This window comes from Pipistrellus kuhlii, unplaced genomic scaffold (assembly GCF_014108245.1).
Source record: "Pipistrellus kuhlii isolate mPipKuh1 unplaced genomic scaffold, mPipKuh1.p scaffold_m20_p_111, whole genome shotgun sequence".
NCBI lineage: Eukaryota > Metazoa > Chordata > Mammalia > Chiroptera > Vespertilionidae > Pipistrellus > Pipistrellus kuhlii.
Genome location: NW_023425418.1, coordinates 1 through 68,405, shown reverse-complemented (window position 1 = coordinate 68,405; position 68,405 = coordinate 1). Strand labels below are relative to the sequence as shown.

The 68,405-nt window shown below is 54.8% G+C and overlaps 4 protein-coding genes across 7 annotated transcripts in view; 2 read left to right on the top strand and 2 right to left on the bottom strand.

Annotated features, from left to right (window-relative positions):
• Positions 1–12,351, bottom strand: part of TTYH1 (tweety family member 1) — a 17,000-nt gene extending 4,649 nt beyond the window's left edge. The window contains exons 1-6 of one of the 3 annotated variants that reach the window (XM_045579674.1): positions 12,128–12,351; positions 8,147–8,325; positions 5,516–5,627; positions 4,533–4,753; positions 1,442–1,537; positions 170–242 (exon numbers count right to left, since the gene is read on the bottom strand). In XM_045579674.1, the coding sequence (XP_045435630.1) occupies positions 170–242; positions 1,442–1,537; positions 4,533–4,753; positions 5,516–5,627; positions 8,147–8,325; positions 12,128–12,253 (807 nt within the window). In that variant the 5' untranslated portion in view covers positions 12,254–12,351. Of the gene's footprint in view, positions 1–169; positions 243–1,441; positions 1,538–4,532; positions 4,754–5,515; positions 5,628–5,775; positions 5,887–8,146; positions 8,326–12,127 lie in introns of those variants that run through there. The other 2 variants (XM_036432481.2, XM_045579676.1) reach the window with 2 other exon arrangements.
• A 17,432-nt stretch (positions 12,352–29,783) lies between these two features.
• Positions 29,784–38,113, top strand: LAIR1 (leukocyte associated immunoglobulin like receptor 1). Its single transcript, XM_045579673.1, is given in 9 exon segments — positions 29,784–29,969; positions 30,129–30,279; positions 30,675–30,710; positions 32,090–32,410; positions 35,726–35,836; positions 35,932–35,974; positions 36,080–36,117; positions 36,296–36,348; positions 37,148–38,113. Coding segments are annotated over 8 exon segments (783 nt in total). The 5' UTR covers positions 29,784–29,969; positions 30,129–30,245; the 3' UTR covers positions 37,295–38,113.
• Positions 38,114–43,944: 5,831 nt separating this feature from the next.
• LOC118715925 (leukocyte-associated immunoglobulin-like receptor 1) lies at positions 43,945–59,831 on the bottom strand. The gene is made up of 11 exons (XM_045579672.1): positions 59,476–59,831; positions 59,029–59,064; positions 57,200–57,523; positions 48,823–49,146; positions 48,040–48,111; positions 47,177–47,215; positions 46,093–46,203; positions 45,956–45,998; positions 45,819–45,856; positions 45,573–45,625; positions 43,945–44,749 (listed from the first exon to the last, which is right to left on the bottom strand). Exons 1-11 carry the CDS (start codon positions 59,756–59,758, stop codon positions 44,603–44,605), a joined length of 1,470 nt encoding a protein of 489 aa, XP_045435628.1. The 5' UTR covers positions 59,759–59,831; the 3' UTR covers positions 43,945–44,602.
• A 2,151-nt stretch (positions 59,832–61,982) lies between these two features.
• Positions 61,983–66,804, top strand: LAIR2 (leukocyte associated immunoglobulin like receptor 2). Of its 2 annotated transcripts, XR_004987011.2 has the most exons (4): positions 61,983–62,246; positions 62,655–62,690; positions 64,227–64,549; positions 66,063–66,804. XR_004987011.2 is itself a non-coding variant. In XM_036432482.2 (3 exons), the coding sequence occupies exons 1-3, from the start codon at positions 62,213–62,215 to the stop codon at positions 64,430–64,432; spliced, it is 276 nt and encodes a 91-aa protein (XP_036288375.1). In that variant the 5' UTR covers positions 62,007–62,212; the 3' UTR covers positions 64,433–64,708. The 2 variants fall into 2 exon arrangements, 1 of the variants encoding a protein (XP_036288375.1); XM_036432482.2 differs by lacking the exon at positions 66,063–66,804 and having other exon boundaries at positions 62,007–62,246; positions 64,227–64,708.
• Positions 66,805–68,405: the final 1,601 nt, after the last annotated feature.

The following is a 68,405-nucleotide window of genomic DNA, read 5'->3' as shown; positions in this document are numbered from 1 at the left end:
TCCAGGCGCCCAGCCCTCCTCCCTCAGACCCAGGAGCCTAGGCCCCAGCCCTCCTCCTCCCTCAGACCCAGGCCCCCAGGCCTTTAGGACCAGAAAACTAGCCCTTTAACCTCAGAACCCATGACCGCCCCCTCCACCCCCCAGATCCAGGGCCCGTCCTCTGACTCACCACGGCGGTCGCGGCCTCCAGGCCCAGGGAGCCCCAGCTCAGCACCAGGACCACGAGGCTCATCACCGTCATCCTGGAGGGCGGGAGGGATTGGACTTGGGGCCCTGCATCTCTCCCCCTGGCCTCGTCCTTGTCCCCACCCCAAAGCCCATCTCAGCTCACCCCAGACCTCTGGGGCCTGGAGGGTCAGAATTAGGGGCAGAGAAGGTGGAGGGGTGGGTGGGCCTGAGGTGGCCGATGTCAGACTGGACATCTGGTCCCTGCCCAGGAGGCGGGGGTGGGGATGGGGGATGGGTGGGGGGGGCAGTGAGAAAAGCCCTGGGCTGGCAGGACCCAGCCCAGCTCGGCCCCACCCTCTGGGACCCCCAGGGGACTCCTGCCCCCCTCTCACTGGGCCCCCTTTCCCAGCTGTGAATTTTGCCAGACTCCCTAGACTCTCCCTTGGGTAGCCCCCCGCCCCCCAAGACTGCTCCTTCCAGGAGTGGAGACGGCTCCACTCGCCTCCCAGTTTCTCTCTGGGGATGGGCTTTGCAGCAGGGGTTGCGGTGGGGAGGGGGGGTTAGCATTGGAGGGTGGGCAGCAGGCATGACGGGTGCCTGGGGGGCCCAATCCATGCCCTGACCGACCGGGGCCAGGTTTTACCATCTCCACGGCCAAGGGGGAGAGTGGAGACCACGTGGGCACCAGCACAGCCCCCTCCCCACTAGGGACAGCGGCCCAGAGGCAGGCAGGAGGCAGGGCTCCTCCCAATGGGATGACAGACTGGCCCAGCAAGCGGACCCAGCACTAGCTCTCCCTGGCTGGGCAGCCTCTGAGCCCGAATCTCCCTCCACTTCCCCCGTTCAATGGAAGGAAAGTGCCTCCTCCTGGGGCAGGCGCGAGGGTTCCAGGAGGGCGTGGGGCACATAGAACGAGCTCAAAAGCCACGCCAAGGCCACGTCAAGGCCACACAGCCTCACGCGTGGTCACCTCCCATCTCTGGTCCCTCATCCCCACAGTGGGCTCCTCCTGGTGGCTCCAGGTCTGGTTTCTGTCCCTGAGCCGGCCGCCCACCCACCCAGGATCTTCATGGGGGTCACGGAGGCTCATGGGACGCAGGAAGTAGCCAGTGGGAGCCCCAGAGGGAGGAGGCCGGGGGTCCCTCACTCAGGAGCACAGTGGGATGGAGGAAGGAGGGCTCAGGAGCACAGAGGGGTGGAGGGAAGAGGGCTCAGGAGCACAGCGGGATGGAAGGAGGAGGCCGGGGTCCCTCTCTCAATAGCATGAACTCACATGATCACCAGCCACTTGCTCTGCTTGGCCAGGCCCAGGAGGGTGAAGAGGCAGACCAGCAGCTCCAGCAGCAGCAGGAGGACGTAGGCCAGCCACCTGGGGGGCAAGGCGGGGGAGAAAAAGGGGGTGCAGCTGAGGAAGCACATCCAGCTCCCAGCTGATAGGTCCTCCCGTCCCCCAACTGATGGACGGAGAATGACGTAGACTCCACCTGGGGCCGGACATTCCTGAGCACCTTATATGGACTGTACACTGAACCACCATCAGCACCTGCCAAATACCCTAAGAACCCCCCATTCCTAAGTCCCTAAGTCCCTAATCATGTGCCTTACATGAAACCACCAATCAGCGTGTGCCAAGTGCCCTAAGCCCCGCCCCTTTCCCTCCCCTCTTTCCCCTCTGGAAGGCAGCCCGGCAGGGGTCTTCTCTCCAATAAAGCCTGTGTCCTGGTTCTCTGGCCCTCTGTCTCCTCTGTCACCAGCCCCCAGGCCCCAGCCCCGACAGGTAGCCATGGTCCCCCCCAGGCCACCACCAGATCCCCAGGCCACTGCACAGCTCATCCGCGAAATGGGTGCTCTGGAAGTGGGCCACCCTCACCTTCTCTCCAGACTCTGGAGTCCAGAGCACAGGTCCCGGGGTCAGGGCACCTGGGACTATGGCCTGAGTGGACCACGCAGGAGCTCTGTGACCTGTGACCCTGCCCATGTGACCGGCCTCAGCGGCCTAGCCCCCGCTCGCCTCCTGTTCACTGCACAGCCCAAGGACAAGGCGTCTGTGGCAGCCTGCCTGGCCTCCACTGCTTAGCTGTGTGTGAGGGGGTCTCAGTAACTCTGCCTCAGTTTCCCCGCCGGGAACGGGAAAGAGAGACAACAGCACCTACTTCCAAAGATGCCACGAGCCCGGCCAGTGTAGCTCAGTGGTTGAGCATCAACCTATGAACCAGGAGATCATGGTTCAATTCCTGTCAGGGCACCTGCCTGGGTTGCAGGCTGGACCGCCAGGGTGGGGTGTGCAGGAGGCAGCCGATCCATGGTTCTCTCTCTCATTGATGTTTCTGTCCTTCGGCCCCTCTCCCTTCCTCTCTGAAATCAATTACAGAGAGGAAGGGAGAGGGATAGAGAGTTTAGGAACATCGATGAGAGAGAAGCATCCATCAGCTGCCTCCCACACCCCCCCCACTGGGGATGTGCCCGCAACCAAGGTACATGCCTTTGACCGGAATCGAACCTGGGACCCTTCAGTCCCCAGGCCGGTGCTCTATCCACTGAGCCAAATTGGCTAGGCCAGTGGTTGGCAAACTCATTAGTCAACAGAGCCAAATATCAACAGTACAACGACTGGAATTTCTTTGGAGAGCCAAATTTTTTAAACATAAGCTTCTTCTATCGCCACTTCTTCCAAATAGACTCGCCCAGGCCTTGATATTTTGTGGAAGAGCCACACTCAAGGGGCCAAAGAGTTGCATGTGGCTCGAGAGCTACAGGTGTTTTTTTTTTTTTTTTTTTTTTTTTTTTTTTTTTTTTATGTATTTTATTGATTTTTCACAGAGAGGGAGGGAGAGGAATAGAGAGATACATCAATGAGTGAGAAACATCGATCAGCTGCCTCCTGCACACCCCCTACTGAGGATGTGCCCGTAATAACCAAGGTACATGCCCTTGACTGGAATCGAACCTGGGACCCTTCAGTTCGCAGGCCCAGGCGCTATCCACTGAGCCAAACCAGTTAGGGCGCGAGCCGAAGTTTGCTGACCATGGGGTTAGGGCGATTAAAAAAATATTTTTTTTCAAAAAGGTTACATGAGGGTAATGAGTGAGAAGTATCAGTGGATGGAGCGTAGGCCTGCGGACTGAAAGGACCTTTAGATGTTACTTAATAACCCAGTGTCCGCCAATGATAATTCACGGACGAGAGGAGGACACACGTGCGGCCCGGGCACTGAGCCTGGCACGTGGCAGGGGTTGGATAAACAGCATGTTCTGAGGGCCCCCCAAAGCTGGCAGGGACTGGGGTGCCCAGTGTCCCCAGGTAACCTCAGGCCTTTGCTCTCCATGTCTGTGACGCCAGCTCCCCCTTCCTCCGAGGGCAGGCTCTGTTGACTAATGAGTTTGCCGACCACTGTCCTAGCCGGTTTGGCTCATTGGATAGAGGGTTGGACTGTGGACTCAGGGGTCCCGGGTTTGATCCCGGTCAAGGGCACATGCCCAGGTTTCGGGCTCCATCCCCAAGAGGGGGCATGCAAGAGGCAGCCAATCAATTATTCGCTCTCATCATTGATGCTTCTGTCTCTCTCTCTCTCCCTCCCTTTCTCTCTGAAATCAATATAAAAGTATTTAAAACAAATAAACGGAGGGACTGGTAAATGGGTGAATTCTTGGGCACGCGTGTGGGCATCCCTTAGTCCCGTGGTCGGCAAACTCATGAGGCCACTGAGCCAAATATCAACAGTGCCACGATTGAAATTTCTTTGGAGAGCCACATTTTTAAAACTTAAACTATTGATATATAGGTAGGTACATTGTTACTAACTTAATTAGGGGTACTCCTAAGCTGGCCTTTGCTAAAAAAAAATCCTCAATCGCCGAAACCGGTGTGGCTCAGTGGATAGAGCGTCGGTCTGCGGACTGAAGGGTCCCAGGTTCGATTCCAGTCAAGGGCATGTACCTTGGTGGGGGGCACATCCCCAGTGGGAAGTGGGTAGGAGGCAGCTGACCAATGTTTCTCTCTCATTGATGTTTCTGACTCTCAATCCCTCTCCCTTCCTCTCTGTAAAAAATCAATAAAATACATTAAAAAAAAAAAAAAGTCCTCAATCTGATTGAGGTACACGCAAGGCGCCAAAGAGCCGCGTGTGGTTTGAGAGCCGCGGATTTGCGGACCATTTCCTTAGTCTGTCTCTTCATTGCGTACTGGGGCCGGGCCGCCCTGTCTGAGGCCCCCCCTGTGCATTGTGGGACGTTAAGCGAGCAGCGACCGGGGCCTCTCCCCCCCCAACCAGATGCCCACTTGTGCCCACCGCCTGTGTCTCCAGGCATCGCCTGCTGCCCGCTGGGGCACCGCCCCGCCCCCAGGGAGAGCCCTGCCCACCCACCTGTACTCCTCCACGAAGGACACGTCCTCGGCCACCTGCAGGGGGCTCAGCGGCACCCCCTGCCAGAAGGCCAGCCCCCCGAGCTGCTGGGCCACGGCCTCCGCCTGCCGCCGGGCCCCCCGCGTGGCGGCCACCAGCTCCGTGCGCTGCGCGAACACCTCCTCCAGGGTGGTCAGCTCCGTCCGCACCGCCTCGCCCAGCCTCTCCACCGACTCCGACACCTGGGGGCCGGGGAGGGGCTGGGTCAGGGGCGGGCGGGCGGGCGTGCTCAGGGGGCCCAGGGGTGGAAGGGAGAGGAGGGATGGGGATGTGTAGGAGGAATGCAAACTTGGAGGCCTCAGCATGGAGCCCCAGGGACCAGACAAGGGATAAGCAAGGGCTGGTGCCTGGGATCTGGGGCGACTGGGATTGAGAAAGGGCCAGAGGGGGCTCTCCGGCTCTTGGGGGGGCCATGGGCTGGAGCCCCCGGGCCCGGAAGGAGAAGCCCGTGTGGGGTCCTACGTGTGAGGTTCACGCCCGCCTGAATTAGTCCTTGGTCCCATCTGGGTGCCATGGTCCGGGGTCTGCCCGGGACAGGAATCTGGGGTATCGGGGTCAGGCTGGTCTCATCCTGGGGCTGGCCCGGGAGTGGGGCTCCTTGGTCTGGTCCCTGGGGCTCACCACTGGGCTTCCCCTAAGTTTGCATTTGGGCCCAGAATCAGGTCTCCATTTGGGCTGGGAGAGGGAGCGGGGTGTTTGGGAGGTCCCTGGTGTTTGGTCTCTGGTTTGGGCTCTGAATGGATGAAGTCTGGGGCCTGGGCCGGGTGTGAGTGTGAGGTCTAGTGTGTGCATTCCCAAGGGGTCACGTGGGAGAGGCCCTGATTTGCACAGTCAGGGTGGGCTCGGCCCGGACCACTGGGTTCTGAAATTCTGAGCCCACAGCCCCACAAGTTCGGGTCTGGGGTCTAGGCTCCGAGTTTGCATTCCGCTGCTCGGCTTCTCACCAGGGCGTCCACGGCGCTGAGCGTGTGGTTGGCCTGCAGCAGCGCCGCGCTGAGCTGGGCCACCCCATCGCTGGTCTCGCTGTTGCCATAGAAACCGATGCCAATGCCCGCGCTGCAAGGAGGAGGGAGGGATGGGAAGTCACAACTGGGTCCTGGGATCCGAGGAGAGACCGCTGTTCCCCTCTTCCCCCACCCCCACCCCCCAACGTCGTCCTCACACACCCAATCCCCCGTCCCCCCCACCCCAACACACAACACACCCCGATTGGTCCAGCCCATCGTGGGAAAATAACGGCTCCAGCCCGGGTTGCCAAGGCAACGGGAAGGCTTCCCACCCCCGGCCCGAGAGACGTCATTGTGATGCTAATGGAAGGTGGGGTGGCGGCGAGGGGAGGGGGGGACCCCAGATTTAACTCGCTTGGCACCACCGGAGCGAACCCGTCACCCCCAGCCCCTCCCCTCCCCCCATCACACCCCTCCCCCTCCTCTCCATCTTTTCCCACGCACCCAGGGTCCCCAACACCTGTCCCTCCGCCGTCCAGCCCGCCCCCCCTCCCCCGCAGCCTGGTGTTTCCTGGGGGACCCGAGCCTGGAGCTCGCCCACCAGGCCACCTCCCCACACCCCCTCCCACCCCGGGACCCAAGCTTCTGGCCAGCTGGGAGCCAAGCAAGGGCCGCCCCGCCTCCCCCTCCTCCCCTTCACAGCCAACACAGAGCCCCATTGTGGGCCGGGCTGGGGCCCATCCCCCGCACCCCAGAGTCCCTCCTCGGCGGGCCAGGGCCAGGCCGAGGCGGGGGAGCCGGTGTCCTCCCACTTCCCAGGCTCGAAGCCCGGGTCCCCCCGCCCTTGGACCTCCCACTCCGCTTTGCGCGCAGGCCCGCCCCTCCCTGCGCGCCCCCCGCGCATTGTTTCCATCCCACAAAGCTGCCCTTGTTCCCGGCCCGGGGCCGCCGGCCCGGGGCTCTCCCCCACCGGGCCTTTGTCCGCTGCCTCCCCGGCCAACCCCACGGCCCCCAGAGCCTGGACACAGGCCACCCAGCCGCCTCTCCCACATCCACACCGCCCCCCTCTCCACCTCCCCAAACACAGACTCTGTCCCTGCGCCCTGGAGAGGCAGAGCGGGGGCAGGGCCAGGGTGGGAGGGAGGCAGGCTTTCTGGCTACCTCCCCCCCCCCCCCCCCATCCCGGATCCCGGCTGGTCTCCCTCCCGAGCCCTCCTCTGGGGGACAGGACAGCTGTCTGGCCGGCCCCGGTGGGGGTGGCCCTGCCCGCAGGCTGTGCGCCCGGCTGGCCCCTGGGGTTTATGGGGTGTCAAGCGCTCTCCTTCGCGCTTCCCCTGGGGCTGTCCCTGAAGAAGGGCCGGGGACTCTCAAAGGTTTGCCACTTGGGCCCCGTGGCCTTGAAATGAAGCTTCCTCATTTTTTCTTTTTAAAAACTTAATCCTCGCCCTGGCCGGTGTGGTTCAGTGGATAGTCAGTCGGCCTGAGGACTGGAGGGTCCCAGGTCGATTCCGGACAAGGGCATGTACCTTGGTTGTGGACACATCCCCAGTGGGGAGTGTGCAGGAGGCAGCTGACGGATGTTTCTCTCTCATCGATGTTTCTAACTCACTATTCCTCTCTATAAGAAATCAATAAAATATATTTTAAAAAATGTAATCCTTGCCCTAGTCGGTTAAGGCTCAGTGGATAGAGCGTCGGCCTGCGGACTGAGGGGTCCCAGGTTCCATTCCGGTCAATGTCATGTGCCTTGGTTGCGGGCACATCCCCGGTAGGAGGCGAGCAGGAGGCAGCTGATGGATGTTTCTCTCTCTCCCTCTCCCTTTTTCTCTGTAGAAAATCAATAAAATATATTTTTAAAATCAATAAAAAAATTTAATCCTCACCCGAGGATTTTTCCCATTGATTTTTAGAGAGAGTGGAAGAGAGAGGTATATCGGTATGAGAGAAACACATCGATGGGGTGCCTCCTGCAGGCGCTGGGACCAGGGTCCAGGGCCAGGGAGGAGCCTGCAAACGGAGGTACCTGCTCTTCACCGGAATGGAACCTGGGACCCTTTGGCCCGCAGGCTTATGCTCTATCCACTGACCCACACCGGCCAGGGCTGAGCCTTCCTCTTTCAGAACCGGGGGCAACATCCCGGAGTCCAGCAGGGTTACTGCAGGGGGACCGGCTCAGGGATGGGCCAGGAGGGTGTGGTGGTCTGTCTCCTGGACCAGAACATCAGCACCATGCGGGCAGCGACCCTGGCGCGTAGTAGGTCCTCAAGGAGAGGTGGCTGGTGAACATGAACCAAGTACAGCTGTGAGCCGGGCGCCGGGCCTTCTCCTATTCACTGTTAACCACCAGGAGGTGGGCGTTGCCATGATACCCATTTTAGAGATGTGGAAACTGAGGCCAGGATGGTGCTAGATCCCTCCCCCGGGCAGCACAGTCGGATCGCCCAGTTCTGACACCCCCCCCCCCCATCTCATCCTGCCAGGCCGGCTGCCCTGGGAGAGGCAGGGGGCTCCTGAGCCTCAGTCTTTCCATCCGTCCAACGGGGCCAGGTTTGGAGGTGGCCCGCGGAAGCCTGGCAGAGAGCTTGGGGAGCCCTGTGCCCACGCCCGCCCGCCCTGGGGCCCCATTACCAGCTGACGAGAAGGGCGGCAATGCAGCTCCAGGTGACGCAGCCTCCCCCGGGCGGGGGGCTCTTGGCGCCGGGGGGCTCCGGGGGCCGGCAGCAGCAGACGCGGATGAGGTAGGCAGCGATGAGGATGAGGCTGAGGCCCAGGCCCAGGCCGGCCAAGGCCGCCACCAGCAGCAGGGCCTGGGGAAGGGGCCGCGTCAGAGGAGGAGGGAGGCGCCCTGGCCAGGTCCCCAGACCTCCCCGTTGGCAGCTGGGGACCCGGGCCCTGGAGGGAGGCCCAGGTCCTGGGTGCCAGTGCTGCTCTGCCCAGCGAGGCTGTGTGATGCTGCGCGGGCCCCTGCCCTCTCTGAGCCTCAGGGCCCTCCTCGGCCAGGTGGCTGGATGTAGCATCGCCCAGGGACGGTGGGATGGGAGGCAGGTGGGGTGTGTGGGGGGTTCCTCTTCCTTCCTCCCCTCGCAGGGCTCACTCTCTGTGCCCTGCTGCCGAGCTCTGCACAACCGCCACGGGTGGGTCTGTGTGTGTGTGTGTGTATGTGTGTGCAAGACTCAGAGAGAGGCCAGGAAACCAGAGTGAAGACAGAGCAGGGGGCAGGCAGGAGAGAGAGAGAGAGAGAGAGAGAGAGAGAGAGAGAGGAGAGAGAGAGACTGACTCAGAGGCGGGGGAGACAGACAGACGGAGACAGGTGGAGACTGAGCCGGGGCAGAGGCTGAGGCCCAGGCAGGGCGGGAGAGCGTGTGAGGTGGGAAGCCGGCAGGGGAATGGGCTGCTCGCGGGGCGGGGTTCTGGGGTGGAGGCTGTGGTCCTGTCACCGTCACAGGAGCCCAGAGTGGGCAGGGGTTCGCCTGGGGCCACATAGCACAGGGGGACACCACCCTGAGCAGAGTCAGGCTTTGGGGCTCAGTGATGCTGCTCCCCCCAAAGCAGGCCTCTGCTTTTGTGTGTGTGTGTGTGTGTGTGCGTGCGTGTGTGTCTGGGGGGTGAGAGTGTGTGTGTACCTTCAGGTGTGAGAGTGATCTGTGGGTGTCCGTGTGTTGTTGGCACAATTCCTTGAGTGTAAGTGGGTCTCTGGTGGAGTGTGTGAGAGAGAAAGAGGGTGTGTGATGCGTAAATATGAACGTGAGCGTGCGAATGTATGTGTGAGCGTGTGTGAGCATGTGTGTGAATGTGTGTGTGACTGAGCGCAAGAATGAGTGGATATGTGAGTATGTGTGAGCGTATATGTGTGTGTACATATAAGTGTGGGTATGGGCATGTATAGGTGTGTAAGCGTGTGCAGGTATGTGTAGAGGTGTGCGTGCATATGTGTAAATATGCATGTGGGTGTGTATTGTGTACATGTAAGCGTGAAAACACTTGTGCATGTAGGAGTGTGTGTGCATCTGCGTGAGCATGAGTGAACATCTGTGTGTGTCAGTGTCTGAGTGTGTATGTCTGAGTGTATATGTGTGTCTGAGAGTATGCATGTCTGGGTGTATGTGTCTGAGTGTGTGTGTGTGTCAGAGTGTGTGTATCTGAGTGCATTTGTGTGTGTCTGAGTATGTGTGTCTGAGTGTGTGTGTGTCTGAGTGTGTCTGAGTGCATGTGTGTATGTCTGAGTATATGTGTGTGTGAGTGTGTGTGTCTGAGTGTATGCATGTCTGGGTGTGTGTGTGTCTGAGTGTATGCATGTCTGGGTGTGTGTGTGTCTGAGTGTGTGTGTGTGAGTGCATTTGTGTGTGTGTGTCTGAGTGCATGTGTGTGTGTCTGAGTATGTGTGTCTGAGTGTATGTGTGTGTGAGTGTGTGTGTCTGAGTGAGTGCGTGTGTGTGTCTGAGTGTATGTATGTCTGTGTGTGTCTGAGTGTCTGTGTGTGTGTGTGAGTGTGTGTGTGTGTGAGTGTGTGTGTGTGTGTGTGTGTGAGTGTGTGTGTGTTCCCAATTTGGTGTCACCCAGTCACTGACTGTGTCCTAGCCATGCCATGCCATGCGGTGACCTCCCTGGGGGCAGTGCCTGCCCGCCCCAGGCGTGTGGGAAGAGCCTGTGCCAGGGTCCCAGAGCTGTTCCCCCCCACCCAGTGTGTGTTTGTGAGTGTGTTTGTGAGTGTGTGTGTGTATGTGTGTCTGAGTGTGAGAGTGTGTGTGTGTGAGTGTGTGTGTGTGTGAGTTGTCTGAGTGTGAGTGTGTATATGAGTGTGAGTATGAGTGTGTGTGTCTGAGTGTGAGTGTGTCTGAGTGTGAGTGTGAGTGTGTGTGAGTGTGAGTGTGTGTGTCTGAGTGTGTGTGTCTGAGTGTGTGTGTGTGAGTGTGTGTGTGTGAGTGTGTATCTGAGTGTATGAGTGTGTGTGTGTCTGAGTGTGAGTGTGTCTGAGTGTGAGTGTGTGTGTGTGAGTGTGTGTCTGAGTGTGTGTGTGTGTGTGTGTCTGAGTGTGAGAGTGTGTGTGTCTGAGTGTGAGTGTGTGTGTGTGTGTGTCTGAGTGTGTGTGTGAATGTGTGTGAGTGTGAGTGTGTCTGAGTGTGAGTGTGTGTGTGTGAATGTGTGTGTGAGTGTGTCTGAGTGTGAGTGTGAGAGTGTGTGTGTGTGTGTGTGTCTGAGTGTGTGTGTGTGAGTGTGTGTGTGGAGCCTGCTGAGTGTCAGGCGGTGCGGTCCGCCCGCGTGGCTGTGTGGGCTCCGCGGGGGAAGGTCCCGGTGGCGGGAGCAGCAGGGGGAGAGCTGGCGGCGCGATTGTGTAACCCGAGGCCGTGGGAGAGGGGCTGGGCTGGGCTGGGCTCGGCTGGGCTCGGCTCGGTTCGGTTCGGTTCGGTGGGGACAGGAGGCCGTGGGAGAGGGGCTGGGCTGGGCTGGGCTGGGCTGGGCTCGGCTGGGCTCGGCTCGGTTCGGTTCGGTTCGGTGGGGACAGGAGGCCGTGGGAGAGGGGCTGGGCTCGGTTCGGTTCAGTGGGGACAGGGCGCGCGCGCGGCACCGGGAGGAGCGCTGGGCTGGCCCAGCCCTGACCCAAATAGCTCGGAACACACAGCTCAGCCTCCTCTCTGCGTCCTGGGACCCCACCCCCACCCCCACCGAGGCGCCCCAGCTCCCAGCCCCGGTCCCCGGAGCAGAACCCAGAACCGGGGGCTGGACCCACCGCGCGGGGGGGCCCAGGGCCCTCCCGCCTCCAGCGCCCCCCCCACCCCCCCCACCGCCTGGGCTCGCATTCATCTCAAAGTCAAGGACTGGCCTGAAACTGGGTCAGGGGACCGTCCTGGGGCCCCTCCAGGCGCCGGGCCCCCTTTCCCAGGGACCCGGGGCTCCCTCAGCCTCTTACCCCAGTCACCCCCCAGACCAGTGTCTGTCCCCCTTCCCGCCCCAAACCACACTCACCCCCAGCTCACCCACCGCATCCCTCCAGCGCCCTGACCCCCCCCTCCCTGCCTCCTCTTCCGACACCCCCACCTCACTGCCCTGTCCAGCCTTCACCCCTCACCCCTCACCCCCTCACCCTCACCCCTCTCCCCCTTCCCCATGCCAGGTCTCAGCCCTGTCCCAGAACCAGAACCAGAACCAGGCACCCCCAACCTCTCCTCACCTCCCCACCCTCATCAGCTCCCCAATCCCGGCCCCATCTTCACCACTATCCATCCCAGGAGGGAGGGGTCACTTTTAGGGCGCCTGTCCCGCACCCCCCTAATGGCCCTGGCCATCGCCCCCCTCCCCAGGAAGCCCCCAGGCCCTGGAGTCTCAGGGCCCCCAGTCCCCTTCCTCCTTGGGGACTCAGGGATCCCGTTACCCCAAGCCCCATCCCTTTATGTAAGCAGAGTGGGGGTGTCTGGTCTCCCCAAGCACCTGTCCCAGGGGAACCTCCAGGAATTGGGGCTCCACACGCCTCCTCCCTCAGACACCCCGAAGTCGGGGCCCAGTCCCCACCGCCCTGAGAGCCCAGGGGCGGGTCTGTGACCCGGGGCCCCTGGGCCCCCCAGCACCCAAAAGCTGGCCCCCGCGCGGCCCCCGTCCCCCGGCGGCTCCCACCTGCTGGTACCCCGGCTCCCGCGGCGCGAAGTCGCTGGGCACCGGGCGGAGCTGGAAGTCGGCGCGGGGCAGCTGGTGGAGCAGGTGCACCCAGGCCGAGGGCCGGTAGCCCGGGGGCTCCCCCATGGCCCCCGGGGGAGGGCGGGCGGGCGTGCGGGGCTGAGGCCGGGCCGCGGGAGCCTGGCTGGCGGCGCGGGGCGCGGGCGGGCTGCGCGGGGTCTGGCGGGCTCAGGGGAGCGGGGCCCGGAGGAGGGAGGGGGCGGGGGCGGGGATTGGGGGGCGGAGAAGGAGCGGAGGGAGGGGAGGCGGGCTGGGCGGGCTCGGTGCTGCCCCTGGCGGCCGCGGCGGGCACTGCGGCGCCGTGGGAGGTCCCCGGCTTTGCGTCCTGACCCCCCTGGCAGCGCAGGTACCTCCACATCCCAATCCCTAGAAGGTCGTCCCTGCTATTGTGTCTGTCCGCTTACAACCGGAGGGTCCTCTTATTATTATTTTTTTTAAAAGAAGTTCTCTCTCTCTTTTTTAATCCTCACCTGAGGATATTTTTCCATTGATTTAAAAATATATATTTTATTGATTTTTTACAGAGAGGAAGAGAGGGATAGAGAGTTAGAAACATCAATGAGAGAGAATCATCCATCAGCTGCCTCCTGCACACCTCCCACTGGGGATGATTCCAGTCAAGGTACATGCCCTTGACCGGAATCGAACCTGGGACCCCTCAGTTCGCAGGCGGATGCTCTATCCACTGAGCCAAACCGGTTTCAGGTTTCAGCTCTTTTTCTTTTCTTTCTATTTTTTTTTTAGAAGTTCTCTCTCTCTCTTTAAAATACTCACCTGAGGATATTTTTTTAAATTGATTTTATATATATATATATATATATATATATATATATATATATATGTATGTGTATATATATATATATATATATATATATATATATATATATATATATATATATATAATTGATTTTTTACAGAGAGGAAGGGGGAGGGATAGAGTTAGAAATATCGATGAGGGAGAAACATCCATCAGCTGCCTCCTGCACACCCCACACTGGGGATGTGCCTACAACCAAGGTACATGCTCTTGACCGGAATCGAACCTGGAACCCTTCAGTTTGCACACTGACATTCTATCCACTGAGCCACACTGGTTAGGGCTCTATTGATTTTTAGAGGGAATGGAAGGGAGGGGGAGGAAGAGGGAGGGAGAGAGACAGAGAGAGAAACATGGATGTGAGAGAGACACACGGATTGCTTGCCTCCTGCACCCGCACTGACTGGGGTCAGGGCCAGGGAGGAGCCTGCAACCAGGTAGGTGCCCTTGATGGGAATTGAACCTGCAACCCTTCAGTCCACAGGCTGACGCTCTATCCACTGAGCCACACATTCCGTCTTCACAAGGGCCCTCCCAGGTGTAGAAGAACCTCCCCAAAGGATGACTCCGTGTATATAGGAATCTCCCACCTCTCGCCACTCAGGTTGCCTAGGCAACCTCCCAGGATCCCACTGAGGCCACACTGGTCCATGCCCTCGGAGGCCCTCGGAGGGGAACCTGCAGCTTTGTTGTCATCACCCGGGTGGGCACAGTTGGAGCTAAAACTGAGGTCCCCGGAAATCTGCCCCAGGCATCTAACACCTCATCCCACCTCCAGGGAGCAGAGCTAGACTTTGCACTTGAGGTCCCCACTCAGGTGTTCCTTGTGGGGGACAAGATAGGCGAGAGGAAGAAGGGGAGGTTTGTACCCCACCTGTCTCCTGATATTCTGTCCCAGGTTGGTGAGAAGGGCTGGGGGTGTTGCTCGTGCCATTACCAGAGAGAGAAATGATGGTGGTGATGGTGGTGGTGGTAGGGATGATGAGGGAGATGTTGGTGATGAAGGGGATGCTGATGTTGATAATGGGGATGATGGTGGTGATAATGGGGATGATGAAGGGGATGGTGATGGTGATGATGGTGGTGATGGTGGTGATGGTGGTGATGATGATGGTGATGGTGATGTTGATGATGGTGGTGATGGTGGTGGTGGTGATGATGATGAAGTTATGATGGTGATGGTGAGGATGGTGATGTTGGTGATGGTGGTGATGATGGTGATGATGATGATATTATGATGGTGATGGTGAGCATGGTGATATTGATGATGATGATGGTGATGTTGATAATGATGATGATGATGTTATGATGGTGATGGTGATGATGGTGATGTTGGTGATGATGATGATGTTGGTGAGGATAATGGTGGTGATGATGATCATAATGATGTTATTATAGTGATGGTGAGGATGGTGAGAGTGGTGATAATGGGGATGATGATGCTGGGTGCCCACCTCATACTGGTGATGATGCTGGTGATAATAATGATGATGTTTTGATGGTGATGGTAATGATGATGCTGATAGTGATGATGATGGTGATGATGAAGCCATGTACACTGACTAGGAATCACACCAGTGATCTCCTGGTTCATTGGTAGATGCTCAACCACTGAGCCAAGCTGGTCAGATTAAAATTAAAACATTTTTAAACCAAAAAAGTGAGGATAGCTACCTCCTTTCTCCCTCTCTCCCTCTCTCTCTCTCTCTCTCTCTCTCTCTCTCTCTCTCTCTCTTTCTCTCTCTCTCTCTCTCTCTCTCTCTCTCTCTCTCCCTCTCTCTCTCTCCTCTCTGCTTCACCCCAGCTCTTTCTCTCGTGTCCACCTCTCTGTCTCTCACACAGGGTCTGGGTCCCAGATGCCTGCAGCCTGGCGTTTCTTGAGAATTCCCTTATCTTGCCCCGAGTAAGCCCAAGACACCCATCCTCATGCAGGGGAGACCTGAGACGCTGCCCGGCAGAAACGTGCTGCCTCGACCTTCTCCTGCCCTTGCTCCCCGGACCGGCTTCTCCAGGGGAAGACAGATGGTTCCTCCAGGGCGGTCTTCGAGCATGCATTCCCAGGGGTTTCCCTGAATACCCTCCCGACACCACCTCAAGCTCCATGGGTGTCCATTCAGGACGTGGGCGCCCGAGAACCCCCCTGGCGCCCCCCCCCCACGCCCCGGGGAGGATGGCTCCGAGCACATGGCAGTTGCTAGTTAATCCCAGCCGAGGCATGCCATATGGGGAGAGGGACACAGCCTCGCCAGATGTTCCCGTTTTCCAAGAGGAGACAGAAACCTGGGTATTTTTAAAAGCAAAATCCCTCAGCTTTTAAATGTGAAAACTAATTCGAACGAAGGGGAAAAAAAGAAATGCTGTATGTGCCAAATTAAGCCTGCCCGTGGGCTGGAGCCGGCTGGGTTGTAAGCTCTGGTCCAAGCAGACGCGCCCAGCGGCACCGCATGGAAGGGCCCCAAAGAGACGGAGGAGAAGGAGCAGCCGGGGAGCTGGGAAGGGAGCCAGAGAGAGGCAGCAATGCCACCGCCGCCAGGCAGACAGCCTGGCCAGCCACTCTGGACGGAAGACATGGGCGGGTCCTGGCCCAAGGGCTCAGCATGGCCTCCTCCCACGATGTAGACGCTGGCTTCTCCGAAACCGGTGTGGCTCAGCGGATAGAGCATCGGCCTGTGGACTGAAGGGTCCCAGGTTTGATTCCGGTCAAGGGCATGTACCTTGGTTGCAGGCACATCCCCAGTAGGGGGCGTGCAGGAGGCAGCTGATGGATGTGTCTCTCTCTCATCGATGTTTCTTAATTTTTAATATATTTTATTGATTTTGTACAGAGAGAAAGGGAGAGAGATAGTCAGAAACATCGATGAGAGAGAGAGAGTCATCGATCAGCTGCCTCTTGCAAACCCCCTACTGGGGATGTGCCCCCCGCAACCAAGGCACATGCCCTTGACCAGGAATCGAACCCGGCACCCTTCTGTCTGCAGGCCGACGCTCTATCCACTGAGCCACACAGGCCAGGGCTAAAGCGTGGACTTTTTAGCTAGCAAAGCCCATCCACACTGACTCGTGGGTTACGACCCCTGCGCCATGGAAACAGAAGATGTTAACAGCGGGGGGAACTGTCTCTACAGCTTCCCTGTACATTTAAAACTGCTCTAAATTTAAAACTTACCTAAAAAAGGAATTCCAAAAAAAAATTCTTTTTTTTCCCCCCCAAGTGACAGACGAAGAAAACGTCTGCGCTCAGCGGTGGGAGCAGGAGACAGTGTTTGGGGTCTCCCTCCGTCCGCCTGGGCCCCCTGCCCTTCTCCTTGGCTGGGTCAGGAGCAGGCCTTCCTAAGGTTCCTGCCACCATGAGGTTTTCCCACAGCCTCAATGTCAGGGTGCCCGGGGTCCAGCCTGACTTACTATGAAAACACCCCCAGGGCGCCCTGGACAGTGTGGCTGTGTGGTTAGAGCGTTGGCCTGCGAAGGGAAGGGTCTCGGGTTCGAGTACCCGTCAGGAGCCCAGGGGCATGTGCAGGGAGCAACCAGGCGATGTGTCTCTCACATTGATGTTTCTCTCTCTCTCCAGGTGATGTGTCTCTCTCACATTGATGTTTCTCTCTCTCTCCAGGTGATGTGTCTCTCTCACATTGATGTTTCTCTTTCTCTCCAGGTGATGTGTCTCTCTCACATTGATGTTTCTCTCTCTCTCTCTCTCTCTCTCTCTCTCTCTCTCTCTCTCTCCAGGTGATGTGTCTCTCTCACATGGGTGTTTCTCTCTCTCTGTCTCCAGGTGATGTGTCTCTCTCACAGTGACATTTCTCTCTCTCTCTCTCTCTCTCTCTCTCTCTCTCTCTCTCTCTCTCTCTCTCTCTCTCCTCCACTCTTTCTAAAAATCCCTAGGTGAGGACCAGGAGGGCCTATACTAGGGACGGAGGCAGCAGGAATCCGTGGAGGAGGAGGAAGAGGAGGGAGAGGAGGAGGAGGAGAAGGAGGAGAAGAAAGAGGAGGAAGAAGAGGGCGAGGAAAAGGAGGAGAAGGAGGAGGAGGAAGAAGAGGAGGAGGAAGAGGAGGAAGAGGAGGGGAAGGAGGAGGAGGAGGAGGAGAGGAGAAGGAGGAGAAAGAGGAGAAAGAGGAGAAAGAGGAGAAAGAGGAGGAAGAGGAGGAAGAGGAGGAAGAGGAGGAATAGGAGGAGGGGAGGAGGAGGAGGAGGAGGAGGGATGGGTGCTGTGGCTTGCACAGTGGACTGGATCGGATACTCCATGAGATGTTTTGGGATCGAGCCCAAAGCCTGCAATCCAGGCATGCACCCTGACCAGGAATCGAACTGTGACCTCCTGGTTCAGAGGTCAGTGCTCACTTCTATTCTGCACCTCTTTCTGGCTTGCATTGACCACACGTGGGAGAGAGATAGAAGCAGAGAGAGAGAGAGATAGATATGAAGATGGAAATGGAGATGGAGTTAGAGACGAGAAGGGAGGAGAGGGGAGGGAAAGAAAGGGGAGGGGAGAGGAGAAGAGAGATGTCTCCAGTCTGGCAAGCATGGCTCAGAGGTTGAGTGTCGACCTCTGAACCAGGAGGTCACTGTTCCATTCCCAGTCTTTATGTTTTCCTTCCGACCGGAAGAGACCTGGCTGCCAGGTAAGGCATCAATTGCCTCCCCTCCCTCCCGCTGCCCCCTCCCTCCCCCAATGCATGGGGCCTCTGTGGCATCTGCAGACCTGAGGGGCCTGGGTCCCAGCCTGGTCCCGCCTCTCCGGCCACCGCACTAGAGTCCCGAATGGCCATGGACGCCCCGCCCGCCTGGGAGCACCCTCCGCAGGCCAGGCACGAGGGAGAGACACTCCACTGAAGTGGGGGTTTTCCATTGCAGGGTCCCCAAAGTCACCCCTCTGAGCCGCGCTTGTCACTCACAGGTTCTCTCTCTCGGTCCTGCCGTGACTTTGTGACCTTGTGACCTTCCTCATTCCGCTCCCCACGCCACACTCCAGGGCCCCCTCCTCCAGGCAGCCCGCCGGGCTGTCCCCATGGCCAGGCAGCTCCCGCAGTGTGGGGCTGCTCCTGCTGCACGCCGGCTGTGATGGGTGCTCGGCTTCCCGATGCCTCCTCCCCGGCCCCGGGCCCTCCAGTGGTGGGGACTCACTCATGCCCTCCTCCCTCACCCACTCCAGCTCCGTGCCACGGAGGCACCAGGTGAGGTAACACGTAGGTGTTATTGTGGTCCAGGTGCAGCGAGACTGACACTTCAGGAAGGAAGTGGTTTGCTGTACTCACAGATTCGGGGTTGGGTGGGGAAACCCCTCTTCCTGGCTTGCATTGGCCACACGTGGGGGAGAGAGAGAGGCAGAGAGACATAGAGATAGAGACAGAGACGGATATAAGGGGGAGAGAGAGAGAGAAGAGAAGGGAGGGGAGGGGAGAGCTGAGGAGGAGAGGAGAGTGGAGAAGAGAAGAGAGAGAAGAGAAAGAAGAGAGATGTCTCCAGTCTGGCAAGCATGGCTCAGAGGTTGAGTGTTGACCTCTGAACCAGGAGGTCACGGTTCCATTCCCAGTCAGGGCACATGCCCATGTTGCAGGCTGGATCTCCAGTAGGGGGCATGCAAGAGCCAGCCAATCCATGATTCTCTCATCATTGATGCTTCTCTCTCCCTCCCTCCCCCTTCTCTCTGAAATCTATATTTCATACACACACACACACACACACACACACACACTAATACACACACACACACACACACACACACACACACTAATAAAAGAGAAAGATGCAAATTGACCGTACCTTCATGCTGCCCACCAGCCAATCAGGAGTGAGTATGCAAATCAACCCAACAAAGATGGTGGGTTAATTTGCATATGCAGGCATTCTGCCCCGCCCCAGCTGCTCAGGGCCTCTGGGCAGCGTAGAAAGGTGTGGCTGGAGTGGAAAGGGCAGTGCCAGCAGCTAGGGTGAGGAAGGACCATTCTTGCACAAATCTTTGCCAGATACGCTTCTATATGGGCTGTTGGGAGGAGTTGAGAATTGATGCAGCCAGCACAGAGTGGGCGGGACCCAGGGGAGAATGTAAGGGGTCTCCACGCACAGAATGTAGGTTGTGCTCTGCACGATGCTGGATCCCACCGGCTCCATTTCCAATAGAACCCCCCCCCCCCCCTGGGAGCCTTGGCCAGGGAGGCGCCTCCTGAGTCCTCCAGGCCCAGCACCCGGGGGTCAGACAGGTTCTTGTCTTGGGCAGCCAGCCCTGACTCTGAGAAAGGAGGGAGGGAATTGCTGGGGATGGATGGATGAACGCCCGCGGGATGGCGCCTCTCCTGAAGGGGAAGGACACCGCCTTCTGGTGAAGATGCGTTCCTTTGGTGGGTCCCTGGTCACCGTCTGCACTTGGTGGAAGATCGGTAAATAGTTAACCAACCGCATGCAAAAGTGAATTTGTCTCCTGAAAAAGCATAGTTTCCTTGGACTTAGAAGAGGCTGTCCCCGTGGCGGCCACTAGGGGGCGCGTGAGACACACGTTCGTTCTCTGAGCCCCAGGTGAGCGGTCCAGGCCCTGCGCCTCCAGGTCAGGGGCCAGGGGACCCGAGGGGCCAGCTCAGACCTTCTCCCCGGGGAGCCTCGGCCTCCCCATCGGTACAAGGAGACAGGATGGCTGGAATGCGCTGCCTTGGAAGACGAAGGGGACAAGGCACGCACATGGACAGAGAATCATGGATCGGCTGCCTCCTGCACACCCCCAATTGTGTGGGTCCAAACTCCCTAGATGGTACACATTAAACATTGCAGGTCCTTTTTAAAAAATATATTTTTTCATTGATTTTTTTTTTTTTTACAGAGAGGAAGAGAGAGGGATAGAGAGCTAGAGGCATCGACCAGCTGCCTCTTGCACACCCCCTTCTGAGGATGTGCCTGCAACCAAGGTACATGCCCTTGACTGTAATTGAACCTGAGACCTTTCAGTCCGCAGGCTGACGCTCTATCCACTGAGCCAAACCGGTTTCGACTATGCAGGTCTTTTTTTTTAAAAAAAAATATTTTTTCATTGATTTTTTAGAGAGAGAGGGAGGGAGAGATAGAGCCTGTACCCAGGGCAGGTGCCCTGACCAGGAATCGAACCAGCAACTTCTTGGTTCATGGGACGACGCTCAACTACTGAGCCACACTGGCTGGGCGCAGGTCTTAAAATATGTATGTATTATACCTCAATTAAACAGAATCTGTTTTAAAATAAATAAAACAAAGCCCTGGCTGGTGTTGCTCAGTTGTTTGCGTGGTCCCAGCCACCAAAGGGTGGGTTGCCAATTGGATTTGAGACAGGGCACATACATGCCCAGGTGTCGGGCTCTCTCCCAGATGCCCAGTAGCGGGCGTGCAGGAGGCAGACAATGGATATGTCGCTCTCACATTGGTGTTTTCTCTGTCTCGCTCCTTCTTCCTTCTTCTCCCTTTAAAAATCAATTTAAAGATCTTAAATAAACAAATTAAAAATTACATTGAATGACTAAAAGCCATTAGGCTGGCACACAAAAAACAAACACCCCAATATAATAAGAAAATAAGAAATATTTGTATTTTATTTATTTATTTTTATGTATTTATCGGGGGGGGGGTGACATTGGTTAATAAAACTACACACAGGTTTCTGGTGTGCCATTCTATGACACATCACCTGTCCACTGCAAAAAATAAAACCTATTCACGCCCTCACATCATGCATAGGAATGTGTTTCAGAAAAACTTCCTGACCAAAGACCTTCTTGTTTGTAGAGAAGGAAACATGCTTATAAAGCTCAATGTGCCCTGCCCAGTTTGGCTCAGTGGATAGAGTATGGGCCTATGGACTGAAGGGTCCCAGGTTTGATTCCAGTTAGGGCACATGCCTGGGTTGTAGGCTCGATCCCCAGTAGGGGGCGTGCAGGAGGCAGCCCATCAATGATTCTCTCTCATCATTGATGTTTCTTGCTCTCTCTCTCCCTCTCCCCTCCTCTCTGAAATCAATACAGATATATCCTTTTTTAAAAAAAGGTCAGCGTGTGGCTAATTGTGTCCAAATAGCAACGAGTGTGAAAATACTAAGATGAGCTCCATTAACATGAAGGAGAGCCAGAAAGGAGGAGGAGATGGGGGTTACCTGAGGTCACAAGGATGGGGCCCTGATCTGATAGAATCGGTGTCCTCACAGGAAGGGGGAGAGACAGCTGTGACCTTTGTGTGTGTGTGGGAGGGGGGGAGGAAGGGGCAGAGAGGGATGACTGGAGGACAAAAGGTCTATCTGCAAGTTAAGGAGAGGCCACAGGAAGAACCAGCCCCACCATCACCTTGAACTTGGACGTCCAGCCTCCAGGACCATAAGACAATACACATCTGCTGTTTTTGTTAAATATATTTTTTTATTGATTTCGGAGTGGAAGGGAGAGGGAAAGAGAGAAACATCCATGATGGGAGAGAATCATGGGCCGGCTGCCTCCTGCATGCTCCCTACTAGGGATGGAGCCTGCAACCCGGGCATGTGCCCTTGATGGGAATTGAACCTAGGACCCTTTAGTTCACAGGCCGATGCTCTATCCACTGAGCCAAACCGGTTTTGGCTACAAAGGTTATTATAAAATGCACTTTTATAACCTTCCAACTTCTGAAGTGGTCGATGAGAATCCTGATGTGATGGTGATATCTGGCACTTAAATATTGTTGTTGTTTTTCTCTCTGAGGAGCTGTTGGTTTGTTTTGTTTTTTTCTCTTTATTTTTGAAAAATGTCCTGATAATAGTGTACTTTGGTGAATGCCTTTCCCCCTCACATTCTCTCTCTCTCTCTCTCTCTCTCTCTCTCTCTCTCTCTCTCTCTCTCTCTCTCTCTCTCTCTCTCCTCTCTTCTTCTAGCTCCAAAAGTTGCATGCTCAGCAAGTAATTCCCCAAACTTCATAGTTCCTTTTTTGCTTTTTCCTTCTTTTTTTTAATCTTGAGTACATAAACATTTTCTTCTCAGTATGACGGTCAGTGCATCTAACAAGTTTCCATATGAGTCAAACTCTCTGTGTGCATCTAAATACTTCCTAACAGCTGTGTTTTGTGTTATTTTTTTTACTGTCATTCACAAGTTAGGCAGAACTTCTTGGGGTTTCAAAATGTATGTTTTTCACTTGGCCGGCGTGGTTCAGTGGTTGAGCATCGACCTATGAACCAGAGGGTCACAGTTCAGTTCCCGGTCGAGGCACAGGCCCTAGTTGTGGGCTTGATCCCAGTGTGGGGCGTGCAGGAGGCAGCCGATGGATGATTCTCTCTCATCATGGATGTTTCTATCTATCTGTCCCTCTGTCTTCTTCTCTGAAATCAACAAAAAATATATCAAAATGTACGTTTTTCCATCTTTTAATTTTTGCTTTCTGATACCATTTCCGGAGTCAGGGAATAGGGTTTGTATTAGAGAAAAATCTGTGGACTATTTTGAGATCTCTCTTGGTGGATTAGCAAGTGGTTGGTTTTTGTAAATGCTGCTCTTGAAGGAATGCTGAGTCTCTGACAGTGCTGTTTTGTGTAGGTAAATATATGATGACAACAATCATACTAACCACCAATGTTTGAGCTCTTATTATTACCTCAGGCTTTGTCTGAGCACTTTTAACATATTGACTCATTGCGTATTCACAGGCATTCTAAAATCTAGAAACTGTTATTTATTATTGCTAGAGGTCCAGTGCACAGATTCCTGCACCAGCGGGGTCCCTCAGCCTGGCCTGCACCCTCTCACAATCCGGGACCCCTCGGGGGGATGTCAGAATGCCGGTTTTAGCCTGATCCCTGCAGGCCAGGCTGAGGGGCCCCGCTGGTGCATGAATCCATGCACTGAGCCTCTAGTATGCATACAAGATCATTGGTTAATCTTTTCCCATCCTCTCCCCCTTTCTCTCTGAGATTTGTCAGTCTGTGTGTTGAGCCTCTGTTCCCTAGTGGTCAGTGTGTGTCATAGCTACAAGTTGAATAGTCACTTAGGCATATATATATATATATATATATATATATATATATATATATATAAATAATTTCCTAGAGGAAGAAGAGGACGCATAAGGAGATTCCTTAACTTGCCCAAAGTTACAGAGCTTGTGGGTGGCAGGGCCAGGATTCAAATAGAGAAGTCTGGTTTCTAGAGTTTCTTTCTTTCTTTCTTTCTTTTTTTCTTTCTTTCTTTCTTTCTTCCTTCCTTCCTTCCTTCCTTCCTTCCTTCCTTCCTTCCTTCCTTCCTTCCTTCCTTCCTTCCTTCCTTTCCAGCCCCCAGAGTGGATGTGCATGTGCCTCTAGTAAAGAAATATATTTCAAATTAATTAATTAACTAATTAATTCATTAAAAAAATAAAAATCAGGCCCTAACCACTTTGGCTCACTGGATAGAGCATCAGCCTGCAGACTGAAGGGTCCTGGGTTCGATTCCGGTCAAGGGCATATGCCTGGGGTTGCAGGCTCCTCCCCAGCCCAGACCCTGGTCAGGGTGCCTGCAGGAGGCAAACAATCTATGTTTCTCTCACATTGATGTTTCTCTCTGTCTCTCCCTCTCTCTTCCATTCTCCCTAAAAGATTAATGGAAAACAAAACCCAAGTTCCTGCCCCTCTCAGGTCGTCGTCCTCCTCCTCCTCCTCTTCCTCCTTCTTTTTAATATATTCTTATTGACTTCAGAGAGGAAGGAAGAGGGAGAGAGAGATAGAAACATCATTGATGAGAGAGAATCATGGTGGATTGGCTGCCTCCTGTAAGTCCCTCACTAGGGATCGAGCCCACAAACCGGGTATGGGCCCTTGACCAGAATCGAACCTGGGACTTTTCAGTTCACAGGCCGACGCTCTATCCACTGAGCCACACCGGCCAGGGCACTCTCAGCTCTTGCTGATGCCCAGGTAACTGTTATTCCCGTGGGTGGCCCTTCCGGGGTCCAGCCCGAATCCCGCGGGTGTTTCCGGGGCGCCCCATGCACGGGGGAACCCTTCTGGCGGATGCTCCCCACTTGACATGTTTGCCTAACGGGACCTCCCAACCCTCCCCTCAGCTTTGTGGTCTGCCACCCGCTCCGTTCACTTTCAGAATCAGCGCCTGTCTGTGTGAAACTAACCCCGAACTATAAATTCCTCTTTCTCCGCTTCCTTCCCTTTTCTACCTCAGAGCCGAACGCTCTGTCTGCCTTGGCAGTTCTCGAGGTCTGGAAACAGATGTTCTAGTTTGGGTGGCTGTTCTCTCCCCTCCCCAGTGGGGAGTTTGGTCTAAAAACTTCTCATCAGACATGGGAACCAAACCTTCACTGACATTTATCGTATATATATATATATAATTAATTTTTTTACAGAGAGGAAGGGAGAGGGATAGAGAGGTAGAAACATTGATGAGAGAGAAACATCCATCAGCTGCCTCCTGCACGCCCCCCACTGGGGATGTGCCCACAACCAAGGTACATGCCCTTGACCGGAATCGAACCTGGGACCCTTCAGTCTGCAGGCCGACGCTCTATCCACTGAGCCAAACAGGCTTCGGCTTTTTTTTTTTTTTAATTTTCATTTTAAAATATATTTTTATTGATTTCAGAGAGGAAGGGAGAAGGAGAGACAGAAACATCAGTGATGAGAGAGACTCATTGATCCGCTACCTCCTCCATGCCCCCTACTGGGGATCGATCCTACAACCTGGGCTTATACCCTTCACCAAAATCAAACCCGGGACTTTTCAGTCCGCAGGCCAATGCTCTATCTACTGAGTCAAGCCAGCTAGGGCTTATTCTATTTTTTTTTTTAAAAATATGTTTTTTTAAATTAATTTCTTTATTGATCAAGGTATCACATATTTGTCCTCAACCCCCACATTCCAATCCCCACCACCACTGCTGCCCCCACCCCCCTATTGTCCTTGACCACTGGTTAGGCTCATATGTATGCACTTAAGTCCTTTGGTGGATCTCTCCCTTTTATCCCCACCCTCCCTCTGAGGTCCAACCGTCTGGCTCCTTCTCTCTGGGTCTGTTCTTGTTCATCTGTCTATGTTGTTCACCATTTCCCCTAGATGAGTGAGATCATCTCTTGATTTCGGAGAGGAAGGGAGAGGGAGAGAGAGACAGAAACACCAACCATGAGACATAATCACCAGTTGGCTGCCTCCTGCACACTCCCTACTGGGGATGGAGCCCACAACTCTGGCATGCACTCTTGCCTGGGAAACGAAAGGTGACCTCCAGTGTCATGGGTTCGATTCCCCAGTCAGGCACATGCCAGGTTTCAGGTTTGATCCCCAGTCAGGGCAGGTATGGAAGGCAACCGACTCATGTCTCTCACATCTCTCTCTCTCTCTCTCTCTCTCGCCCCCTCCCTCTCTAATATAAATGAAAAAATATAGATCAACTGGATTATAATGAGATTTGAAAATCCTGTTCTTCAAAATACACCAGCCAGACAGTGTAACCTCAGCTAGATGAGTAGGTACCATGTTTCCCCGAAAATAAGACATCCTCCGAAAATAAGACCTAGCGCAACTTTTGGAGAAAAAATTAATATAAGACACTGTCTTATTTTAGGGGAAACAGGGTACTAGCAGTGAGTGCCTCTGAAAAAGGAACTCATAGGCAAAACAGGGAAATTGAAAGCTCTGTACAAACACACACACACACAAAACACCAAAAATACCACACAGAAAAAAACCAAAAATATTTAAATGAGGAAATGAGAAAAAACAAACAAACACCCAAATCGACAGTTTACAGAAATAAAAGGGGCCCCCAATCCACCCAAACCCCAGGGAAATGTCCCCAGGGGTCTTAGTCATCAGAGACAAGCGAGCTAAACCCACGAGGTGCCTCTGTCCCCCGCAGAGTAGCTAAAACCAAGGGGTGGGGACTTGACGAGGTGGCTGAGAAGGTGACCAGGACACTGAAATTCACTGGTATGAACTGATACCGTCACTCTGCTTTCTTGATTGTTTGTTTTAAGATTTAAAAAAATTGATTTTTAGAGAGAGGGAGGAAGTAGGGAGAGAGAAACATCAATGTGAGAACTGAACATCCACGGGCTGCCTCCTGCACGCCCCTGACCAGGGTTCCAGCCAGCAACCCAGGCACATGCCCTGACCAGGAACTGAACTGGTGACCTTTGGGTGGACAAGACACCGCCCAACCCACTGAGCCTCACCAGCCAGAGGCAAGTGATCCCTTTGGAAAATGTTTGGCGGTTCCCACAAGAGTCGAATTGCACAGCATCAGCAAAACAATTACACGCCCAGACTTACACGGAGTGGCCAGATGATGATGATCTCTTAACGCATAATAATCTGGCCACTCCGTGTATAGCCTATAGAATAAAAGGCTAATAGGCAAATTGTCCCCTCCACCAGGAGTTCGACCAGCAGGCAGGCCAGCCAACCGCCCATGTCCCTTAAGGGTCCCAGGTTCGATTCCAGTCAAGGGCATGTACCTTGGTTGCGGGCACATCCCCAGCGGGAGGGGGGGGTGGGTGTGCAGGAGGCAGCTGATCCATGTTTCTCTCTCATCCCTCTCCCTTCCTCTCTGTAAAAAAAAAAAATCAATAAAATATATTTAAAAAAAATAATTAAAAGCATGTAGTGAGTGAAATAGCCAAGACTTTGTAACCAGAGAGGAAGGATTGCATTCTGTAAACTTAAAAGCAGTTACCACTTATTTAAAAAATAAAAATAAAAAATTAAGTGCTGCCCTCACAGGTGTGGCTCAGTGGATAGAGTGACGGCCTGCAGACTCAAGGGTCCCAGGTTCGATTCTGGTCAAGGGCATGTACCTTGGTTGTGGGCACATCCCCAGTGGGGGGTGTGCAGGAGGCAGCTGATCGATGTTTCTCTCTCACCGATGTTTCTACCTCTCTATCCGTCTCCCTTCCTCTCTGTGAAAAATCAATAAAATATATTTTAAAAAATTAAGTGTCGCTAGGAGTTCAGCACGAGATAAAACCACACCGTGCCCAGGTGGGAGATGGGCTGCCCCCCAGTGAGGGCCTGATTGGTAGAGGGGGTGCCTGGCACGGCCGACCAGGGGCTCCTGTCCAGGAAGCGGGGCCCGTTGCTGGGCCCCACCCGGGGAGGCTGGGGACTCGCCCAGGATGGGGTGGGAAGCCGCTTCCTGAGTCCGATTTCTGCCGAGGCCGCGGGCGCACCACATCCTGCGCGCTTGACCGCGGGGCCGCCTCCTGCGCTGGTTCGGAGCAGCTCAGGCGCTTTGCACCCGCCGCGCCCGCCCGTGGCCTCCTACGTGTCTCCGGGAATCCGGAGGACGCAGGGAGGAGGGGGTGCTGCTGGAAAAAACCCTGCTCTGAGCACGTGGCCCTGCACCCCACGGGGCTGCGTGGGAACCCGTGGGGAGCTGAGCCCGCCTGCGTGCACCGCCCAGTGCAGGCCGTGCTGGACCGGGTGCCCGGTCCCCGGAGCCTGGCCTCAGACCCAGATGGGTGCGCTGTGGTAAGGTCTTCCTTCCTGGTTCCATCGAGGCCGGGGGACCCCGACGCAAGTGGGTGAGTCCACCTCTGACCCCCTAACCCCACCCCTCCACCCCAGGTTGTTTTCCAGGCTGGGCGCACAAGTTTGGGGACATGGGGAGGAGGGGCTCATCCGGATGACTGGGGGGGAGAGGGGGGGAGGCAGTGGGGGTTGCCTGTGCGTCTCCTGTAATCTCCAGGACACAGAGACCCCCCTGGGCCTGGTGGGACCAGACCCTGTCCTGGAGAGCCCACTGCAGACACCCCATTTGGGAACGCTCAGGAACAGGTCTTTGCTTCGTGGCGGGGCGTCCACCCCAGGCACCAGGAGGTCACAGTTGGAATTCCCGGTTAAGAGCACCTGCCCGGGGTGCAGGCTCCATCCCCAGCATGAGGCATGCAGGAGGCAGCCGATCCGAGATTCCCTCTCATCATGGGTGTTTCTCTCTCTCTCTCCTCTCTCTCTCTCTCTCTCCTCTCTCCTCTCTCTTTCTCCTCTCTCCTCTCTCTCTCTCTGCCCCCCTTCTCTCTCTCTCCCTCTCTCCCTCTCCCTCTCTCCCCTCTCCCTCTCCTCCCTCTCTCATCTCCCTCTCTCCCTCTCTCCCTCTCTCCCCTCTCCCCTCTCCACTCTCTCTTCTCTCTCACTTCCTCTCTGACATCAATAAAAGTCTATTTTTACAAAAGGGAAGTAGGACTCTGAGGAGCTGCTCTGTGCCGGAGGGCCAGACCCAGGTCAGCAGCATGCAGACGGGCCCCGGATCCACCCACGGGCAGTGCCAGCCACCGGTCTGTTCATGGGGGGGGGGTCATGACCCCATCGCAGTCCCCCCGAGGAGGGCCACTCAGCCTAGGGGTGTCTCCATATGCCAAGCCTTCTGATGCAAACACCTCTTTCTCCTTAGAGTTGAGTTGCGATTGGCATAGGAATTGTGAAATTTTAAAGTGAACGGTGTCTGATGTGCTTCGATTGCAATAGAGTTGCCATTGCAGGGCACGGATCCCTCCCCCACCCGGCCCTGCCCATTCTCCCAGCGGCCATGGGGGGCCCAGATGGTGCCACCCCCAGGCCCAGCTCCCTCAGTCTCTCTCCTGACCCTTCCATCCCATCAGGTCACCCTACCCTCTCCTGTTTCCGTTGCCACTGGAGGAGTGGGAAGAGAACTCTTGTTAGCAGGATATGTATTTTTTTAAAAAATTATTATTGACTAGAGGCCCGTTGCACGATATTCATGCAAGAATAGGCCCCTGGCTTCACTCCCAGCCACGTGGGAGCTGGCAAGCCCTTCCTTCTGTCTGGAGCACCGCTCCTCTGTCCCCCCTTCCCCTCACAGCAAGCTTCACATGCTCTGCATATGCAAACTAACCTCTATCTGTGTTGGGTTAATCTGCATATTCACTCTGATTGGCTGTGGGCTTAGTGGAGTGATGGCTAATTTGCATGTTTCTCTTATTAGGTAAGATTTCAGAGAGGAAGGGTGAGAAATAGAAACATCAATGATAAGAATCATGGATTGGCTGCCTTCTGCATGCTCCCCCCCACCCCATTCTCTCCCCCCCGCCCTCCTGCTGGAGGCTGGGAGGATCGAGCCTATAATCCAGGCATGTGCCCTTGGCCAGAATTGAACTTGGGGCCCTTCAGTCTGCAGGCTGATGCTCTATCCACTGAGTCAAACCACGTAGGGCTAGGGCAGTAGGATACATGTTTGTTTATATTTTTTAATTTTTGTTGTTGTTAATCCTCACCCGAGGATATTTTTTCCATGAATGTTGTTAGAGAGAGGGAAAGTGAGGGGGTAGGGGAGGGAGAGAGAGAAACATCGATGTGAAAGGGACACAAGGATGGGTTGCCTTCCACATGCACCCCAACCTGGGCCGGGAATGGAACCAGCAGCCTCCTGCACACCCCACGCTGGGGATGGGGTCCCCAACCGGGGCCTGTGCCCTTGACCGGGAATCGAACCCTGACCTCCTGGTTCCCAGGTGGATGCTCACCCACCGAGCCCCGCCCTGGCCAGGCTGGGAGTGTAGCCTGTCCTCAAACTCATGGAGGGAGAGGGCAGGCTCCCCATTTTCTTTCTTAAAAAAAAATATATATATATATATATATATATATATATATATATATATATATATAATTTTTTACAGAGAGGAAGAGAGAAGGATAGAGTTAAAAACATCGATGAGAGAGAAACATGGATCAGCTGCCTCCTGCACATCCCCAAGTGGGGATGTGCCCGCAACCAAGGTACATGCCCTTGACCGGAATCGAACCTGGGACCTTCAGTCCGCAGGCCGACCCTCTATCCACTGAGCCAAAAACGGTTTCGGCAGGCTCTCCATTTCCCATATGAGGACGTGTCCGCATGAGGTGGAGTAACTAGCACCTTGCACAAGCCCAGGGGGTCCGATAGTGACGCTGGAACCCGCAGCCGGGGGTTGGTCTGAGGTCAGCTGGCTGCACAAACCCACGCAGGGCCTCGTCCTGCAGGTCGGAGGGAGGTCCACGCTCAGGGCTCATCCCCAGGTGAGCTCAGTGCCCCCATTGCAGGTGGGAGGCCATGGCAGGCAGGGGGACAGGGAGGGGGGGAGAATTAGGAGGGAGGGAGAGACGGCTGGGGAAGCCACAGCCCTCCCCTTCTCTAGCAGGAAGGCCTGGAGGGAGGTCTTCTTCCCCTTTGGACAGAGACGTTGATGTAGCAACGACGGGAGCGCCTGACCCACACATCCTGTGCCCTGTGCCAGCTGCGGGCTCTGCCCTCCCACTCCTGACTCCGGGGCTGTGCAGGCTGCAGGGCTGGCCATGGGCCCCTGGCCCTCCACCCTCCTGGGCCTCGGTGAGTCCTGGATGGAGGGACTGCATCCCAGGGGCCGAGGGGGTGGTGGCTGGGGGAGGTGTCTCCGTCCCTGCTCAGTCTGACCCCAGCCCAGGAGACTCCTGGTCCCTCCTGGCGGCCTGGCCCCTCAGCACTGGCCCTGAGCTACGTGTGACCCCGGGAGGCAGGGGCCTGGGCATGGGGACAGGGTCTGACTGAGGGCCTGATTGGAGGAGAGGGTGGGGGTTAATCTGGAAACCCAGAGCAGGAAGCAGGATTGTGCTCAGAGGGGATGCTGAGGAGGGAGCCTGGGAGATTCTCCAGGCCGGGCCTGCTGCTTCCAGGAAGGCCCCATGATTGCAGACCGGGGAGGACCTGGGTGCTGGGCGTTGTCCTCACCAGCCCTTCCCTTGCAGTGCTCTGTCTGGGCCAGATGATCCACACGCAGGAGGGTGAGTCCCCCTTTTTAAATGGAGTTTTTCAGACATGTTTTATGTTCAGGCAAAATATTGATTTTCCTTAGAGTTCTCTCCTGGTGTGTCTTCAGCTGGAATGAGCCTGAACATCTCTCCTTGTCTGCATCTGTCTGTCCTCACGCCCTCTGGCTAAGTTAGCTTCAGAAACTCAGCCTTCCTGTCACTTCCACAAACTTCATGTTCTGTCTCTACCATGACCCCCTCCCAGGCTGAGGGCTCATGTAGCTCAGCTTAGCTTATTCATATTTGGCCTTTGGTCTCAGCTCAGGGCCTCTCTTCTCTGCCTCTGAGGAGAGGTCAGCTCTGCCCCCCTCACTATGAGCCTACACACTCAGCCTGACACCCCCACACTCACCCTGAGCCCCCACACTCACCCTGAGCCTCCCACACTCACCCTGAGCCCCCACACTCACCCTGTGCCCCCTCTCCCCACATTCCGCCCAAGAAGGCTGGGGTCCTCCTGTGTTTCTCTTGTTTGTGGGGCCAAAGGCACAAGGAGGCGTCGGTAAAGGGGAGACAGGAGCTGAGCTGTGGCTGAAGGAATGAGGGAAGGAGGGACAGAGGGAATGAGTGGTGGGGGTGGCCAGCTCTGTCTCTCAGGGGTTGGGTAACTGGGATGCCTTCTTCCTGTTTCAGGGCCAGAGCCCTCTCTTCCCCTCCCTGCCCAGTTTAGACACGTGGGGTTGCAGGAGCCTCCGTCACAAGGAAGGGGAAACGGGCTGAGAGGGAGGTGGGAAATGCAGAGGGAACCTCAGTGAGTGCTGCTCAGAGAACATGCCCTGCAGTCATGGGTGGGGGTGTTCACACAACTGGGGTCCTGTGAGCAGGTCTGGGCTGGAGCTCTACTCCCAACCCCCTTCTCCTCTAGACTTCCCATGGGGCAATGCAGCCCCCATTGGTCCCCACAATCTCCCCAGCTGCCCTCAGACCCGGCCAGGTCATTCCCACCATCTCAGACTCCAGCGTCCCTGTCTCCACGAGTGACCCGCTCATCCTCACCCTCTGCCCCCTCCCAGCCCTGTCTGTCCCCCTGGAGAGTGGCCGTGGGGACAGCTGCTCTGACATCTCCCCGGTCCCTTAGAAAAAGCTCACGAGGCCACTAGGACTCAGGTTCTTGTGTGACGTGGAGAAGTCACTGGAGGGATGAGAACTCAGTCCCCTGGAGGAGCAGAGAGCGTGGCCTCTTGGGAAAGGGGTGTGTGTGTGTGAAATGGCTTAAAATTAGATTGCAGACATAGTTGCACAGCTCTACAGATTTGCTAAGAACATTAACCTGCACGCTGGAAACACGGGCCGTGTGAGGTTGGAGATTTCCTCACGATGAAATCCTGAGATCCTGCTCTGCTTTCTCCCAGGGGCCCTGCCCAAGCCCTCCCTCAGGGCCGAGCCAGGCCCTGTGATCCCCCGGGGACAGCCTGTGACCTTCGTGTGCTAGGGCCCAGCTGGGGCAAGGTTATTCCGCCTGGAGAAGGGTAAAGCACAAAAAGTCTCTGATCAGAAAAGTGTGCCTCAAGATGATCGGCAGGGGAGAGAGGCCAGATTCCGCATCCCCGTGGTGAATGAACACGCTGCGGGGAATTACAGCTGCCTCTATGAACAAGAGTCTGGCTGGTCTGAGCGCAGTGACACCCTGCAACTGCAGGTGAGAGAGGAGGACATCTCCACTCAGCCCCCAGGTGGGTCCCAGGGCCCCGCACCCTGTCCCAGCCACATCTCTGTACTCAGCCTCCCTGGCCTCCTGCTTACCCCCAACCCTGGGGCTCCCCTCCCTCTGCACACAGGACCCTCGGCCTTCACCCTGGCTCAGGGCCCTGGAATCTGGTCCCCTCTGGACAGCACGGTGGCCTGGACCCTGAGCCCTGCCTCAGAGGGGACACAGAGCTGTTCCTGCTGGGCTGGGTGGGGCCTGAGCTCCCAGCCACCAGGTGGGCACAGACCCTTCAAGGGGCCCTGAGTCTTTCCTCTCAGGGTGGGGGTGCCCTGCCCTTTCCCCTGGCCAGGCTCTGACAGGTCCGCGGTCACCTGAGGAAAGCCCATGAGGCCATCAGATTTGGGTCTTAATGTCACGTGGAGAAGTCACTGGAGGGATGAGAACTCAGTCCCCTGGAGGGGTTAAAGGGGGTGGTCTCTTGGGGAAGGGGGGGTGAAATGGCAATGTGTCCCCTGGGGTCCGCCCTCCACGGGCAAGTGGCATGGTCGGGGAGCATGGCCAGGGCGGGGCGTTGCCCTATGGGATTTGGGGGATGAAGCTGACCTTCCCTGTGTGTGGTCAGTTCCCAATACCTCCTGGACTCAGGGCCCATCAGGCCCCCCCCCCCATGTCCTGGGCCTCATGGGAGCTGCTCCCTGAGATTCTGTGAGGCCAAGAGCTGCTGGCTCCTGGACCCCCCACAGCTCAGGTGCCTTCTGGGATTGAGTGAGAGACAGACGTGGCTGTGGGTGGTGGACACTCAGGGTGGAGGGGGGCCAGGATGTGTTGGAGGAACCCAGGCAGCCCTACAGAACGTCAGCCCTTCCCCCTGTCCTGTTCACAGGAGCCACCCCAGTTCTTAGCTCCACCCCCAGCTCCACCCCCAGCTCCACCCCCAACACACATACAGAGACCCACTCCTCAGCTGGTGAGTAGAGACCTCAGCTTGGAGGGGTTTCGGAGGGGGGCTCAGTGCTGGGTTTCAGGCTCCATCCTCCCAACTCTAATGGGGAGAATTAATTAGAATGAACAACAAGAAATGCACATCCTATATAATAAAAACGGCGGAACAACTGGTTACTATGATGGGCACTGACCACCAGGGGGCACACGCTCAACACAGGAGCTGCCCCCATGTGGTCAGTGCACTCCCACAGGGGAGTGCCACTCAGCCAGAAGCCAGGCTCATGGCTGGCGAGCACAGTGGTGGTGGCAGTCTGACATCCCCTGAGGGCTTCCCGACTGCAAGAGGGGGCAGGCTGGCTGAGGGAAACCCCCACTGAGTGCACAAATTTCATGCACCGGGCCTCTAGTATGTCCATATGGACAAATATCTATACTAATAATAGAGGAATATGCAAATTGTCTGTGATGCCGTTACAGTAACAGTAACAAACAAAGAGCAGGCTGCATGGAGCCACCAGACTGGTGTGGAGGGGGGCACTTTGAGGAAACCAGGCTGAGGGGGGCGGGGAGAAGAGAAGTAGAGGGCAATGGGTCCGGCAGGGGAGCAGTTAGGCATCAATTTGGCTGGCAGGGGAGTGGTTAGGGGGTGATCAGGATGGCAGGTAGAAGTGGGTAGGGGCAATCAGAAAGGCAGGCAGGCAAGCGTTAGGGGCCAGCAGTCTAGGATTGTGAGAGAGATGTCAGACTGGCAGATGAGGCCCAATGTGGGATTGGGCCTAATCTGGCAGTTTGACATCCCCCAAGGGGTCCCAGATTGAAGACAGTGCAGGCCAAGCTGAAGGACCCCTCCCCCCCATGCACAAATTTCATTCCCAAGGCCACTAACAAATATGCAACTTACAAGGTAAAGTTTCAGTTCTATAATTTATGTTGGTGTATATAGTTGATTATACATTAACTATATCAATATTATGATAGATATAATAAGCACCTTACAAATGAATATTATGTTAAATTATATCATGTATTACTACAATCAATATATGCAAATGTGAACATAAATACGCACCATATGTTATATAATAACATGTGTAATTGATATGTGATATCTTACATAGTATAAGTTCTTTTAAATTTGTATTTTTAAATATTTATGTAGTTCAAATTATAAAGGCATAAATGAAATCGCATAATTTTAAGTATACACGTACACCCACTAATTTTGTTATAAATAGGTCACGTTACACATAGTGCATACATGATGCACATATGGCGTATACATCTAAGTGTAAATTGTGCTAAATGCCTTAAAGGGAAGGACAGGCGGTGGTGTGTGGAACAGGGGTGAGTCCTGGATCCTGGGTCCTGGGTCCTGAGCTGTCTCAGGTGTCCAGGAGGGAGGACCAGGCAGGGGAAGTCTCCTGCTTTCTTACGGGATGTGAGGACACGCGGGTGCTGCTCCAGAAGAGGAAACAGGGGACTCACACCCTGTGCGTGAACCAGCCCTGGGACCTCAGTCTGATCACCTGTGAAATGGGCGGCGCTGTGTGCACGCGCAGAGCAGGTGCCTGGTAAAAGGTGGGATGGACACACAGTGCATGCGCCAAGCCCAGGGCCAGAGGAGCAGGACCCGTAGTGTGCCTCGTGGGGAAGGGAAAGAATGGGCTTGGGTGTTGTCCACACCTTAGCTCTGTCAACACCCTGTGGACAGAGGGCGTCCACACCCAGGACCCTGGTTTAGTAAAATGAGGATGATGGGTCCCTGCCAGGGTTCTTGTTCCAGCATTAAGAAGGGTTCAGCATTCTGGAGAAAGGCTGTGTGTAGATTAAGTAGGAGTCCAGAGATGAAAGATAATTTTGAAAGGCATTGGGGGTCTGAGGAGCCTGGCTGAAGAAAGGAGATTCTCCTTGACTCAGGACCCCTTGCTTTTTATTAACACAAATTTGTCCTAAGGCAAAGTGGAGATAATACACTTCAGAGGGTAGGGTGTTCAGATGCATTGTCAGATTGGGGAATAGCCCACAGCTGTTCAGGTGTTTGGCCAACAGGAGGCAATAACATGTAGATTGAGAAGCCCTGAGCTGTCTGGCAGCAAACACTCATCCTATTCAGGTACGGAGGAAGTGCCTTTCAGCCATTCCCACAGGTGATTACATATGAGTCTCAGTCCTTGTTGAACCCCCAAGCTTCATCAACCTTTTGATGAAACTCTTGCAGTTATGACATGCTGGAATAGGCTTCCGGCAGATCCCATGCCACAGGACTACCAGGCATGTGGGAGATTAGATACATCAGTGTGAACATGACAGGCACCCAGCATATGCATGGGATGCAGTTGGTGCTCCATACATGCATCCTGCAGATACTGTGGTTCTATCTTCACTACCCTTCCAGGCCTGTCGAGCACATACATTTACATCCTTGTTGGGACCTCCGTGGCCTTTCTCCTTTGTCTCCTTCTGCTGGTCCTCTTCTTAGTCAACCGTCAGCATCAGAGAAAACACAGTAGGTCTCAGGGTCAGGGTGGGGTGACCTGGGAAGGCTGTGTGGGGTGCTGGGGAGATGGCCTCCCTCCTAATTCACACCCTGATTGTCCTCAGAGTCCCTCCACAGCAAAGGCGAGGAGCAGAGGCCCCAGGAAAGGTGAGGACCCCTGAGAGAATGACCCACAGACCCCCCACCAGGGTCTCTGCCTCCAGAGCACCCCACCCCAACCACCACCCCGTACTCTCTTGTTTTTCTCCTCAGGCTCAATCCGGCTGCTGACATAACAGAGAGCACACCAGGTAAGGGACAAAGAGAGGTAACTGCTTGGGGAAAGGGGAGTGGCATTGAGCCCATTGAGGAAGCAATGGGGAGGAGGCAAGATGACTGGATGTTGTAGCTGGAGGTTGAGACCTAAACCCGTGAGGTTTCAGGCAAATTTCACCCCAAAGATCTGACTGTTGTTCTCTTCTCCCTCAGATGAGGCCACAGTCTATGCACTTTCTGAGAAGAAGAGGGAGCTGCAGAGCCCAGTAAGTCCTTGGATTAGTCACCTATTTCTGTGTAACCACGTCATATCCCATCGTTGTTGTTTTTTTTTGTTTTGTTTTTTTTTTTGTGTGTGTGTGTTTTTAATGCTCACCTGAGGATATATCTTCGTTGATTTTTCAAGAAGAGTGGAAGGGGGAAAGGGAGAGGGAGAAAGAGAGAAACATTGAGGTGTCAGAGACTGGTTATCTCCCACACGGGCTTCGACCAGGGCTGGGACTGAACCTGTGACCCTTCGTTCTATAACCAACACTCTAACCACGGGAAACACCAGCCAGGGCCAAAGTTCCTCAACTTGAACAGTTTCACACAAGTATCTCAGTTTCTTGGGCTGGAATTTGGAAGCAGATTGAATCTGCTGGGTGGTTCTGGCTCACGGACTCTCACGAGGCTGCTGTCACGATGATGGGCTGCATTCATCTGAAGGTTGGACTGGGGCTGCAGGTCTACGTGCAAGATGGCACCCTCTTAGGCTGTGGGCGGGAGGCCTCTGTTCCTCCACACGTGGGGTTCTCCTTGGCAGCCACCTCCCTCAGAGGGCGGGGCCCCAGGAAGGGAAGACAGAAGCCCAATGTGTCTGGAGGCCACTCCATGGAGGTGGCATGCTCTCCCTCTGTCATATCCCAGAACTCAGATTCTATGGGGAAGGGAACTCCACAATGGAGATTCCGGAGGTGGGACCACTGGGGCCACCTGGAAGCCGGCCACCATAGTCTGTCCTTCCCACAGCCCCCCCCCCCCTTTGCCCCCCACACACTAACCCACCCTGGCTCTCTCCCTCAGAGCCCTGCTGCGGGAGACGCCCAGGAGGTGACATACGCTCAGCTGGACCAGCGGGCCCTCACCCTCAGAGCAGCCCAAGCTGTGTCCCCACCACCCGCGGAGCCCACAGCTGCTGCCAGCACATACGCAGAACTCCCCAGACGCTGACCCGACCCCTGGCCTCTGCTCCGACAGACACACGCCACTCTTTTTTTTATTTTTAATTAACTTCTTTATTGTTTAAAGTATTACGTAAGTCCCCTTTCCTCCCCATTGACCTCTCCCCAGAGGCCACCATTCCCCACAAGTCCCTCTTGCAAAAGCCTGAAGCACCACCAGGAAGGCTTCCCTGTGGAATCACCCCACTATTGTTGCCATCTATTCATTTCTCCTGGAGGGGAGAGCTGGAGTCTGGGGACCCCATTCAACACCTAGGAGGTTCATGAACCAGGTGGCCCCTCCTACAGTTCACCAGCTCTTTGGAGCACCCATATAATACTTGTTTCCAGAGACCCACCTACTGTTGTCCAGCAGTTTCTAGCAACCCAGCTACAGTTGTCCAACAGTTTCCAGAGACCCAGCTACTGATGTCCAGCAGTTTCTAGCAACCCAGCTACAGTTGTCCAACAGTTTCCAGAGACCCAGCTACTGATGTCCAGCAGTTTCTGAAGATGCAACTACTGGTGCCCACAGTTTCCAGAGACCCAACCACTATTGCTCAGCAGTTTCCAGAGACCCCACTACACTTGGTGGGCTGTTTCCAGAGACCCAGCTACAGTCCTACAGTCACCCAGCTGGTTCCACCCATGTCCTGTGAATCCTCCCCCACCCCCCAGAGACTGTTGGAACCACCTTCTTAGCTGACTCTAACCACTTTCCCCTTGTTCACCTTGAACCTGGGCCATATCGATGCAGCGAATCTCAGATGCCTCGTTGTCTCTGAATCCTGCTTCACCTTGCTCATCAGTAAATGTTCTCACACACCCAGCTATGGCAGCCCTGCATGAGGCACTGGGGCACACGGTACCTCGTCCCCGGTGTCTGCCTCCACAGATGCTCAAAACAGTAAGAGAATAAAGACAGAAAAAAATGGCATCGGAGATTTCTGAAAAGAGTGTGGTTCTTAGTCATGAGTGAGCAGGCATCTAAGGGAACGTTTGGTGGGGTGAGGGTGCAGAGCCTACACCCCACCCACACCACACGCACACACATGCCCACGAATGCACAACTGCACATACACACACACATGCACACACGGGTACAAACGCATATACATGCATGCACCCACATCATGGTCATGTGTGGGCTGGGCACAGGCTTGGGGAGGCCATGATGGCACGGGAGGGTCTCTCCGGCTGTTAGTCCACTCTGAAAGACATGGCCTGTTTCCACTTCCTGTCCCCACCCCAGCTTCCTCCTCGTGGACACCATGCATTCTCCCAACAAATTGCACCTACCCAGCTCTCCAGCCTTGTCCTTGGTCTGACCTCCCTCCCCTCCCCTACCTAATGCCCTTCCAGGCCCGGATTAGCTGCTGCTTTGCCCAGTATGTTTGCCTCGACTCTTCCCCTAAAGTGAGAGTATTCACATTCTGTTGCTGCTATAACAAATCATCCCACACTCCCTGGCTCCAGACAACACAGTGTATTATCTCCCAGGTCAGGATGCCAGATGCCTGAAGTGAGTTTTGTTGGCGAAGGTCAGGGTGCTGGTGGGTTGGCCCTCCCTCGGGGGCAGTAATCCGTCTGGTTACCTTTGGCAGCTCCAAGGGGTCGCCCACTCTCCTTGGCTTGCGGCCCCTTCCTCCATCACCAAGGAGCACTACAGCTTCTTCCAATCCTGCTCTCTGACCAGGAACGTCTCCGTCCCTCCGTCTCTGAGCCTCCTGCCTCCCTCTAAGAAGGACCCTTGTGGTGACATGGGTCCACCTGGACCCGTGGCTCACCTTCCGATCTGCAGTCACCAGATGGCTCCAGGGAGTGGGACGTGGACATCGTTGGGGCTGTCATTCTGTCCTCAGCACCATGTCTGTCCCTGGGCTTCCACTCTGTCAGTGGGCTCTCCCCTCTGCTGCTGGACCCCGATGTCCTGGGTGACCCTGGGAGCCACCCCGTGAAGCTGGCCCTTGGTGCCCAGGAGGACTGCCTGGAGCAGAGCCTGCGGTGCCTCCTTGTTGGGCCATGTGTCAGGCGTCTGTCAACCTGACGCTTTAGCATCCCTCTCACAGGTGTCCGTCAGGCACACCATGTCCTGGGTGACCCTGTACGAGCCTGTGTCACCTGGCACTGGCCTTCTGCCTTCCTCACTGCTGCCCCAATCCCTGAGCAGAATCTTCTTTCTGCCTGGATGGTGTTGCTCAGTGGATAGAGCATCGGCCTGGAGACCAAAGGGTCCCAGGTTTGATTCTGGTCAAGGACACGCACCTTGGTTGCAGGCTTCTTTCCAGCCTTGTCCCTGGTCATGGCTCAAGTAGGAGACAACCAACCAATATGTTTCTCCCACATCGATGTTTCTCTCTGCCTTTCCTTCTCTCTCCCACTCATTCTAAAAAATTAATGGAAAAATATCCTTGGGTGAGGAATAAAAATATATACACTGAGTGGCCAGATTGTTTTGATCTCTGAATGCATAATATTGTAATCTGGCCATACAGTGTATATCCTATATAATCCTGTATAATAAAAGGCTAATATGCAAATTGTCCCCTCAAACAGGATTTAGACCAACAGGCAGGCAAGCCAACAACCCATGTTCCCTCCCCCTGGCCAGGCAGGTCAGACCCCACATGCACGAATTCATGCACTGAGCCATGCAGATTTTATCACCAACCCATTTGGGGTGTGTCTGTGTGAGGCAACTAATCCATGTGTCTCACATCTCTCTCTCTCTCTCTCTCTCTCTCTCTCTCTCTCTCTCTCTCTCTCTCAATCAATGAAAAAGTTATCCTGGGGTGAGGATGGAAATAATGAGGAGGGGAGGGGGAGAGGTCTATGGGAGAAAAAAAGGAGACATATGTAAAACGTTAAACTATAAATAATTTAAAAAAAGAAAGAATGAGGGGACTCCAATTTGTATATGGAGTGGCCAGATTATTATGCTTTCAGAGTTCATATATAGGAATCCTCTTCCTGGGTCCCCCTTCACATACAAACCCTCCAATCCTGAGCCTTCACCCCGCCTCCCCTTTTGTGGGGCTTTTACACTCTGGGTCATGACCCCCTGCCCTAATCACCCCAGACCAGGGGTCAGGCAGCTAGCACCACCCCCTCCACCCCAGAGCCCATTGCAAGAATTAAAGCAGCCATTGCTAAGCCTGCTCACCCTGTCTCCCCAATTCCTCCTCCTGGAAACTACATCAAAGGCCCCAGCCATCTCCACAAAGAAGCATTTGGGGTCTGAGGCACCCCGACCCCAGAGCGGGATCCTTGGCTAGGAGAGCTGGGAGACACAGCCCCCAAGGCGGAAAGTGCCCACATTCCTGCCTCTTATGGGGTCCAGCCAGCTGCCCCATCAGGTTACAAGGAGATGTTATCCTGAGGACCGCTAGGGGGCGCGCGCGTCTCGTGCGGATTAATTGTGTGGGTTTTTGCTGTTGCTGTTTGGATAGAAAAGGTAAGAGGAGGCCTGCATGGCTGTTGCAGGCATTAGACATGTTATTCTACATTAAAATATATTTTTTAAAAGTTCAACCAAGACTCAGCCAGTTACAATGGTGCAACTCTTTTATTCTGTCAAAACTGCATATTGAATCCTGGGCCAAACCCTCTGAGGCCTGTTCCAGTCCTTCCTCCGTTTTTTCTTGCAAAAACCAGGGAGCAGGCATTCCCTGAGCGGCCAAAGGTCAGCGAGCTCAGGAGTGAGGGGTGCAGACCCTCGTGGGGGGGGGGGGGGGCCCAGTCCCTGCTCTGAGTCACAGACCATGCGCCTCAGCGAGTGGGTCCCCAGCCTTCCGGCTCCATTTTATTTTATTTAAAAAACATATATAGCCGAAATCGGTTTGGCTCAATGGATAGAGCGTCGGCTTGGGGACTGAAAGGTCCCGGGTTCAATTCCGGTCAAGGGCATGTACCTTGGTTGCGGGCATATCCCCAGTAGGGGGTGTGAAAGAGGCAGCTGATCAATGACTCTCTCTCATTGATGTTTCTAACTCTCTCTCTCCCTTCCTCTCTGTAAAAAATCAATAATATATATATATATATATATATATATATATATATATATATATATATATATATATATTTGTAACAATTTCAGAGAGGAAGGGAGATGGACAGAGAGATAGAAACATCAATGATGAGAGAGAAACATCAATGATGCAAGCCTCCTGCACGCCCAAAACCAGGGATTGAGCCTCCAACACTGGCATATGCCTTGTCAGGATTCAAACCCGGGACTCTTCGGTCAGCAGGCCGATGCTCTATCCACTGAGCCAAACCAGTTAGGGCCTCACCCTACAGTTTTCATCTTTGTTTTCTTGGGGTTACAACCTGTATTGAATTTCTGAATATCTCTGTCTCTTTCTCTCTCTGTCTCTCTCTGTCTCTCTCTCTCTGTCTCTCTCTCTCTCTCCTGCCCTCCCACTGCCCCTCTCTCCTCCTTAACCCCTTCCCTCCCTCTCTCTCCCCTCTCCTCCCCTACCCCTCCTCCTTCTCCTCTTCCTCCCTCTCTCTCTCACCCTCTCCCTCTCCCCTCCCTCCCGCTCCCTCTCCCTTTACTTTTCACCTATGAGTTCCTTGGTCTGGGCCCTCCAGGGGGACAGAACCCACGGTTCTGAGCTTGGGGCACAGAGTAAGGAGGGGACTGAGCACAGGATCAGCTCACCGGCTGTGGAAGCTGGAGTCCCCGCCGCCTTCTGCACGGAGACCCAAGGCGCCCGTGGTGCAGCTCAGCCCGAGTCCAAGGCCAGGAACTGGAACCGGCGGGAGAGAACCAGGAGCTCCGATGTCCATCCCCGGGCAGGAGAGAGGGCAGGGGAGAGGGCAGGGGAGAGGGGCAGGCGAGAGGACAGGGGAGAGGGCAGGGGAGAGGGGCAGGGGAGAGGGCAGGGGAGAGGGCAGGGGAGAGGAGCAGGAGAGAGGGACAGGCGCCCCAGCTCAGGGAGACTGAACCCTTCCTTCCCCTTTTGGGTCTGAGGGTGGGTGGTGCCGCCCACACTCGGAGGGCGGGTCCCACAGCCCGCTGATTGACAGCTCCTCCCCTCCAATGACCCCGCCCTCCCCCTGAGTGCAGACAGCTCATCAGGCCCAGGGCTGCCCCTTGAGTCCACGCAGTGTAGCCCCGTGGGGAGAGACACCCTTTGGGGGAAATGACAAGTAAACCAAGCCCAGGGCCTGGCCCAGTGGGTGAGCATCGACCTAGGAACCAGGAGGTCAGGGTTCGATTCCTGGTCAGGGCACAGGCCAGGGTTGTGGGCTGGATCCCCAGTGGGGGGTGTGCAGAAGGTGTCCAGTGGGGAGGAACCTGGGGTGGGCATGGGAAGTGGGTATGCGCCATGTCCCTCAGAGTGGACGAACAGCCCAAGAGACCCTCCCATGCCATCATGGTCTCGCCAAGCCTGTGCCCAGCCCACACGTGACCATGATGTGGGTGTATGCACGTATATGCGTCTGTACCTGTGTGTGCATATGTGTGTGTGTATGTGCATTTGTGCATTCGTGGGCATGTGTGTGCATGTGGTGTGGGTGGGGTGTAGGCTCTGCACCCTCACCCAGCCAAACGTCCCCTTAGATGCCTGCTCACTCATGACTAAGAACCACATTCATTTCAGAAATCATCGATGCCATTTCCCCCCCCGTATTTATTCTCTTACAGTGGTGCCTCGCATAAAGAACGCCTCGCACAGCGAACACTGCACACAACGAACTTCATTTCATGATTCATACAATGAACTTCGTTTCACACAACGAAGTCGCCCGAGCTTCCACGACCGCTTTGCCCGAGCTTCCACGACTGCTTCGCCCGAGCTTCCACGATCGCTGCCGATGTATTGCATCCTTCCGCGCAGGCAGTCGTTAGTCACTGCGCTTAACTTAAGCACGCATCGCGGCAATCGTTCTTCATTACGAATTAAATCACGCACGTATCACGGCAGTCGTCCTTTTAAGTTAAACTCAATATTTTTTTTATATCATGGCTTCTAAAAAAAGCAGGAAGGTGATTTCTGTTGAAATGAAACAGGACAATGCTCAAAGGGAAGCGTCATCTGATAATGAGGAGCAACAATCAAACAATCAACCAATCCCAACTGCTGACATCAAGAACATCCTGGTCAAATGGAAAGCAGTTCAGGAGTTTACCAATGCCCACTATCCGGATTCAGCTGAAGCAAACAGGATCAACGATCTTTACTCCGATACTCTTGTCCGTTATTTCCGGCAGATGTTGGAGAAAAGAGAAAAACAAACGACTTTGGACAGGTTTTTCATGAAACCATCGGCCAAAAAGCAGAAAATAGATGAAGATGTGCAAGATTCGGTAGACTCTACTTAGTCTGTCTTAAAATTAAAAAAATGTGTGTTTTTTTTAAAAAAAATTATGTTTTTAGATGTATCTAAATAAAAATAATAACAAAAAAATTTATCTTTTTTTATGTCATCTTAGCATATTTTATGCTACAGAACGAATTATTTTTTTTTAACATGTATTGTTATGGGAAAACACGTTTCACATAACGAACTTTTCGCATAACAAACTTGCTCCTGGAACGAATTAAGTTCGTTGTGTGAGGCACCACTGTACTAAGTTTTGAGCATCTGTGGAGGCAGACACTGGGGACCAGGTACCGTGTGCCCCAGTGCCTCGTGCAGGGCTGCCATAGCTGGGTGTGTGAGAACATTTATTGATGAGCAAGGTGAAGCAGGATTCAGAGACAACGAGGCATCTGAGATTCACTGCATCGGTATGGCCCAGGTCCAAGGTCAACAAGTGGGAAATCGTTAGAGTCAGCTAAGAAGGTGGTTCCAACAGTCTCTGGGGAGAAGGTAGGGAATCACAGGACATGGGTGGAACCAGCTGGGTGACTGTAGGATTGTAAGTGGGTCAATGGAAAGAGCCACCAACTGCAGTGGGGTCTCTGGAAACTGCTGAACAACTGTAGCTGGGTTGCTAGAAACGGCTGGACAACAGAACTGGGTCTCTGGAAACAAGTATTATATGGGTGCTCTAAGGAGCTGGTGGACCGTAGGAAAGGCCACCTGGTTCATGAACCTCCTAGGTGTTGAGTAGGGGTCCCATCACTCCAGCTCTCCCCTCCAGGAGAAATGAAAAGATGGCGTCAAGAATGGGGTGATTCCTCGGGGAAGCCCCCCCTAATGGTGTTTCAGGCCTTTGCAAGAGGGACTTGTGGGGAATGGTGGCCTCTGGGGAGAGGTCAATGGGGAGGAAAGGAGACTTAGGTAATACTTTAAACAATAAAGAATTTAATTTTTTTAAAAAAAGGGTGATGTGTGTCTGTCGGAGCAGAGGCCAGGGGTTGGGTCAGCGTCTGGGGAGTTCTGCGTATGTGCTGGCAGCAGCTGGGGGCTCCGCGGGTGGTGGGGACACAGCCTGGGCTGCTCTGAGGGTGAGGGCCCGCTGGTCCAGCTGAGCGTATGTCACCTCCTGGGCGTCTCCCACAGCAGGGCTCTGAGGGAGAGAGCCAGGTGGGTTAGTGTGTGTGTGTGTGTGTGGTGGAGGGTGGGGGGGGCAAAGAGGTGGGGGGCTGTGGGAAGGACAGACTATGGCGGCCAGCTTCCACATGGCCCCTGTGGTCCCTCCTCCGGAATCTCCATTGGGGCGTTCCCTTCCCCACAGAATCAGAGTTGGGCTGTGTGACCTTAGAATACGACAGAAGGAGAGGGCATGCCACCTCCATGGAGAGGCCTCAAGACACATAGGATTTCTGCCCTTTCTCCCTCCCTGGGGCCCCACCCTCTGAGGGAGGCAGCTGCCATGGAGAACCCCACATGTGGAGGAACAGAGGCCTCCCACCCTCAGCCTATGAGGGTGCCATCTTGCACGTGGACCTGCAGCCCCAGTCCAGCCTTCAGATGAATGCAGCCCATCACCATGACAGCAGCCTCGTGAGAGTCCGTGAGCCAGAACCACCCGGCAATCTGCTTCTGAATTCCGACCCAAGAAACTACTGAGATCCTTGTGTGAAGCTGTTCAAGCCCGGGCACTTTGGCCCTGGCTGGTGTTTCCTGTGGTTAGAGAATTGACTGCAGAACGAAGGGTCACAGGTTCAATCCCGGCCCTGGTCGAAGCCCATGTGGGAGATAACCAGTCGATGTGTCTCTGTCACATTGATGTTTCTCTCTTTCTCCCTCTCCCTTTCTCCCTTCCATGCTTTTTGAAAAATCAATGAAAAAAATATCCTCAGGTGAGCATAAAAAAAAAAAAAAAAAAAAAAAAAAAAAACAAAAAACATTGGGGTATACAGAAATAGGTGATTAATCCAAGGACTTACTGGGCTCTGCAGCTCCCTCTTTTTTTCAGAAAGTGCATAGATTGTGGCCTCATCTGGGTTGGGGGGAAAGAACAACATTCAGTCATTGTTATGAACCTTTGGAGGCAAATTTGCCTGAAACCTCACGGGTTTAGGTCTCAACCTCCAGCTGCACCATCCAGTCATCTTGGCCCCTCCCCATTGCTTCCTCAATGGGCTCAATGCCACTCCCCTTACCCCAAGCAGTTCCCTCTCCTTGTCCCTTACCTGGTGTGCTCTCTGTGATGTCAGCAGCTTGGATAAGCCTGAGGAGAAAGAGCAAGAGAGTACAGGGGGTGGGGGTGGGGTGCTCTGGAGACCGAGACCTGAGAGGGGGTCTGTGGGTCATTCTCAGGTGTCCTCACCTCTCCTGGGGCCTCTGCTCTTCACCTTTGCTGTGGGAGGACTCTGAGGACAATCAGGGTGTGAATTAGGAGGGAGGCCATCTCCCCAGCACCCCACACAGCCTTCCCAGGTCACCCACCCTGACCCTGAGACCTACTGTGTTTTCTCTGATGCTGACGGTTGACTAAGAAGAGGACCAGCAGAAGGAGACAAAGGAGAAAGGCCACGGAGGTCCCAACAAGGATGTAAATGTATGTGCTCGACAGGCCTGGAAGGGTAGTGAAGATAGAACCACAATATCTGCAGGATGCATGTATGGAGCACCAACTGCATACCATGCAAATGCTGGGTGCCTATCATGTTCACACTGATGTATCTAATCTCCCACATGCCTGGAATGGGATCCTGTGGCATGGGATCTGCCGGAAGCCAATTCCAGCATGTCATAACTGCAAGAGTTTCATCAAAAGGTTGATGGAACTTGGGGACTCAACAAGGGCTGAGTCACATATGTTATCACTTGTTGGGAATGGCTAAAGGCACTTCCCCCAAACCTGAATAGGATGAGTGTTTGCTGCCAGACAGCTCAGGGCTTCTCAATCTACATGTTATTGCCTCCTATTGGCCATACACCTGAACAGCTGTGGGCTATTCCCCAATCTGACAATATCTCCACCTTGCCTTAGGACCATGGTAGGCAAACTGCGGCTCACGAGTCACATGTGGCTCTTTGGCCCCTTGAGTGTGGCTCTTCCACAAAATACCATGGCCTGGGCAAGTCTATTTTGAAGAAGTGGTGTTAGCAGAAGTTTAAGTTTAAAAATTTGGCTCTCCAACAAAATTTCAATGGTTGTACTGTTGATATTTGGCTCTGTTGACTTATGAGTTTTCTGACCACTGCCTTAGGACAATTTGTGTTAATAAAAAGCAAGGGGTCCTGAGTCAAGGAGAATCTCCTTTCTTCAGCCAGGTTCCTCTGACCCCCAATGCTTTTCAAAGTTATCTTTCATCTCTGGACTTCTACTTAATCTACACACAGCCTTTCTCCAGAATGCTGAACCCTTCTTAATGCTGGAACAAGAACTCTGGCAGGGACCCATCATCCTCATTTTATTAAACCACGGTCCTGAGTGGAGACAGAGGGTGTCGACAGAGTTGAGGTATGACCAACGCCGAAACCCATTCTTTCCCTTCCCCATGAGGCACACTCCGGGTCCAGGTCCTCTGTCCCCATCACTTACCGCGACTCCTATTGTCCTGTGACTGGGGCCGTGTGTCTCCTAGGAGTGAGGAACCAGGAGGACATGTGTCTAAGTCCCGAGCTGGATAGAGGAGGCTCTGAGTCTCTAGGCCCCCCTGGGGAGGTCTCCTCACCCTGGGGCCCTCAGCTGCTCCCTCCAGGACTGTTCTGCCTATGGGACTTTCTGAGGGAATGGAAATGCCCTGCATTTGTCCTGTCCAAATTAGTACCCGAGGGTCACTGTATCCACTGGCATTTAACTGAAATAAATTTAAAATCCAGATTCTCAGCCCAGGCCGGCATGGCTCAGTGGTTGTCGATCTATGAACCAAGAGGTCACAGGTTTGAATCCCAGTCAGGGCACATGCCCAGGTTGTGGGCTCCATCCCCAGTATGGGGCGTGCAGGATGCAGTCTATCAATGATGCTCTCATCATGAATGTTTCATTCTCTCTCCCTCTTGCTTCCTCTCTGAACTCAATAAAGATATATTTTTTAGAAAAGAGCCAGAGCCTCAGCTGCACTAGCCACATTTCCACGGAGGCGGGAGAGGCTCCCGCCACCACCACTGTCCTCGCCAGCCATGAGCCTGTCTTCTGGCTGAGTGGCACTCCCCTGTGGGAGTTCACTGACCCCATGGGGGCAGCTCCTGTGTTGAGCGTCTACCCCCTGGTGGTCAGTGCCCATCATAGCAACTGGTCGTCCCACTGTTTGTTGATTTGCATATTAGCCTTTTATTATGTAACATATGCATTTCTTATTGTTTATTCTAATTAATTCTCCCCACTAGAGTTGGGAGGATGGAGCCTGAGCCCCAGCACTGAGCCCCCCTCCGAAACCCCTCCAAGCTGAGGTCTCTACTCACCACCTGAGGAGTGGGTCTTTGTATGTGAGATGGAGGTGTAGCTGGGGGTGGAGCTGAGAACTCGGGGGGCTCCTGTGAACAGGGCAGGGAAAGGGCTGATGTTTTGTGGGGGTTCCTCCCACTGGGTTCCTCCCACTCAGCCTGGCCCCCCTCCACCCTGAGTATCCACCACCCACAGCCACATCTGTCCCTCACTCAATCCCAGATGGCACCTGAGCTATGGGGGGTCCATGAGCCAGTAGCTCTTGGCCTCCCAGAACCAGCAGGGAGCAGCTCCCATGAGGCCCAGGACATGGGGGGAGGGGGGTACCTGATGGACCCTGAGTCCAGGAGGTCTCTGGAATGACCACACACAGGGAAGGTCAGCTTCATCCCCCAAGTCCCTCAGAGCACTGCCCCACTCTGGCCATGCCCCAGGACCATGCCACTTGCCCATGGAGGGCGGACCCCAGGGGACACATTGCCTGGGCCCCTCAGAGCCTGGCCAGGGGAAAGGGCAGGGCACCCCCACCCTGAGAGGAAAGACTCAGGGCCCCTTGAAGGGTCTGTGCCCACCTGGTGGCTGGAAGCTCAGGCCCCACCCAGCCCAGCAGGGACAGCTCTGTGTCCCCTCTGAGGCGGAGCTCAGGGTCCAGGCCACCGTGGTGTCCAGATGGGACCAGACTCCCGGGCCCTGAGCCAGGGGTGAAAGCTGAGGGTCCTGTGTGCAGAGGGAGGGGAGTCCCAGGAATGGGGCTGAGCAGGGCAGGAGCCCGAGGACAGAGAAGGGGCCCTGGGACCCACCTGGGGGCCGAGTGGAGACGTCCTCCTCTGTCACCTGCAGGTCCAGGGGCTCACTGCGCTCAGACCACCTCTCATACCCTGGGTGATAGAGGCAGCGGTAACTCCCAGCAGTGTGTACAGTCATTGCTGGGATGTGGAATCTGGCCTCTGAGTCCTGAGATCCATCTTGAGGCACACTTTTATTATCAAAGACTTCTTGGCTTCCATTCTTCTCCAGGCGGAATAACTCAGCCCCAGCTGGGCCCCGGCACACGAAGGTCACAGGCCGTCCCCGGGGGATCACAAGGCCTGGCTCAGCCCTGAGGGAGGGCTTGGGCAGGGCCCCTGGGAGGAAGCAGAGCAGGATCTCAGGCTCCATGGTGAGGAAATCTCCAACCTCACACCGCCCGTATTTCAAACGAGCACCTCCATGGTTTATAACAAACTTGTAGAGCTGTGCAGCCCTCACCACAGCCCAGGTCTAGACCATTTGCACCATCTCTTCCCCCAAGAGACGACCCCTTTCCTCTCCAGAGACTCAGTTCTCATCCCTCCAGTGACTTCTTCACATGACACAAGTTCTGGTGTCATCATGGGCTTTTCTCAGGGGGACATGGGGAGTGTCAGAGCAGCCAGGTACCCTGGGCATGTTTCCGTGCCCACAGCCACTCACCAGGGGGACAGACAGGGCTGGGGGGGTGGGCTACAGGGTGAGGATGAGTAGGTTAGTCCTGGTGAGGGAGGTAGGAGTCTCAGAGGGTGTTTGTGAGCATCCCCAGCTTGGCTCAGACAAATGGGAGCGTCTGCAATGGGCTCTAAGGACAGAGTCTGATCCCACAATGCCCCGGGGTCTGCTTCTTGGTGATTCCAGGAGACTCCAATGCAAAGCCCTCCCCCAGTGTCACCCAAATTAGCCCACTTCACTCCTCCTGCTGGGCTGGGTCTGCAGGCAGATGGGGGAGATTGTGGGGACCAATGCAAGGCCCCATGGGAAGTCTGGTGGGTTTGGGGGTAGAGCTCCAGCCCAGACCTGCTCACATGACGCCAGTTGTGTGGACACCCCCCACCTGTGACTGCAGGGCATGTCCTCTGAGCAGCACTCACTGAGGTTCCCTCTGCATTCCCCAACCTCCCTCTCAGCCCATTTCCCCTTCCTTGGTGTTGAGGCTCCTGAAACCCCACGTGTATAAACTGGGCTGGGAGGGGAAGAGAGGGCTCTGGCCCTGAAACAGGAAGAAGGCATCCCAGTTACCCAATCCCTGAGAGAGATCCCTGGCCCAGCCCCACCACTCATTCCCTAATTCCTTCAGCCACAGCTCAGCTCCTGTCTCCTCTTCACAGATGCCTCCTTGTGCCTTTGGCCCACAAACAGGAGAAACACAGGAGGAACCCTGCCTTCTTGGGCGGAATGTGGGGAGAGGGGGCACAGGGCTGAGGAGGGGTTGTGCAACCCACAGCCATGTGCTGTAACACTGGCCCAGAGCTGAGTGTGCGAGGCTAGGGATCAGGCAAGCAGAGCTGACCTCTCAGAGGCAGAGGTGGGAGGCCCTGAGCTGATACCAGAGGGTCAGGGGGGAATGAGCCAAGCCCAGCACTGGGAGGGGGTCATGGTGGAGACAGAACATGGAGCTTTTGAAAATGACAAGAAGGCTGGGTTTCTGAAGGTCACTTAGCCAGAGGGCGTGAGGACAGAAAGATGCAGACAGGGAGAGAGGCTCAGGCTCATTCTAGCTGAAGACACACCAGGAGAGGAATCTAAGGAAAATCAATATTTTGCCTGAACATGAAACATGTGTGAAATACTCCATTTTAAAAGGGGACTCACCCTCCTGCGTGTGGATCATCTGGCCCAGACAGAGCACTGCAAGGGAAGGGCTGGTGAGGACAATGCCCAGGACCCGGGTCCTCCCCGGGCTGCAATCAGGGAGCCTTCCTGGAGGCAGTGAGCCTGGCAAGGAGAATCTCCCAGGCTCCCTCCTCAGCATCCCCTCTGAGCACAATCCTGCTTCCTGCTCTGGGTTTCCAGACCAACCCCCAACCCCCTCTTCCAATCGGGTGCTCAGTCAGACCCTGTCCCCATGTCCCGGCCCCTGCCTCTAGGACTGCCCCTGGTCAGGGCCAGCGCTGAGGGGCCAGGCCCCCAGGAGGGACAAGGAGTCTCCTGGGCCAGGGTCAGACTGAGCAGGGATGGAGACACCTCCCCCAGCCACCACCCCCTGGGCTCCTGGGAGCAGTCCCTCCGTCCAGGACTCACCGAGGCCCAGGAGGATGGAGGGCCGGGGCCCCATGGCCAGCCTCTCCACGTCTTCTCTGTCCTTGTCCACACGGAAGAGATGCGTCTGCCTGGCGGAGGGTCAGTGAATGTGCAGGGCGGCCTTAAAGGGGCCGGGTCATGTGCCTCGTTTCCGTGGTTTCTCATGAAGGGAGGCGGGGTGCTCCCAGCCCTAAACCTAGTTTCCCCTTTGTGAGTCCAGAGAGGCCTGGGTGATACTCATATGAAAAACAACATTTCTCATATGTCCACACAGCAGTTTTTAGCGATATATGTCCTAACAAGGCTCAACCCATGACATCAAACCCACATGGTATTAATTCACGAGCGATAGACAGGCATAGATGATAATGATAGATAGATGGATCGATAGATAGATAGTCCCTAGATGGATCCTACATAATTGGATTCTCAGATACATAGAAGTATAAGTTGTTACACAGATACACAAATTGATAGTTACATAGATAAATGCATAGATGCAAACATGGATATAGAGATAGTTACAAAGATACTTAATTACATAAACACATACTGGGATACGTACATAGCTATGCAGATTGTAAGACACATAATTATAGAAATACACAGAGTTGAATAGATATTTAGATAGATACAGAGATAGTTATGTAAATACAATACATGGATACTTAGATACATAGTTACACAGATTGATAGATACATAGAAAATTAGACGCATAGTTACACTGATACAATGATAGATAGTTATATACATAGATACTAAGATAAATTGTTACATATATAGATAGATACATAGTTACATAAATAATTAGATAGAAGAATTGTTACATAGATAGATATACAGATACAAAGATAGATACCTATATACACAGATGTTTAGATAAATTTTGAGATATATAGATAGATACATAAATGATCAGATAGATACATAGTTACATAGATAGATATACAGATACAATGATAAATACTGAGATACATAGAATCATAGTGGACAGTACTGGCTGGGAAACTTCCTGTCTTGCCCTCTGGCCCTCACAGGCTGACTGTCCCCAAACCACACATTTCCTGATGCAAAGGCTTCAGCTTCTCAGTGCACACAGGAAACCATAGAACTCTCCTGACACCTCCATGCGGTTCCTGGAGCAGCATAGAGCTGAGGGGGAGCCTGGAGGGACTCAGCCTGCTCTCCCCGCCCTCCCCCCCACCCCCCATGTACCCAGGGCAGGCGGCTCCCAGCTCAGGCTCTGAGCCCCCATCTCTGTGGCCCTTTGTGCCTGGTGAGACCCTGGCCTGCCAGCTGCCTCCATGTCCACAGGAGCGAATGCACTGAAGACACAGTCATGTGGGCAGGATTTCCGGGAAGGTTGAGTGTGCACAGAGCCACAGGGGCCTGGGCGGGTGGCCAGATTCTGGTCTGGATGTTGGTGTGTGTCCATGGGTCCATTGAGGGCCCAGAACACAGACACTGTGCCTAGGGAAGGTGGTTCCATAGCCTCTTCCCCCCTCACAACACTGAGGCACATCCTTGTGACCTCCCAGGGGAGGGGCCTCCCACCCCCAGGAGGAGCAGACAGAGGAGAGTCAGGACCTGGAGGAAAAGGCTGAGACTCTCAGGTCCCAGCCCAGGGGTGGCTGTGAGGCCGCAGCCCCAGGCAGGGCCCAGGCAGAGCTGGGCCACCTGGAGGGCAAAGGTGGGCGAGGGGAGGAAGGGGAACTTCTGTAATAGTGTCAACATTACAGATAAGATCCTCAGAATGGGGTAGGCGGACAGTTCTGCTGGAGTCTTTTCTGCACCAACAAGGGTTCAGGAATCTGGAGAAGGGCTGTGCATCATTGGACTAAAGAGACGAGAGAAGAAATAGGAATTTGGAAGGCATTTTGGAGGGCCAGACAGAAACTTGGTTCTAGTGACTAAGCTCCCTAAGTCTCCAGACCCCCTGTGATTTTATTCCCACATTTTGCCCTATAGCAAAGCAGATATATAAATCAAAGTAAGGTTTGGTAAACAGTAAAGGATTATCAGGTTGGGGGAACTGCCCTCAGCTGTCTGGCAGCAGGCAATAATAAGGCAAAACTTCAGCCCTGCTGTAGCTGTCCATCAGCCTTCTGATGAACTTCTCCTGTTTATTATGCTAACTTATAGAATTTGCAAACAGCATATACCTCTTTTTGTTTTAATAATTTTAGAAATCAATCACATTCATGTCCCTTTAAATTGCTTCCTGGTATCTGCATTAAGCTCCTTTCTGGGCCAACGGTTCTTTGATTCCTCTTCTCAATCACTGTCCAACAGATTTTCATGGGTTCCGCTCTCAGTCACTGTCCCCTGTGATATGACAGCAATGATATTCCAGTTCTGGATGGTGGACAAACAGTGATCAATGGCAATGCAGGTCCGACCTTGTTTGGCTTGTTCCTGGGCAGCCTGCACCGAGGCACAGCTGCTGACCGCTGGCACAGCAAGGCATCCTCACCATCCTCCCTCTCCGGACTGTTTCTCCTCTGTCTCCTCAGCCTATTGCTTGGGGCCACCGCCATCAGTGCCTGGAGCAGTCTGGTCAGTTCCACTCTTGGATCCATTGTGGCAGAAATCCACATGGGCTTGAGGGAGTTTTCTGGAAATAGATAAGCATATTCTCGACCAAAGGTTAATAAAGGAATCCTTTCTATAAACTAGACTCGGGATCTTTTCGTGTTTCCAAACCATTTTCCTTCGGCTTATTCTGATAGCATGTGTAATTCCACTGGAGGTTTGCCATTAGCATTACAAGTGAAACATTTCAAAGTAAAAAAATTGAAAGTAAGTAAGGCTTGATGTAATTTGCTTACTCCACTATCCCCCCTTTCTCTGTTTAAATAATGTCAAGTCCTATCTCCCCGAATCTCCAGAACCCCGGCTTTTTATTCCCACGCTAGCGGCCCAGTGCATGAAAATTCATGTACTGGTGAGCTGTGGTGTAGGGGTATATATTTGCTACAAAATTGCTCTCTATCACCCCCTGTGGCCACCTGATTGATTATATCAATTGTTACTGCCCCCTCTGACATTCCAGGAGCCCTCAGGTGCAGGAGGCAACTTGGCAATCAGGGGAAGGCGACACCCCATGATACCTCTGCTGCTGCCACTGCTGGCAGCGCAAGCCTCAGCCAGCCCTGGTTACTTGAGCCTTGGGCAGCCCTGGCTGGCTGGGAAGCCACCATCCAAGGCTTGCCTGCACCTCAGGCTGGCCCTGGGATGCTGGGTGCTGAGGGAATTGGAGGACTCTGGAGGCAGGCACGTGGAGCAGCCCAGCAGGACTGAGGGGACTGGGCATAGACATCTTGTGGCTTTGGGCACCACCATCTTTGAGGGCAGGGCACTCAGTTAGCATATTCCCTCCTTATTGGCTGTGGGCCCTGCCATTTTTTGCAAAGGCATGAGGATCAATTAGCATATTCTCTCTTTATTAGGCAGGATTTTGCCCTATAGCAAAGCAGATATACATATCAAAGGTACGGTTTGGTAAACAGTAAAGGATTATCAGGTTGGGGAAAGGGCCCTCAGCTATCTGGCAGCAGCAATAATAAAGCAAATCTTCAGCCCTGCTGTAGCTATCCATCAGCCTTCTGATGAACTTCTCACAGTTATTATGCTAACTACAATACTAGAATTTGGTTTTAGCAGTATTCAGTGGCATTTTTTACATTCATCATCTTGTGCAACCATTGCCTCTACTTCTTCTAAATTATTATCATCACTCCACCCCCAAAGATACTGTGTGCGCACTGTTTCCGTGCAGGTCTTTCCCAGGCACAGGACCAACAGGACTTGTATATACAGAGAGATGCACGTGGCAGGGTTGGCTCACACAGTTCAGGAGTCTGGCAAGGCCAAAATGTGCAGGGAGGGCTGATGGCAGGAGACCAGGAGAGCTTCTGTTGCCGTTCAAGCCCCAGGGAGTTGGCTGGCGGAGTCCAGGGGTCAGTCCTGCTATCTTCAGCCAATGCGAGGAGGCCCACCCACATGGTGGAGGGCAGTTTGCGTTCCTCCCATGACTTAGCGGCCCTGGGGGGGCTGGGTTGGGGATTGTGGTGATACCCACAACAGCGAGCTGAGGTTTCATCCCCCTCCCCAGCCCATATGGCATCTCACACACACAGAGAATGAAGAAATCTCACACCAGAAGATTGAAGCCAAAGTGTGGAAACTTTATTGCAAGCACATTGAGACTCCCACATGGGGAGAGGCTCAGTCATGGCTGCCCCTGAAGCCTGGGGTCTAGGGGTATATACTTGCTACAAACCTGCTCTCTATCGCCCCCTGTGGCCACCTCATGGATTCTCTCCATTGTTGTTGCCCAGAAGCAGACCTGAACCTTCTGGGTCCCTCTGCCTCAGCTCACCTGATTGTGGCAGCCCCTCCCTAGTTCCCCTGCCTCCCTTCTGAGTCTATAATAAAATCATCCTGTTATTTCTGTGAGGCTGGCTTCTGCAGTCAGGCAGGCTCAGGTGGCTAGGTCTGCCCTGCCTACATTCCACCGGCCTTTGTCTCCCCTGGACCCTGCCTTGTCTGCCTGCTGGTCAATCAGGCTGACTCCTCTCTATGGTCCTGGGAAGAGGAGGGGTTGAGGCCAAGCATCCTAACCCACGTGGGCCTGGGTGTTCTTGTCCTTGAAAAACAGCGGGGGCAGATCTGGGTGTCCTGGGCTCCAGCGTGAGCCTTGGGGCACTCAGGGAGCTCCCTGTTGGTGCCCCGGGGTCCCCTCTCTCTGGGGGGGGCTCCCTTGTGGTTACTCCTGTGGTCGCTGTGGGGCCCCACTGGCTGAGCCCAGCTTCCACCAGAATCGCCAGCAGGATCAGCAGGACCACGCCCGCCAGGCACAGGCGGATGCTGTTCTCCACCTTGTAGTCCCGGGAGGCGGGGCCTGGAAGCAGAGGGCAGGGGTCACTGACAGGTGAACACCACCCGGCCAGGCCAGGCCCTAGGAGGCAGGAGCCCATGCCCAGCAGAACCCTGAGGAGGGGACGCCCCAGGCTGAGGTCCCCCCTCCCCAGCCCAGGCTCCAAGTGGGGGAGCAGAGGTCTCCAAGGGGCTCCTGTAAAGGGGCGGAGCAAGCACTGAGCCCAAGGTCCTCTCCCTCTGCCCCACTCACCTGGCCCTTCCCCTCCCACAGCGCCCACACCTGGCCACTTGCTCTGCCCCTCCCAGTAGAAAGGACCACCCGACACGCCCCTGAAGGGCTCAGGGAGACGAGGGCACCCAGATGGCACCCTCTCTGCTTCCGCTTGTCTGAGTGGCCGGCCACCCCTCAGGACAACATCCTATTAGCACAGGAAGCTGGTCCTGGCCCCTGGACACACGGGGTGGGAGCCCCCTGACCCGGCCACAGGGTCACTGGGCCTGGATCCTGAGGTCACCTCACCCGGCCACTGTGCCACCCACAATCCCCCAGGGCAGGGAGGTCACAGCGTCAGGATCAACTAGGTGGACACCCCTGGCCAGGCAGATGGGGTTCACCCCTGGGCATGTGCTCTCCCCCATGGGAAGTCTGAGTCACAGCAGGATGAGGAGAGAGGAGAGAGGAGACACTTGGACTTGAAGAATTTCCCCTTTCTCCCTCCCTCATCGTTTCTCCCTCCTTCTCTCTCTCCATCACTCTCCATGTCCTTGCTGGACTCTCAGTTCACCTCAGGGTCTGACCACCCCAGGCCAGGAGCAAGTCATATCCAAAAAAATACCCCAAAGCACCGTGCCTCTCTGGTCAGGGATCCCATGGACCACAGGACTTACCCATGAAGGGCGGACCCCAGGGGACACATTGCCTGGGCCCCTCAGAGCCTGGCCAGGGGAAAGGGCAGGGCACCCCCACACTGAGGGGAAGGACTCAGGGCCCCTTGAGGGGGTCTGTGCCTACCTGGTGGCTGGGAGCTCAGGCCCCACCCAGCCCAGCAGGGACAGATCTGTGCCCCTCTGAGGTGGGGCTCAGGGTCCAGGCCACCGTGGTGTTCAGATGGGACCAGACTCCAGGGCCCTGAGCCAGGGGTGAAGGCTGAGGGTCCTGTGTGCAGAGGGAGGGGAGCCCCAGGGCTGGGGGTGAGCAGGAGGGCAGGAGCCCGAGGACAGATACGCGGCTGGGACAGGGGTTGCGGGGCCCTGGGACCCACCTGAGGGCCGAGTGGAGATGTCCTCCTCTGTCACCTGCAGGTCCAGGAGCTCACTGGGCTCAGACCAGATATTGGACCCTTGATTGTAGAGGCAGCGGTAACTCCCGGCAGTGTAGTGACTCACCGCGGGGATGCGGAATCTGCCCGCTGAGCCCTGAGAACCACCTTGAGACACACTTTTCAGAACATCATACATAGTTCCTTCAACTTGCTCAAGGCGGAATAACTCAGCCCCCGCTGGGCCCCGGCACACGAGGGTCACAGCCGTCCCTCGGGGAAGCACAGGACCTGGCTCGGCCACGAGGGAGGGCCTGGGCATGGGCCCTGGAAGGAAGCAGAGAGGAGGGAATCAGAGACCATGGTGAATCAGGGAATGGTCCTTCTCTGGGAGCGGCCGAGGACACAGAGACCCTGGCCTGGCCTCTGGGCATCCGGACGCCACATCCTCCTTGGAGTCTGAGCAGCACTCGCTAGCCAGGCTCAGTGCCTCGTAACAGACAGCGCCATAACGATGATGGCTTGTCTCATTTTCGATTCTTACAAGTATATTTCCGGTAGGACATGATCTCACTCATCTGGGGGAAATGGTGAACAACATGGACAGATGAACAAGAACAGACCCAGGGACAAGGAGCCATGGGTCAGACAGTTGGACCTCAGAGGGAGGGTGGGGATAAAAGGGAGACATCAACCAAAGGACTTGTGTGCACACCTAGGAGCCTAACCAGGGGTCAAGGACAATAGGCGGGTGTGTGTGTGTGTGTGTGTGTGTGTGTGTGTGTGTGTGTGGCATGCGTGGGGGGAGGATTGGAATGCTGGATTGAGGACAAATATGTGATACGCTAATCAATAAAGAGATTAATTTTTAAAATTAAAAAGAAAAAGAAAAAAAAGAAAAAAAGAAAAGGAAAATAAAATAAAATAAAATAAAAAATAAAATAAAATAAGACAGCACTGCCCCCTGCCCCCCAGCAGCACCGTGCAGCCTGGGCCCATGTCTGTGAAGATGGCCCCGGCCGCTCTGAGGTGAGATGTGAGGGACGGGCAGGAAGCAGCAGATAGCTGAGCGGTCAGGGGAGGCGGGGAAGGGAGGGTGGGTGCCAGGGGGCGCGCATTAGGGTGGGAGAAGGTCGTGAGCGTGGGGTGAGCTTGGTGTGTGAGATGCGGAAAGGAAGCCAGGGCTGTGGCTGAGGGAGACTTGGCCTCGGGACACACAGGGAGGAGGGATCTGACAAGACCTCCATTTGGCCAGGGAAGGGTTCTGCGTGGGAAGTGACGTCATCAGATTTGATGTTTCTAAATCCGACCCCAGGAGGGAGAAGTTGGAGCGGAGCAGGCAGGGGGGAGGGGGGTGAAGGGGAAGCCCCTGGTGGCCCGGGGACCTGCTGTGGAGCTGAGAGCTCGGCTGGGCTGGGATGTGTGGGCTCTCGTGAGGACATGTGAGGGCACTGGTGACACCCCGGGGTGTGGGATGGGGTGACAGAGGGAGGGGAAGAGTGTGTGTGTGTGGGGGGGCGGACAGATGACTGTGACATATGGTCCTGGACTGAGGCCCGACCCTGAGGACACAGTAGGCAGGTGAGGAAGAGGAGGCAGGTGACAGGGGCAGGAATCAGCATCCAGTTTTGCATTTCCTAGGCCTCAGGTCTGAGGGAATCAGGGCGGATGCCCAGTGGGGTTGGGAGCATCAGTCAGGTGTGTTAGGAGGCACATTTGCTGGTGCCACTTGGGGTGTGAGTCCCCCCCCCCCCCACTCCATCCTCCCTCCCTTTAATCCACAGGATGCCCTTGGGGTGGGTGGGGGGAGGAGCTGGGCAGGAGTGACTCACCTTCCTGCGTGTAGATCACCCGGGCCAGACAGAGCACTGCAAGGAAAGCCCCTGTGAGATGGTCGCCCACCACCCACCCGGTTCCTCAAACGGGGTCCAGGCCCCTGAGCTACAGGAAGGACCGCCTCTTCTGCCACCTCCCACACCCCTGGTCAGCCTGGCTCCCCCGGGGTAGCTCCCCCTGCTGCAGCAGGGTCCACACGGGTTCCCAGGAGGCCTCCCACCACGCCCCCTCTGCCCCTGTGTGTGTGTGTGTCTGACCAGTCCCCCTCCCGGGGTCCGGAACAGCCCGGGTCTCTCCCCTGGAGCTGGGGCCCAGGTGACACAGAGGAAGCAGAGCCTGAAGGCTGAGGGGGATCTTGGGGATTGGGGGCAGGTGGGGCCTGGGTGCCCCTCGGAGTCCCGCCCCTCTGCCCTGAGGCCCTCCCCCCCAGCAATCGGACTCACCCAGGCCCAGGAGGGTGGAGGGATGGGGGTACATGAGTAGCCTCACAATAGCTTCTCTGCCCTGGTGCCTGTGAGGCGGGCAGGGCCCGGCCGGCGAGGAAGTGTGCAGGGGTCCCGGCTCTTTTCCGTGGCCTCTCAGGAAGGGAGTGTGGCCGCTCCCGGACCCATGTGCCCCTATTTGGAGAACCTGAGCGGCCAGGGTTTCCGGGAGGCATTGCAAGAGAGATGTTTCCTCACCAGGCTGAGCCCATGCCCAGCGGAAGGCCACAGAGAAGTAACTCATCAGAGACAGACACACAGGACAGAAGGATGGATGGCTGGATGACCCATAGAGACTCAGACACACAGACCTACAGTAACACACATACACAAAGGGGTAGTGACATGGGTGGATGCATAGGTGCCTCGATGGATGTCGAGATAGTCACATAGACACTGAGAGACACGGACACATAGACAGAAACTAACGTACATCTGTATATATAAAAGCCTAAATGACCACAGGACAAGTTGACCGGTTGCTTTGATGAACACTGACCACCAGGGGACAGATTCATGACACTGGAACTGCCCCCTGCTGGTCAGGGCACTCTCACAGCTAACCTCCTGTGGCCAGCCAACTTCTTGCAGCCCCTCGCAGCCACTGGCCAAACTCCCAGGGTCCCTACCCCTGGCCAGCTGGCCCTTCCCGCCCAAAAGGCCCCAATTGCTGGCCAGCCAAGGGACCCTTCTCATGCACAAATTCATGCACAGGGGCCTTTAATAGATATACTCTTTACCAAACTTTACCTTTGATAGGTATATCTGCTTTGCTATAGGGCAAAATGTGGGAATAAAAACCCAGGGGGTCTGGAGACTTAGGGAGCTTAGTCACTAGAACCAAGTTTCTGTCTGGCCCTCCAAAATGCCTTCCAAATTCCTATTTCTTCTCTGGTCTCTTTAGTCCAATGATGCACAGCCCTTCTCCAGATTCCTGAACCCTTGTTGGTGCAGAAAAGACCCCAGCAGAACTGTCCGCCTACCCCCTTCTGAGGATCTTGTCTGTCTTATTGACACTATTACAGAAGTTCCCCTTCCTCCCCTCGCCCACCTTTGCCCTCCTGGTGGCCCAGCTCTGCCTGGGCCCTGCCTGGGGCTTCGGCCTCACAGCCACCCCTGGGCTGGGACCTGAGAGTCTCAGCCTTTCCCTCCAGGTCCTGACTCTCCTCTGTCTGCTCCTCCTGGGGGTGGGAGGCCCCTCCCCTGGGAGGTCACAAGGATGTGCCTCAGTGTTGTGAGGGGGAAGAGGCTATGGAACCACCTTCCCTAGGCACAGTGTCTGTGTTCTGGGCCCTCAATGGACCCATGGACACACACCAACATCCAGACCAGAATCTGGCCACCTGCCCAGGCACCTGTGGTTCTGTGCAAACTCAACCTTCCCGGAAGTCCTGCCCACATGACTGTGTCTTCAGTGCATTCGCTCCTGTGGCCATGGGGGTGTTCAGTGTGACATAACCAAAGGCAGCTGGCAGGCCAGGGTCTCACCAGGCACAAAGGGCCACAGAAACAGTAGCTCAGAGCCTGAGCTGGGGGCCGCCTGCCCTGGGTGCATGGGGGGTGGGGGAGAGGGTGGGGAGAGCAGGCTGAGTCCCTCCAGCCTCCCCCTCAGCTCTATGCTGCCCCAGGAACCAAGTGGAGGTGTCAGGAGAGTTCTATGGTTTCCTGTGTGCACTGAGAAGCTGAAGCATTTGCATCAGGAAATGTGTGGTTTGGGGACAGTCAGCCTGTGAGGGCCAGAGGGCAAGGCAGGAAGTTTCCCAGCACGTACTGTCTACTACGATTCTATGTATCTCAGTATCTATCATTGTATCTGTATATCTATCTATGTAACTATGTATCTATCTGATCATTTATGTATCTATCTATATATCTCAAAATTTATCTAAATATCTGTGTATATAGGTATCTATCATTGTATCTGTATATCTATGTAACTATGCATCTATTTATTTATCTATGTAACTATGTATCTATCTAATAATTTATATATCTATGTATCTATCTATCTGTGTAACTGTGTCTAAGTATCTATGTATATACATAAGTATCTCTGTATCTATCTAAATATCTATCTATTCAACTGTCTGTATTTATATAATTATGTATCTGACCATCTACATAGCTATATATATACCCCAGTATATGTTTATGTAATGAAGTATCTTTGTAACGATCTCTATATCCATGTTTGCATCTATGCATCTATCTGTGTAACTATCAATTTGTGTATCTGTGTAACAACCTTATACCTCTAGGTATCTGAGGATCCAGCTATGTAGGATCCAGCTAGGGACTATCTATCTATCTATCTATCTATCTATCTATCCATCTATCTATCATCATCATCATCTATGCCTGTCTATTGCTGGTGAATTAATACCATGTGGGATTGATGTCATGGGTTGAGTCTGGTTAGGACAGATGTCACTACAAACTGCTGTGTGGACATATGAGAAATTTAGTTTTTCATATGAGTAGCACCCAGGCCTCTCTGGACTCACAAAGGGGAAACTAGGTTTAGGGCTGGGAGCACCCCGCCTCCCTTCATGAGAAACCACGGAAACGAGGCACATGACCCGGCCCCTTTAAGGCCACCCTGCACATTCACTGACCTGCAGGGCCCTGTCCTCCCTCTCCCAGGCAGACACAACTCCTCCGGGTGGACAAGGACAGAGAAGACAGGGAGAGGTTGGCCATGGGCCCCCAGCCCTCCACCCTCCTGGGCCTCGGTGAGTCCTGGACGGAGGGATTGCTCCCAGGAGCCCAGGGGGTGGTGGCTGGGGGAGGCGTCTCCATCCCTGCTCAGTCTGACCCTGGCCCAGGAGACTCCTGGACCCTCCTGGGGGCCTGGCCTCTCAGCGCTGGCCCTGACCTAAGTGTGACCCCGGGAGGGTCAGTCCTAGAGGCAGGGGCCCGGTCTTGAGGACAGGGTTCTGACTGAGGGCCTGATTGGAGGAGGGGGGGGGGTTGGTCTGGAAACCCAGAGCAGGAAGCAGGATTGTGCTCAGAGGGGATGCTGAGGAGGGAGCCTGGGAGATTCTCCAGGCCAGGCTCACTGCCTCCAGGAAGGCTGCCTGATTGCAGCCCGGGAAGGACCCGGGTGCTGGGCGTTGTCCTCACCAGCCCTTCCCTTGCAGTGCTCTGTCTGGGCCAGATGATCCACACGCAGGAGGGTGAGTCCCCCTTTTAAATGAAGTTTTTCATACATGTTTCATGTTCAGGCAAAATGTTGATTTTCCTTAGATTCCTCTCCTGGTGTGTCTTCAGCTGGAATGAGCCTGAGCCTCTCTCCCTGTCTGCATCTTTCTGTCCTCACGCCCTCTGGCTAAGTGACCTTCAGAAACCCAGCCTTCTTGTCATTTTCAAAAGCTCCATGTTCTGTCTCTACCATGACCCCCTCCCAGGCTGAGGGCTCCTGTGCTGGGCTTGACTCATTCCCCCCTGACCCTCTGGTCTCAGCTCAGGGCCTCCCACCTCTGCCTCTGAGAGGTCAGCACTGCCCCCTCGTCCTGAGTCTCCACACTCACCTTGAGCCTTCCATACTCACCCTGAGTCTCCATACTCACCCTAATCCCCCACATTCACCCTGAGCACCCACACTCACCCTAATCCCCCACATTCACCCTGAGCACCCACACTCACCCTAATCCCCCACATTCACCCTGAGCACCCACACTCACCCTAATCCCCCACATTCACCCTGAGCACCCACACTCACCCTAATCCCCCACATTCACCCTGAGCACCCACACTCAACCTGAAACCCCACACTCACCCTGAGGCCCCCCCCACTCTCACCCTGTGCCCCCTCTCCCCTCCTGCCCAAGAAGGCCGGGGTCCTCCTGTGTTTTTCCTGTTTGTGGGGCCAAAGGGACAAGGAGGCGTCGGTAAAGGGGAGACAGGAGCTGAGCTGTGGCTGAAGGAACGAGGGAATGAGTGGTTGGGCTGGGCCAGCTCTGTCTCTCAGGGTTTGGGTAACTGGGATGCCTTCTTCCTGTTTCAGGGCCAGAGCCCTCTCCTCCCCTCCCCGCCCAGTTTACACACTTGGGGTTGCAGGAGCCTCCGTCACAAGGAAGTATAAATGGGCTGAGAGGGAGGTTGGGAAATGCAGAGGGAACCTCAGTGAGTACTGCTCAGAAAACGTGCCCTGCAGTCATGGGTGGGGGTGTTCACACAACTGGGGTCCTGTGAGCAGGTCTGGGCTGGAGCTGTACCCCCACCCCCTTTTTCTCTAGACTTCCCTTGGGGCAATGCAGCCCCCATTGGTCCCCACAATCTCCCCCACTGCCCTCAGACCCGTCCAGGTCTCTCCCACCATCTCAGACTCCAGTGTCCCTGTGCCCAAGAGTGACCTTCTCATCCTCACCCTCTGCCCCCTCCCAGCCCTGTCTGTCCCCCTGGAGAGTGGCCGTGGGGACAGCTGCTCAAACAGCTCCCGGTCCCTTGAGGAAAGCCCATGAGGCCACCACATCTTGGTTAGTGTCAGGTGGGGAAGTCACTGGATGATGAGAACTCAGTCCTCTGGAGGGGCAGAGAGCATGGTCTCTTAGGAAAGGGGTGGTGAAGTGGCTTAAAATTAAATTGCAGACACAGTTGCACAGTTCTGCAAATTTGCTAAAAACATTAATGTGCACTCTTGAAACACGGGCCGTGTGAGGTTGGAGATTTCCTCACAATGGAGCCTGAGATCCTGCTCTGCTTCCTCCCAGGGGTTCAGCCCAAGCCCTCCCTCAGGGCCGAGCCAGGCTCTGTGATCCCCCGGGGACGGCCTGTGACCTTCGTGTGCCGGGGCCCAGCTGGGGCTGAGTTATTCCGCCTGGAGAAGGATGAAAGACGTGTACCCCCTTATCAGAGAAGTGTGTCTCAAGATGGTCGGCAGGGGAGAGAGGCCAGATTCCAAATCTGCGCGCTGTGAATGAACACACTGCCGGGCGTTATAGCTGCCTCTACAACCAAGGGTCCCACTGGTCTGAGCGCAGTGAGCCCCTGCAGCTGCAGGTGACAGAGGAGGACGTCTCCACTCGGCCCCCAGGTGGGTCCCAGGGCCCCGCACCCTGTCCCAGCCGCGTCTCTGTCCTAGGGCTCCTGCCCTCCTGCTCACACCCAGTCCTGGGGCTCGCCTCCCTCTGCACCCAGGACCCTCAGCCTTCACCCCTGGCTCAGGGACCTGGGGTCTGGTCCCATCTGGACACCACGGGGCCTGGACACAGAGCTGTCCCTGCTGAGCTGGGTGGGGCCTGAGCTTCCAGCCCCCAGGTGGGCACAGACCCTTTTAAAGGGCCCAGAGTCCTTCTTTTCTTCTCTCTCCTTTTTTTTTTAATAATTAATATATATATATATATATATATATATATATATATATATATATATATATATATTATTGATTTTTTACAGAGAGAGAGGAAGAGAGAGGGATTGAGAGCTAGAAACATCGATGAGAGAATCATCAATCAGCTGCCTCCTGCACACCCACCACTGAGGATGTGCCCTCAACCAATGTACATGCTCTTGACCGGAATCAAACTCCTGACTCTTTGGTCTGCAGGCTGACACTCTATTCACTGAGCCAAACCGGTTCCGGCCAGAGTCCTTCTTTTCAAAATGTGGGTGCCCTGCCCTTTCCCCTGGCCAGGCTCTGAGGGGCCCAGGCAATGTGTCCCCTGGGGTCCGCCCTCCATGGGCAAGTCCTGTGGTCCACGGGGGTCCCTGACCTGAGTGGGACGGTGCTTTGGGGTATATTTTAGGATGTGGCTTGCCCCTGCCTAGTGTGGTCAGACCCTGAGATTAACTGGAGTCAGAGTCCAGCAAGGATATTGAGAGGGATGGAGGAACAGAAGGAGGGAGAAATGAGGGAAGGAGAAAGGGGAAATTCTTCAAGTCCAAGTGTCTCCTCTCTCCTCTCTCCTCATCCTGCTGTGACTCAGACTTCTCATGGGGGGGAGCACATGACCGGGGTGAATCCCATCCGCCAGGCCTTGGGGTGTCCACCTAGTTGATCCTGACCCTGTGACCTTCCTGCCATGGGGGACTGTAGGTGGCACAGTGGCCAGGTGAGGTGAGCTCAGCGTCCAGGTCCTCTGACCCTGTGGCCGGGTCAGGTTGCTCCCACTCCATGTGTCCAGGGGCCAGGACCAGCTGCCTGTGCTAATGGGATGTTGTTCTGAGGGGTGGCCAGCCACTCAGACAAGCGGAAGCAGAGCGATGCCATCCGGGTGCCCTCGTCTCCCTGAGCCCTTCAGGGGCGTGTTGGGTGGTCCTTTCTACTGGGAGGGGCAGAGCAAGTGGCCAGGTGTGGGCGCTGTGGGAGGGGAAGGGCCAGGTGAGTGGGGCAGAGGGAGAGGACCTTGGGCTCAGTGCTTGCCCCGCCCCTTTACAGGAGCCCCTGGAGACCTCTGCTCCCCGACTTGTAGAGCTGTGGGCTGGGGAAGAGGGACATCAGCCTGGGACGTCCCGTCCTCAAGGCTCTGCTGGGCATGGGCTCCTGTCTCCTAGGGTCACTGACAGGGTGGTGTCCACCTGTCAGTGACCCTGTCCTCTGCTTCTAGGCCCCGCCTCCCAGAACTACAGTGTGGAGAACAGCATCAGCCTGATTCTGGCGGGCGTGGTCCTGCTGATCCTGGTGGCGATTCTGGTGGAAGCTGGGCTCAGCCAGCGCAGGACCCCACAGCGAACACAGGAGTAACCACAAGGGAGCCCCTCCCCCCAGAGAAAGAGGACCCCAGGGCGCCAGCAGGGAGCTCCCTGAGTGCCCCAAGGCTCACGCTGGAGCCCAGGACACCCAGATCTGCTCCCACTGTTTTTCAAGGACAAGAACACCCAGGCCCACGTGGGTTAGGATGCTTGGCCTCAACCCCTCCTCTTCCTAGGACCCTAGAGAGGAGTCAGCCTGATTGACCAGCAGGCAGACAAGGCAGGGTCCAGGGGAGACAAAGGCCGGTGGAGTGTAGGCAGAGCAGACCTAGCCACCTGAGCCAGCCTGACTGTGGAAGCCAGCCTCACAGAAATAACAGGATGATTTTATTATAGACTCAGAAGGGAGGCAGGGGAACTAGGGAGGGGCTGCCACAATCAGGTGAGCTGAGGCAGAGGGACCTAGAAGGTTCAGGTCTGCTTCTGGGCAACAACAATGGAGAGGATCCATGAGGTGGCCACAGGGGGCGATAGAGAGCAGGTTTGTAGCAAGTATATACCCCTAGACCCCAGCCTTCAGGGGCAACCATGACTGAGCCTCTCCCCATGTGGGAGTCTCAATGTGCTTGCAATAAAGTTTCCACACTTTGGCTTCAATCTTCTGGTGTGAGATTTCTTCATTCTCTGTGTGTGTGAGATGCCATATGGGCTGGGGAGGAGGGATGAAACCTCATCTCGCTGTTGTGGGTATCACCACGATCCCCAACCCAGCCCCCCAGGGCCACTAAGTCATGGGAGGAACGCAAACTGTCCTCCACCATGTGGTTGGGCCTCCTCGTATCTACTGAAGAGAACAGGACGGACCCCTGGACGCCGCCGGCTGACTCCCTGGGGCTTCAACTGTAACAGCAGGTCTCCTGGTCTCCTGCCAGCAGCCCTCCCTGCACATTTTGGCCTTGCCAGACTCCTGAATTGTATGAGCCAATCCTGCCACAGGCATCTCTCTGTATATACATGTCATGTAGGTCCTGTGCCTGGGACAGACCCACACCGGTAAGATGGGCTCAGCATTTCTTTTGGGGGGCTGGGGGTATGATGACAACAATTTGAAATGAGGTAGAGGCAATGGTTGCACAAGATGGTGAATGTATGAAATGCCACAGGATAGTACACGTTTGCCCCTTCTGCTGATCTTGTCTGTCTTGTTGACTCTGTTACAGAAGTTTCCCATTCTCCCCTTTCCCACCTTTGCCCTCCTTTTATTTATGTATTTATTTTTTAAATAAATCTTTATTGTTCAGATTATTACAAATGTTCCTCATTTTTCCCCCCTCCATCGCTCCTCTCCACCAGGTTCCCATCCCACCCTCTGCCCTTTCCCCACCCCCCATTGTCCTCATCCATAGGTGCACAGTTTATGTTTAGTATCTTCCCCCTTCCCCCACTCCCTTTCCCCCCTGAGAATTGTCAGTTCATTCCCCTTCCATACCTCTGATTCTATTTTATTCACCAGTTAATATTGTTCATCAGGTTTTTTAATTCCCCTGGCTTTTAGATTCACTTGTTGATAGTTATGTATTTGTTGTTCATAATTTTTATGTTTATCTTCTTCCTCTTCCTAAAGAACCCCTTTCAGCAATTCATATAATTCTGGTTTGGCGGCAATGAACTCCTTTAGCTTTATTTATTTATTTATTTATTTACTTATTTTTATTTGTGAAGCTCTTTATCTGGCCTTCGATTCTGAGTGATAGCTTTGCTGGGTAGAGTATTGTTGGCTGTAGGTTCTTGCTATTCATCATCTTGAATATTTCTTGCCATTCCCGTCTGGCCTGCATGGTTTCTGTTGAGAAATCAGCTGACAATTGTATGGGTGCTCCTTTATAGGTAACTACCTGCTTTTCTCTTGCTTCTTTTAATACTCTCTCTTTGTCTTTTGCTCTTGGAATTTTAATTATGATGTCCCTTGGTGTGGTCCTCTTTGGATTCCTTTTGTTTGGGGTTCTGTGCGCTTCCTGGACTTGTAAGACTATTTCTTTCCCCAGGTGGGGGAAGTTTTCTGTCACTATTTCTTTCAGTATGTTTTCGGTATCTTGCTCTCTGTCATCTGGGACCCCCCATAATTCTGATGTTGGTTTGCTTGAAGTTGTCCCAGACCACCTTTTCCCTTCTGGGGCCTGCCAGGGGCTGTGGCCTCACAGCCATCCCTGGACTGGGACCCAGGCAGCAGCCCCAAACTCTTTGCGTCCAACCCTATT

Coding starts and splice junctions, on each gene's coding strand:
- LOC118715925 (XM_045579672.1), bottom strand. CDS start 59,758: ATGAGTTACTTCTCTGTGGCCTTCCGCTGGGCATGGGCTCAGCCTGGT. Junction 59,065..59,475: donor CTCCACCCTCCTGGGCCTGG/GTGAGTCCGATT, acceptor CTTTCCTTGCAG/TGCTCTGTCTGGCCCGGGTG. Junction 48,112..48,822: donor CGTCTCCACTCGGCCCCCAG/GTGGGTCCCAGG, acceptor CCCTGTTCACAG/GAGCCCCCCGAGTTCTCAGC.
- LAIR2 (XM_036432482.2), top strand. CDS start 62,213: ATGGGCCCCCAGCCCTCCACCCTCCTGGGCCTCG. Junction 62,247..62,654: donor CTCCACCCTCCTGGGCCTCG/GTGAGTCCTGGA, acceptor CTTCCCTTGCAG/TGCTCTGTCTGGGCCAGATG. Junction 62,691..64,226: donor GATGATCCACACGCAGGAGG/GTGAGTCCCCCT, acceptor GCTTCCTCCCAG/GGGTTCAGCCCAAGCCCTCC.